Consider the following 67,405-nt stretch of genomic DNA (forward strand, 5'->3'; position numbering starts at 1 on the left):
AAGTTGGGAGACGAACTGCTCCAGTACCACCATGTCGACCACTTCCATGACGTCGCGGGTTCCCCCACCAACAGCCATTTCTGGCAGGCGTCACGGAGCTGCTGCACAAAAGCGAACGGGCGGCCGTCCTTCCCAAAGCTCAACGAGTGGAATAGCTGCCGACTCTGCTCCGGGGTCCGACCGACCCATTGCTGGATGGCTTTCTTGAGGTGATGATAATCCAGGATGCTGGCGGCGGGTAGTTGTTGTGCCTGGAAGCGTTGTTCTTGCTCCCGGCGAACCTCCAAGAGGGCATGGTGTTGTGTCTGCTGGATGTTGGTGAAGGCGTTGATGACTTCGGCCAGCGGAGAAGGCTCCATAGTGGCGCTCTCTTCCAAAACTAGGTTCTCGGCACCACTGTAACACTCTTGGCCTGAATGGAGGAGTCAGGAGACAATGAAGCAGTGCAGGCAAGACCTTTTTATTTCTCTGCCTCAGGTTTCTTAACACAATCTGTTTACGTAGATTCACTCATATAACAAAATAAATGGTTTAAACACCGAGTCCAATCCTAACTCAGCAAGTGTTGTGTTTGTGCTCTCTCTCCCTCTCTGGGTACTCTGCATCACTATAACAAGACACAGGTGTTATTGTTGATTATAAACCAGGTGACAAGCCTTACCTCTCTCTCTCTCCCGCAGGCCGACACACGACCACGCCCCCACGCCACAATTTTGTAATGAAATGTGTACATATAATTTTTTCTACATTTGCCTTCATATCATATCTATAAATTTCTGCTCCCTATTTGCTGAATTATTGTTGTTGCTATGTTGTTAGGCAATGGCACATTATAATAATAGCTAAAACCAGCAATGATAATAATAATAATGATAATAAAAATAATGGAATATGAGTAAATATTAATTATATATATATATATACGGGATAAGTCTGAAGTTTTGGATATTGACACTCCCGATCTGCAGTGTTGCCCTGGGCACGCCGCTACGAATGCATTTTAGAAATCAGGAGACCTGGTTTCACAATACCCTGGCTCTTGAGTTTGGTGTTGTTGTCAATGTGTTCTGGAGGCATCTATCCCTCAATAGTAAGAAAAAGAAAGACCCATATGGAGACAAAGACCAGTTGCAGCCACCCAAGCCTTCCTTAAGAATCTTGGAAGAACTTCCAAGGGAGTATCATGATTTCTATGCTCGCCACATGGTTATGCGGATCAAAAACTGCTGTACCTTGGGCAACCTATGGAGGCAGAACATGGACATTTTGACAAGGCATATTTGTCTCACTCATTCAGAACTGAATGCCTGGAAATATGCAATAAGACTTTGTATTTTCTACACTTTCAAAAGAAACTGAAGATAATTGTCTGGTGAATATACACTGGCAGCCATAAGTTTGGAATTATGTACAGGTTTTGCTCTTATGGAAAGAAATTGGTACTTTTATTCACCAAAGTGGCATTCAACTGATCACAATGTATAGTCAGGACATTAATAATGTGAACAATTACAAATAATAGTAAAACTAAACTACTTCAAAGAGTTCATCCAAAAAATCCACCACATGCATCAATGACAGCTTTGCAGATCCTTGGCATTCTGTCAGTTTGTCCAGATACTCAGGTGATATTTTACCCCACACTTCCTGTAGCACTTGCTACAGATATGGCTGTCTTGTCGGGCACTTCTCACAGTCTAACTGATCCCAAAAAAGCTCAATGGGGTTAAGAACCATAGAACTCTTTTCTGCCAATGTCTATTTCTTTGCCCGTCCTAACCTTTTATTTTTGTTTTTCTGTTTCAAAAGTGGCTTTTTCTTTGCAATTCTTCCCATAAGTCCTCCTGAGTCTTCTCTTTACTGTTGTACATGAAACTGGTGTTGAGCGGGTAGAATTCAATGAAGCTGTCAGCGGAGGACATGTGAGGCATCTATTTCTCAAACTAGAGACTCTGATGTACTTATCCTCTTGTTTAGTTGTACATCTGGCCTTCCACATCTCTTTCTGTCCTTGTTAGAGACAGTTGTCCTTTGTCTTTGAAGACTGTAGTGTACACCTTTGTATGACATCTTCAGTTTTTTGGCAATTTCAAGCATTGTATATCCTTTATTCCTCAAAACATTAACATAAGAGTTTCTAGAGGAAACTTTCTTTTTTGCCATTTTTGACCTAATATTGACCTTAAGACATGCCAGTCTATTGCATACCGTGGCGACTCAAAAACAAACAGAAAGACAATGTTAAGCTTCTTTTAATGAACCAAATAGCTTTCAACTGTGTTTGATATAATGGCAAGTGATTTTATAGAATGATTACTCAAGGATAAGGTGTTGGAGTGATGGCTGCTTGAAATGGGGCCTGTCTAGATTTGTTAAAAAATTTCTTTTTTCACATATTGATGGTGCTGTATTGGCCTGACTATACTTTGTGATCAGTTGAATGCCACTTTGGTGAATCCAAGTACCAATTTCCTTTTGAAACAGCAAAATATGTACATTATTCCAAACTTTTGGCCACCAGTGTATATTTAAGGACCATCAACAAATTTAAATTAAAATGGGCATTTTATTGCACAAAGAATACAGTTCTTAGTTAACCTACAAATGGTTTAAAGCATTGTAAACAGGGTGGAGCAGCCTCTCACAGATTTTACATGTGATCACAGTCTTTCAACAATAAATGTTTCTGATCATATACACTTCATCAAGCTTATGTGAAGTTGACCATATTTGTGTGGACAACATGAGGCTTATCTGATGCATCTTCATCACCTGGAGGTTTTTACATTGATTTATGTCCAAGGCAGTCTTGGGGAACACTAACAGTTGCTGTTCACTCAGTGTGAAACCCTGCATCTCGACAGCTTCCTTATTTCAGGTAGCTGGATTGTCAGCATCAATGCAACAATAACATTCCCTAAGATATCAGGTATGTCATCTTCATTTATTTCAAGTCAGTCTTATTGAAACCAGTAGTGATGGTAGTGAACAGCATGTCTGGCAGACCAATAAAGAAAACAAAAAACAAATAGACAGTAAAAGCCAGCAGTGAGATCTCAATTTCATTCCAGAAACTTTGGCTTCAGATACATAAAGATATAGTCAACTAAGCAAGTGTTCATAAAATGTCTTTGAGAGTGGAGGAAATCAAAGCATCACACATGCACAATCACACATACTCTTCCGTCTTGTCCTAGTGAAGCAACAGTGGTCTTTATCTCCTAAAAGAAATTAAACAAATGTCCACCCAGGCTTGATAAAATCAGAACCATCCTATGACCGGACTTCAAAGTCAGGGCTCCACAACTCCTAAAAAGATTCTTCCAAACAGTTTCTGTCACTCTTGCACATGTTTGATTGGATAAATTCAACATTCAAACAAGACAATCACCATTATAAACTTTCTAACTACAGATTGTGTGTTTTTGAATGACGCACACTCAAGAGTTCCCCTGCGCCATTCAGAAAGTACTGATTGGGTATTCCAAAGTGAGAGAACTCTACTCTTTACGCTTAGATACACAAGTAAAAATGGCACAATTGTGAGATGTAATACATCAGAGTTCTCGTCGTGTTTGTTAATAGTTTTATAAACTTTGTGAAATATGCAGAGTGAGGATGAACAGAGAGATCTTTTTATCAGGCTGCCAGCTGGGAAATGGTCAGGCAGTGGAGGTGAAGGTAGATATGGGGCGGATTCAAAACAACTAGGGAGTTGCTGTTCCCCGAACAGCCTTCATCTTCTCCAACCTTTTCGAAAGGTGGCTGTTACTGCCCTCTAACTCTTCAACCTTGTCCAAAGCAGACCGCAGCTGCAATAAAAGTTGAGCAAGACATTAATAATATCATGTAAACATAAGTAGGGCTTTGTCTTTGTTATTTTGACCATTTTCACATTTAAGGGTTTGGAATGCAGAAGTAAACTAGAACAGGATAGCAAAAATGATTAGGGCTATACCACTTGGTCTTGTTTTGTTACCTCTCGCTGAATTTTGCGTTTTTCGGCTTTAAGTTCATCCTCCACCTTCTCTGCATTTTCTGCAGCAGCTTTGTACCGGGACACTTGACCTTCAAGTCTAGTGACCTACAAACAAATTTGAATTAGGACTATTTAAAATGCTTCAGTTCTGAATAAGGACCATTACAGCGGTCTATTTATTAATAGAAATGATGAAACCCAAACGTAAAATAAAAAAAAAGGTAAACTCTTAGGATGATAGAATAAAAACAGAACTCACATTTTGTTCAAGAGCTGTGGCTTCTTGCTCTGATTTGACAAGCTTAAATTTGAGGTCAATAATTTGTCTGTGGGCATCCCCTGAAAAAAGGAATAATTGCACATTTCTCAACACCAGAGACATGGAGTGTGTTATTAAATGGGATGAAAATGAAACCTATTAAAAATAATTGCTAATGATGTGATCAGCATCAGATAAAAGCTCATCTCAGCACTCTAAATGTCAGTTTAATAATGTTGGGGACTCTAGTACCCTGACCTCAACTGAGTGTGCACGCAGTGTCCTTACTCTGTATATCCGTGATGTTAGAGTCAGTGCCGTTCTCCTGTACATCTCCATCTGGGCAAGAGGAGTCCTCTACACCATTATTTTGTTTCCTCTGCTCAAGCTGACCTTTCAATCTCTTAACCTGTTAATAAAAAATAACCAGACAAATATTCCAAACATTTGTGCAACAGTAATCAACAAGTGGGAAACATGATAAAGCAAAGGCTTAGCATTTGTAAAGCAAGGAACTGAGAAACACACCTGCTCCATTAAGTTCTCCCTCTCATCAACCAGTTTTCGTAAGCGAATTTCTGAAAAGCAGGTCCAGAGGTTAACAGGTGGACCATAACACTACAAAAACAACTTTGCTTGTTTGTCCAACAAAAAGAACATGTGATAACCACATTAGGGTACATTTATAATAGATATAACAATTGTCAATCTGCATTTCTAAAAAAGATCAATGCCTAGAAGTATGTATGAAGACTTTGTAGTTTCTACACTTTCAAAAGATATTGGTCAGGTGACTATATATATATATATATATATATGGACCATCGCAAACTTGAAATTAAAATGGACATTTTATTGCACAAAGAATACCGTTCTTAAAGTTAACCTACAAATGGTTTAAAGCATTGTAAACAGGGTGGAGCAGCCTCTAAACAGAGCTGGTCATATAAAATGTTGCATTATCACAACAGTATCCAACAATAAATGCTTCTGATCCCATACACTTGTTCTCATGCTTGTTAAATAAAACTCATTCTAAGTTTAGAAAGTAAAGTAGATTTTCACATACCAGGAGTGGGAGGAGCCAAATGCATGGAGGGGAGGAGTCAAGGCATGCAAAAGTGAGGCTATCCTATGGTGGGATGTGAAGAATGAGGGTGGATAACATGCAGGAACTTCGGCATACTCAACTCAACGTACAGTGCAACAGCACAGTTCACTCAAAGTCAATGTGTACTTCAATGTATATCTATTAATCAATCTATATTATCTTCAATGTATATCTTTAACATGTCTCAATTACTCAATCTGCTTACAAAGCTGTGAAACAAATGTCTGAAAAAGAAAAAGTTTTATTTGTATTTTTGAAAAATAGCCATTTCCTCATTTGGACTTTAAAATATTCTACTGGACAACAGTCAATAATTTTTTTTAATTTGAGTTTTATTTTAGGATAGGTCAATAGATCTCTAGGTTCCAACATCATCTTTGGTCACCAAACACAATAAATTAAACATTTCCACTTGTTAGTATCTCCCATAATTTAAATTGAGAAACAAAGTGTAACTACAAAGTTCCAGTCAAATTATTGGAGGAATACTAAATAGGGAAGGCCCGCAACAAAGTATTTTATTTACCACATGGGACACACCTATTAATATAAACAGCACACAAAATACATCGTGTCCCATTCACCCAAAGTCACTTTAATTAGAAAACATGTCAGGTGTCATTGATAACTATAAATGCAGCATAGCTGTTAAAGGTAGCAAATTCATTTTATTATTACATTACATATTTTATGTGAAACATCATATGATTATGTAACATTTCTAAGTAAATATGACATTTACACTCTTTACTGCTAGCATTTAATGTGTGATTGGTTTTAAAAATGTATCAGATATTCAGTTTGGCCTATTCACATCCAGAGGTGATCCAGCATTTTTTATCAGATGTCAAATATTATTGTATAAAATGAGTTTGATGAAACATTATGAAAATAACATGGCAGATGATAAGACTAAGTCTTAGTCAAAAACTGTAAGATAACATTTAGTATTCTAGGGTTCTCAGAAGTTTTTACATTAATGGTCCCAAAATAGTTTCCTTTAAACCTACATACGTGCAATGTTGAAGAGTTGAATAAAAAAAAGACTCAAACTTCACAAACTTGTATATTAAGACATTTTACATTCTTCTTTCCCTTTGCCCTTCCCTTTCTTGCCACTTTTTTTAGATTCCTTTCTATAATCTTCCTTGTTGCTCACTGTTGTTTCCCTCTCAACCTCCTGCTCTCCTGAAATCTTTGATTCGTGGTGAATGATCTCTTGGCCTAAATCTTTTGTCCCCATCTCTGAGATCAGATTGACCCCCTCATCGTGTCTTACATCTGCTGCTTGTAGATGCTTCTTAACTGTGAATTCTTTATCATGTTGCTGATGACTAGGTCCAACTTCTTCCTTGTTGACCTCTGGTAAACATCCTTCTACCTCTGTTGTTGTTTGTAGGTCTTCTATAGCAAGTCCATCATCCATATGCTCCTTTGGCTTTGGTACATGAGCTGCAAGTTCATCATCTTGTGTCCGGTCCTCATCAATGACGTCGCTTTGGAAATCCTGGCTTGGAACTAGCATATTTTCTTTGAACAGTGTAACATCCATATTTGGTTGATCTAGACTGATTTTAGGAAGTAAATCTGATGATGCTTCATGATCCATGTCATCAAAATCAAACGATTCTCCTTCGTCTTCCTCCTCATTTTCTTCCTTGGGTTCTTGAGCAACCACATCTGACTCTACCAGGCTGTCTTCATCATCTCCTGCCAGTTGCGTATCAAGCATAACTTGATTTTGGGATGACTTTTCTTTCTCATCTTCCTCAAATTTTTCTAGCTTGGGTTTTTGGTCAGAGGCTCCTGACTCTACTGATTCCCGATTGGCTTCATCCTCTCCAGACAGCGGAGCCTCAGGTATAACCTCATCTTGGAGTGACCTTTCTTTCTCATCATCCTCATCTTTTTCTAGATTGGGTTCTTCAAAGTCTTCTGACTCTACTGATTCCTGATTGGCCGGATCCTTTCCAGACAGTTGAGCCACAGGTATAACCTCATCTTGGAGTGACCTTTCTTTCTCATCTTTTTCTAGATTGGGTTCTTCAAAGGCTTCTGACTCTACTGATTCCTGATTGGCCGGATCCTTTCCAGACAGTTGAGCCACAGGTATAACCTCATCTTGGAGTGACCTTTCTTTCTCATCTTTTTCTAGATTGGGTTCTTCAAAGGCTTCTGACTCTACTGATTCCTGACTGGCTTCATCCTCTCCAGACAGCGGAGCCTCAGGTATAACCTCATCTCGGAGGGATCTTTCTTTTTCATCATCCTCATCTTTTTCTAGATTGGGTTCTTCAAAGGCTTCTGACTCTACTGATTCCTTACTGGCCAGATCCTCTTTAGACAGTTGAGCCTCAGGTATAACCTGACCTAGGAATAATTTGTCCTCCTCACATTTTTCTATCTTGAGTTTTTGGTCAGAGGCTCCTGATTCTACCGATTCCTGATTTGTCTCATCCTCGCCAGACATGCAGGCTTCATGTTTTACCCGATCTTGGAGTAACCTTCCCTCCTCCTCAGCTTCTTCTCCAATGTGTTGAACAAGAGTATCAGATACAGCAGTGTATTTAACATTTTCTCTCTCGAGCACATTAGATATTATTGGATTTTCTTCAACATCTTGTTGTGTCTTAATGTCTTTCTGGTCCACTTGAATACTGTCCTGAAGATGAATTTCCAACTCCTGATCAATGGGCTTTGATGCTTGTTCCTGTGTTTGTATTTCAGCTTCATTTTCTGCCATCTTTAGCACAGAGGACAATGAAAGATTTGGAGCAGAGGCATCGTGATCATCATGAAAAGTGGTCCCATCTGGATCAATATTTTGGAGCCTTGCCTGCTGTTCTACTGCATCACTGTCCAGATCACTCTTCACTTCCTTAACATCCATTGACAAAAAATTCTCAATGTTTTCAGAGTTGCTGATAGACTCGGGGGGTTCCGCACACTCGCCAACAGCATCCATGGGCTTAGAAAGTGTAGGAGACAGTAAATCCTTTTTTTCTGAAGAATCAATCTCACTGGAGAGGATTACAACGTCTTGGCCAGGAATGGTTGGGTCCTCCGTTTGTTCATCAATAATGGATGTGAGGTTGGACTGAGCATCTGAAAGAACACCAGTGCTTGTTCTAGATACAGGGCAATCAAAATTGGAGATGGTTTTAGAACCTTTTCCTAAATCAGCCTCATCTGTAACTGATTGAAATGTGTCTCTTGCATCATCAGCATTTAAATTTGTGCTTGGTGTTTTAACACTGTCTGTTTCAATGGTTCTTTTATCATCATCATGTGAATCAGCTGGGACTTTTGAATCCATTTTTGTTTGGGATACATAATTCCCTAAGGGTTCTTTGCGGTTTCCCTCGTGATCCCTTTCCATCTTTTGGTTTGGATTATTCTCACTCAAGACTTTTTCATTATTGTCATCCACCTTTTTGTCACTCTCTTGCTTTTTGCTTTGTTTTTGCTTGCCTTTCTTTTTCTTTTTCCTCTTTTTATTTGAAGCACTGGCACCTTGGGTTTGTGGAAGTTTCTCTGTTTTAAACAATTCTACAGGTTCATCTTTGCTTTTATTATCAAGCTCTCCCTCATCACTTTGATCTTTATCCAGGATTGGACCAGAGAAGGACTCTATAGGAGCTTCCTCTTTGATTACCTGACTAAGATCGACAGGCACTATGCCATCTTGTTGATCTGTGTTCATGTGTGCATCAGTGTGAACATCGCACTCTAATTCCACTATTTTACAACCCGAATCTTCCAGTATGGACTCCTCTACTTTGATCTCATCAATGGGTCTTGCTGAAGTGAGCACATCTTCACCAACAGAAGTTGGAGATACTTCAGGTCTATTCTCAGACTGCCCTACACCCTGATTAATTTTGTCCCTAAGGGTTGCCTTTAAAGGTGTCTTTGTAGAACAGAATGGGACATGTGAAGACAGCTGCACCTCCGTATCCAAATCTTTTTGGTGCTGGTCTTTACTCGGCTCCAACTGATGAGTGCCTGGAGATGATTGAGGTGTCAGTTGTTAAGCCCAAAAGAAATGTGTCTGTATGTTTTTACGGTCAGAGCAAGAAGAGGGAGGGAAGAAAGAAAAATGAAGGCCCCAAGGCAAAGCTCTTAATCCAATACAAATCATGTGTAAAGGATGTCCCAAAGACGAAAGCCCAACAGATTCAAGCCAGGCACTCTGCAGCGCCTACTCTGGTTTCGACTAAAGTATACTCTGAACAAACAAGTAACGGTGACATTTTAATCAAGGGTGATGAAGTTAGAGCTATATGATAAATACTTAATCCCACAAAAAATAAATATAACACCCAAAAGTGTTTGTCTTTGTGTGCTATTAACTAGCTGCTATGGTAGTTTATCTTATTTCAGATGATGAAATATAATTATTTAATTTTTTTAATTATTAAAATGCCATGTAAAGGCATTTATTGAATTCACACTATGAGTTGAATTGACTGGACTGATCTAAGCTGTGAATATATTACCAGAGTAAACCTTAGAGAGGAGTGTGACTTCTGGTTTAATTATCTCTGGCAGCTAATCACATAAATAAACATGGAGCTGAAGCACTTGACAAAGATATTCACAGCATCTGCTCATTTGACTAATAAGAAAACAGAGTTACATTAATTAAGTTATCTACTTTACATTGAAAAGCGTTGATTTTGCAGAAGCAGGGAAAAAGTGAGGTGAAATGACTTAATAGAAAGGCTGATAGAGACAGTATGGTTAGGCTTGGCTTAAGCTTGAATTCTACAAGATGAGAGTGCAAAGTCACAAAGAATTGTTAGCATGCAATGGCTGAGGAATAGAGAAAAACAGCTCACCAAGTACGCTACTCCCATCTCTGATTTCAGCAGATGATGTTTGAGAATTCGGATCAGCCTCTCCTGCCTGTTCCCCTGTTTCTCCATTGGTGACCAGGTCGGGTCCAAGGACAATACCATGTTTCTGTATGGCATAACAAATTAATATAGGTATACTTAGTTGAGTAATAAGTAAGGTTAAAGGGATAGTTTATTTAAAAAATTTGTGAGCCATTTATTGTCATGTTATTGACATTCCTTCTTCTGTGAAACACAAAAGGAGATGTTAGGCAGAATGTTAGCCTCAGTCACCATTCACTTTCATAGCATCTTTTGTCCATATAATGAATGTGAATGGTGACTAAGGCTGATAATCCAACATTCTACCCAACATCTCCATTTGTGTTGCACTGAAGTCAGTCATATGGGTTTGAAACAACTTCAGGGGGAGTAAATAACACTCTTGTGGAAGACAGTGTAGTTTTCCTATACTTGATTTTGTAGATGCACCAATACTGTGATGAGATTCTGTTCAAAGGCAGTGTTAAAGGGTAGTTCACCCAAAAAATACAGTTCTTTTAGAACACAAATGAAGATTTTTAGAAGAATAGTTCAGCTCTGTAGGTCCATATACTGAGAGTGAATGGAGACCAACATTTTGAAGCAACAAAAAGCACATAAAGGCAGCATAAAAGTAACCCATATGACCCCAGTAATTTAATCCATGTCTTCTGAAGCGATATAATAAATTTTGGGTGAGAGGATACCAAAATTGTACTTCTGTCACTGTACATCTTGCCATTGCAGTCTCTAGGCATGAACATGATTTAAAGCTTGATTACACTTCCTAGTGCTTGATGCATATGCAGAGGTCTAGATGGTGCTACAGGAAGTGTAATGGAGCTTGAAATTATGATCGCTAAGGAGACTTCTGGTGTATAGTGAAAAAGGAGTTATATTTTGCTCTGTTGTCCCATCAAAACTGATTGGATCGCTTCAGAAGACATGTTTAAACTACAAGAACCTTATGGATTACATTTATGCAGCCATTATGTCCTCTTCGAAGCTTCACAGTTTTGGTCACCATGTATTGTGAGGACCTACAGAGCTGAGATATACTTCTCAAAATCTTGATGGTGTTCAGTAGTGGGAAGAAAGTCGTACACATCTGCGATGGCATGAGGGGGAGTAAATGATGAGAGGATTTTCATTTTTGGGTGAACTGTTCATTTAATGAATCAATATTTTGCTTCACATTTTAGACATGCTTTGTTCTGTTAGTAAATGCTTATAAGGAGAAAAGAACGAGCCCTACAATGCACTGTTTCCACCACACAGATCAATACCTTCAAAATATCTTTGAGCTGAACAACCTCATCTCTGAGCTCATCCCTCTCATTTCGAATGGCATCAGAAAATTCCTTCTGCCTCTCTAATGCCTGAACAGCACCAGAAATGATTTGACAAAGATGACGCGAAGAGGAGAGAAATAAGGTGAAAGGTATGAAAACATCAGTGCTGCAGACAAGAAAAAGGGCTTGGCAAAGAACAGACAAACTGTAGTAGGAAACTGATGAAGAATTATGCTAATCCAACCAACTATTGTAATATAATTCTCTAACAGTGAAGGAAATACTTTAAAAAGAGGTAACATTTTCAGGGATCATACCCCAATTTTTTTATTCTTCCATTCAACTGTTTCCTGGAGGTCAGAAATCTCCCTAACAAAGCCATCCTGCTTGAGTCGTAACTGACGGATCTCCTACAGAGAGGAAATGTGCATGGAAGAGGACCAGAGATGATCAGGAGGAAAGACAGAAGATGATAAGATAAGGCAAGCATTTGGAATGACAAATGCTTCAGGAGGGAGATCTTTTAAGCTCTAATTACAACAATACTCACAGTTAGAAGGTCTTCACTTTGTTTCAATGTCTCTTTCACTTCGTTGAACTGAAATTGCAGTATACTGTGGGCATGCTTCTCTCGTTCTAGGTCCTAAAACATAAAACCCGCTTTAGTTTTTCATTTGCATCATTTCAAATGTACAATAAAAAGCTTTTAAACAAGTGTTATCACTGAGGTTGAAGCGCCAAGCACCATGTGAACATCGTTCTCTTTTAATCATGCAAAATGAAAAAAAAGGCCACCATTTAAATGTAATCTATTATTAATTCAACAATGTTTTACAACAGACTACTTGCTATAGAGCAGACTAGAGGTGCGCAATATGACCAAAATCTATGCAGAATATGTCACAGATACTTAATGTATACAACTTAATGTTGTATATATTACATAATAACAAATAATACATCGTTTTTGATAATCTAGTGAATATGCCTAGTTTACAACTAAATTAATGTACTTTATCACTACTCATTTGATCAGTTTAATTTTTTTATTCTATAATAAATGAATAAACGAAAGTCTGGCATCAGTGAAAAAAACAGCTGCTTCACATTACATAACACTTAAAATAAAATATAAAAAAACTGATTCAAAACATTCATGCCTTAAACGTAAATATGACCGGATGAGTCACATGCAAAGCCATTTTACACACTACCGTGACCGTGTTTGGTAAATTCAAACCAGTGTTGGGTAGTAATGGACGTAACTAATCCAAAAGTAATACATTATCCTAAAGTGTAATGATTGCAGTACTGGTTACAAGTTAAGCTGTGTCATTAGTAATCAGTACCAGATTACATTTCAGAAGTAATCTACCAAACACTGGTTGCAACATCGCTTGGCAACAGAACACAACCTACAGCTACACTGTATCCACACCAGACGCAAGGACGCAAAACTGCTGGTGTAGTAATCAACAAAGCCATCTACACTGCAAGTCATTTCCCCCCGTCGCAGAGTACACATTTTGTTTTTGACTGTACAGACCTTACTCCTGTCCTCAAGCTCACGCCGTGTTTCAAAGAGCATCTCCTCCAGTCCAATCAAAGAGTCTTTCAAAGTGTCCACTTCATAAATCAGATTGGTCTTCTCATTATCCAGCTGTGCGTTGGACACCATGGCCTTCCGGAACTTTTCCTCGACTTCCAACAGGGCGTCCTGTAAAAGATTTGACACCACATGAAAATCTGCATATTCTCACAAAGTCACATTTACATCTGGTATTAAGATCTACCTTTGGTGATACGACAGTATGCTTTAAAGAATGGAGGCAAGGAAAAAATATCAGGCTGTAAACTTGTGTGGCATAGACGCATGTGCATGCAAGACGAGAACCAGAGAGGCTGAGAAAAGACACTTTCAAATCTTGTATTTCGTGGTCTCCTGATGTTAGGCCAGACACTAACTTGCATGTTAGCAATGAACTCAATACACCATTTAAAAAACAAGAATTTTCACTGCTGTATGTTTTTTAATTGCACAGTCAAATATCAATAAAGCTCTATGGGCAACAAGCACTAGATGGACGTATTTTGACAGTAGTGCCATTTTTAGATGGCGTGTCAACTTTATTAGTACAAGAATTTGTTCAGTCCGAACAGCCCCAGTAGTTATTTCTGCAGACGTGTACCTTGAGTTCTTTGAGGTTCTGCACGTGCTTTGCCTCCACGTCTTGAATCTGATCCTTAAGCTCATGAATCTCCTGAATGACAAGCATGAAGAGTGAGGATGTGAAGGAAGGATGAAGGGTGCAGTTAAGAAAGAGCAAAGTATACAAGACTTGTTTGAAATAAGAGGTACAAGGATGTCCCATTTAAGTATTGGAACATTGAATAGAACAGAATGAGTGGATTACAGAAGAGGTGCTCAGGAGATCTTCCTGCAGAGTTTAGATTGACCTGCTCTAACACACAAACATCTTGATTATCTGCTTGAGGTGTGTTTGATTGGAATTGAAACTAACTGTTATAGTGATTCAAAATTGCAATATTATTCTAATCAAATAAAATACAACTAAATTATCTAATTGAACCTCTTCAACTCTGCAGAGCTGCTGGCGGGTCCAAAATGGGGTGCTATGTCGCAAAAACGTTTACGCTTCAAATTTTCAAGTCTCCGAATACACAAGTCGGGCATATGGGGTATCTGAACTTTGCATAGATAAGACATCACTTCTGCATTTGTTACATAAAATAACTAAATAAGGCCTGAAAACATTTGTGTCACAAATCAGTGCCACCTAGAGGTCATGTGGTATAAATATTAATATGAATTAAAACGTTTTTCGAATAGAACTTAAATAGACACATCATATATCAAATGAAAGCTCTCATTCTAAGGAATGTATCGTTTATTTTGTTTCCTTAATACCACAGTTTGAAAGATTTTCTAAAGAATCACAAATTAAATATGATATTTAAGATTAAGATTCAACTTTATTGTCATTGTGCAGAGTACCCGGTAGAGAGACAGTGCCAATGAAATGCAGTTGTTTCTCACATATCCCAGCTAAGCTGGGGTCAGAGCGCGGGGTCAGCCGTGAAACAGCACCCCTGGAGCAGATAGTGTCAAGGGCCTTGCTCAAGGGCCCAACAGATGTATCTTGGCGGTTCTGGGGCTTGAACCCCCGACCTTTTGATTAGTAACCCAGAGCTTTAACCGCTGAACCTCCACTGCCCCCATATTTCTTAGACATCATTTAAAACTTTATATCTGCTTTAACTTAGGCAGTTTTCTAAAACAAATAGCATTTCTTTTTTTACTTGCTTGTGTGAATAATCCAATCCTACATCATAGATGTCCAGAACAAAATATGTGGTCCAGAAGGAAAAGCATGCTAAACAAATAATTGGAAATATATGTTATCGATATCAGCTTTCTAATTACACCTAGATTGAGCTTATAGTCCACTCAGAGGCCGAGATATTCTATGAAAAAATGGGGGTGGTGCATGAACGGAAAATTAGACTGAATGTCTATGGATGAGCATAATGTCTATTACAGATTATGCATTGATGTCTATATACATATATTTCAATGTCAAAGGTGTACCATGAAATCAAGGGGTAATACAGAGGAGAAATCCACAGAGGAGATCAGAGAAAGGCTATATGGGAAAATATCTAATTTGGGAGGAAATTTGGCACCATAAAAAGTGAGACAAACAAACACCTTGATTTCCCGTATAGAGGCTTCTGTGTCAACAGTGATGGATGTATCTCCACTTCCTCTCCGTGAGGACGTCCCACCCAAAGAGGTAAGAGTGGTGCCAGATATAGTTGATGCTCGTGAAGAGCCCTGAAAAATATGAATTTGCCATTTTTAAAAGCACTACTGAGATCGCCCGAAATAGTCATGCAGAAATAAAACTACTAACCTTTTCCAAGTAGTCTCGCTCTAACCGGTCATCAACCTGTAAATAAAAGAGAAAATAGAAAAATAAATAGATTTTCTCACATGGCACCTGTGGTTGAGCCACCATTTCATTTCGAGAGTGTCATATACAATGTAATCTTACACTTAAAACAAGCTTTCAACGTAAAAACAATGTTAGTAAAATAATAACTACAATAAAGACAATTCTGTTAAGCATAGAAAATATGTCAATATGAGAAGTTTCAAAACATAAAATGGTAGTATTCGGTTAATAATGCTGATAAAACGCAACTACTAATACCAAGTAAATCACAAGACTCCAAATATGTCTTGTTACAATAAAACCAAAGTTAAATCAAAGCAAATTTCCCCCCCAAAAAATCATGCTATTTAACTATAAATGTTAAATAAATGTTTGTCAATGAAACTATTGAACACTGTTTTCTAGCCTTTCCAGACTGAGACTTGAGACGATTCAAGATCATTTAAAACGCACAATGCATTTCAAAAGAAAACAGTTTGTCCCCACGTGTTCAAAATCATGAGTTTCTCAAATAACCTTCATGCAGGCCATTATCTCAATCCAACATGCCATTTCTTTAATTATGGGTAAAGACACCCAAGATTTTAACTCAGGCTTTGACACCACAGTCCATCACAGATCACACGGACCCCAAGACTTCACTCTCGTACCATAGACAGTCTCCCATTAACATCTGGCAGGTCAGGGATGATGACACGGTCTAGGTCTCTAGAGAGGCCACTGTTACTAGTGTTGCACATATAACTGGGCACTGAGCTGCCACAGTCCTCCTGGAAACCACCAGAGGGCACCAATTAACATAATGCAGGCACAAGAGGTATTTCAGCCATTTCTGAAGTCTCAACTATTCAAGTTTAACAGTTGACTTTTCTCATGAACCCATAAGAGGAATGCACACAAACACACACATTATCTTAGTTGTTCCTTGCACTTTTAATGTCATTTTATACTAGTTATTAGGTAACATTTTTATTTATTTTTTTTTTTTTACAATTAACAAAGACTGAAATTGAACAATTGACTGGGGCAGAAACATCCACAATAAATGATACCACATGCACCACATTTATGGGATATTGAAAGTAAAAGTCTCATGCAAATAAATCGTATGCCTGTAGCTTAATTTTAATCTGTCACTGAGCTAACAACTCAGTATAACTGTATTGGTCTATGATCAACTTCAGCAGTCAGGGACAGAAGACGCTCACCACCGGGCTGCCACATGCAGAATTTGCCCTGGACGAAGTCCTAGAGCTGGAGCCCAGGAAACCACTGTATTCAGAGGACTGGAGGAGGACACACACACCCACACACACACCCACACCCACACACACACACCAACACACACACACACACCCCATATAGAGAGTGCAATACATGTAGCCTATATAATGAAGGAAAAAGAAGAGAATGGATATCTACAGACATTTCAGGTTCCATGGCTGCACAACTTCAAGCCTTGCCAAAAATGTACAAAACTAACAAACTTCACACACTCTAGATGCATTCCCGAGCAGAAAAACAAACTGATAGATGACTAACCAGTCTAAAAACACAGTAGGATGAGGGTTAAACATGCCTGTTACTGGAAAGTTAATGAACTATATTCAAAAACACACACAAAGACCACTGCGAAGCATTTTATGACCATGTATGATACATGAGCAACCGATTTTAGCTTCTAAATCATATGCATACTGCTTGTAAAAATGTATATACAGTAAGTAACAAGGCTTTTGAGAATAGTCCCAGCATAATGATTGTAAAGTATGTACTTCGACAAACAATGAAAAACATTCACCATGTAAAGCGTTGAAGCAAATTACTGTCTTATAAAATGGACCGCAAGGTAGCACTGAAAATGACATTGTATCCAATCACAAAATTAAATATAAGGCCGCCTCTTTACTGTACATGTTTGTGTATAGTTGTTCCTGACTTTCGATCAGCGTGCAATGTTTTGAAGTCAAATCATGCAATTACTGTGTTTTCATGATCATTGCTGTCACTTCCAAGTACTCTAGAGGTCTGCATGGGCCTTAAAATGAAACCAGAGTCAGTGTGACCTGACCCGAACGGTACCGTCAGATTTTAGGCCTGAACGTGACATAGCTCACTCTCTTTTTACGGTCTTCTCAAAGCAAGTTTTGTTCCAATATGCTGTATTTTTTGTAAGCATCCTAGGCAACATTGGTAACAGTATATGACAGTAAACATACAGTTTTAACAAGGTACGGGACTCCTAAGCAAGGTAGCACTGAAAATGTGGGAAAAACATTGAGTATCAAGTATAACAGTACAAGTCACAAGAAGACCTCTTTGCAGCCTGAACTACTTTCCTTTATGTACGTCCAGCACGTGTTTACGTGGAAAAACTAAACAGACGCTTGCAATACAAGTTCGGTGTGAATGGCCCCTAACTTGTCCATTCGCACGTGCCTGTTAATGAGAGTGCGTGCACGAAACATGTTAAGTAGGCCTGATTATTTTTTCATTAATTACGAACCCATACCTGACCAGAACCCGATACTTGAAATGTTTTTCTTTGCTAGCAACACAGTCAAACTGTTTTATTATACCAAAATATTTTTCCAGGACAAATAATTATTTTCCAGGACATTTAGGTATTTTTCTAAATTTCCATGACTGGAAATCTGCATTGCAAAATTCCAGGTTTTCCAGGACGTGTGGGAACCCTGCTCTACTCGTCTTCATTCCTAATGAGTTGTCAAGATTAGAGATAAATCTTAAAAAAAAGCTCACAATTTGTAGTGGTTAGGTAACTGAACACTCAAACAGGGTAAAGGTACATTCTGTAAATTTCATGCACATTCATAGTTATTCACTCTATGATTTGGTGGTTTCTTACAGCACGAATACTGGAGCGTCGAGAGCCACTGTAAAGACTGTCCTTATATGTAGAACCCTGATACAAGAGAGACATAAACACACAGAAGGGACACATCAAGCACACACTCATATTTATTTTTGCCATCTCACACCTTGAGGTCTGACCCATAACCGTTCTGTGCACGTGAGCATGCAAACTCTCTCTGGAGTCTCAGCTGTGCATTTTACGTGCACAAGTGCATCAACGTGCAACAGCTGCCTCATCACACCATAAATGATTCAAAACTATTTGATTTTGTCAGGTTGGCAAGAAACGCCAAAGGGTGATGCCAAAATAAACAATAACCTAAAACTACACGGTGAAGTGTGAAACTTTTACCCATCCCAGTTTAAAGTGCAGATAACATCATATTGGGGTGGGGGTTTGGGGGGCAACTGTGCATGGAGAGGCTGGACAAAAAGTTTGGAAACAAAGTATGGAGGGGGTTTAAATGGTGGATAGAGATTCAGGGAAATGTAAAGGATGAAGATGACAGACCTGGTAGCCATTGTAGGAGGGGCCTTGATGTTTAGAGGTATAACTACTGCTGCTGTACAACTCTGAAGAATAGTAGGCACTCTAAAATGATGGGAAATAATGAGGATGAATGAATAATGAACTGAGAAAGAGAAGTGGGAGAGATATATAGAGTAAGACCATTCAGATATTTAGATGGACAATCTTACAGTGTTTTACTTCCACAAAAGTTGCAATGCAAGAGAAACAAGCCAGCTTAAGTCCGAAATTGACTTTTTGGCTTTTCATACTTGACATTTTTAACCCAGGGTCATTTTAAACCCTGTGTTATTTTGTTCCAGTTTCCACACTGTTTATATGTACTTTATCCTGAGTTACACTTGGACTTAACCCAGGATTATAAATACATTAATCTAGAGTTAAAAGCCGTTATTTTTGTAATAATTAGCTAGAATGCACAAAACCACTAGCATAGCACCTCCTAATTCATATTGCATCCACTATTTTACACGTTAATTTGTTATAACACAAATCCATCATGCTTTCTCCACGACAGAGGCCATCTTCCACTCATGTTAGATGTATGCTTATGTTAATCACATAAAATCGGTGTACAAGAGAAATCCAGTATTGAGACCCACCGACTGCAGATCAATTCTTGAGGATCGAGACGCTTTGCTCTCATCACTGAGTCTGGAGATCTGCGCACATATACAGACAGTTCACTTTACAACATCACACTGATCTGTACCACCTTACACCTTACGTCACACTGCTGTATCACGATCACAGTTTAATTGAGTGTATAAACCAAACAACAAAAGGATAGGAATAATAGGATAGGTAAAACGAACCTCATTTAATGTATATTTTCTGAAAAAGTATTTTTATCTTATTAAATTTAGCTTCTGAGGTAAATGATTCTTGATGTTTAGATATTTTTACTGGAAAATGACTAAAATTGCAAAAAAATAAATAAATAAATAAAAAGGAAAATTCTCATTACATTTACATTTCTTTCCATTTACCCACTTTCATGCCATCCCAGATGTGTATGACTTTCTTTATTCGGTTGAACACAAACAAAGATTTTTAGAAGAATATCGCAGCTCAGTAGGTCCACACAATGCAAGTGAATGGTGACCAGACATTTCAAACTCCAAAAATCACATGAAGGCAGCATAAAAGTAATCCACATGAATCCAGTGGTATAATCTATATCTTCAGAAGTCATTTTTGCCCTATAAATCACCACTTTCTCTTTTTTCCCCTTCCACATTATGAAAGTGAAAGTATAAATGGAGATTTATAGTTAAAAAAAATACTTAAATGTTGATCTGTTTCTCACCCAAAGTGATTGCATCGCTTCAGAAGACATACATTAAACCACTGGAGTCGTGTGGAATATTTTATGCTGCCTTTGTGATTTTTGGAGCTTCAAAAGTCACCATTCACTTGCATTGAAAGGACCTACAGAGCTGAGATATTCTTCTAATAATATTTGTTTGTGTTCAGCAGAAGATAGTAATACACATCTGGGATGGCATGAAAGTGAGTAAATGATGAGAGAATTTTCACTTTGTGTGAACTATACCTTTAACAGCCAGGTGAACAAACAAACTATACTCAAACCCTGCCATCACACAGTTATTTCAGCCACTAACCCGACTAGATACTGTGCTGAGATCATCATCATAGCCATTGCTCTGTGGGAAATACAACAAATCATGACTGACATTGTATCTTCTCTTAACAGAAAGCACACAGAAGTGACATGCATATATGCAAGCACCATGGACGTACAGTTCTGGAAGAATGTTTCTTCTTTTTCTTGGACTTCTTGAGTGAGTGAGAGGAGGAGGCGGCGGCGGCCTGAGGAAGCTGGACAAGATCGTGGTAAATGTGAATAAAATGAAAAATGCGGAATTGATGTGACATGTACGTCAAGCATCAGACACTTCTGGCACATACAGTTACAGCCTATTTGTTAAATCCACAGTACAGAGTAAAGAACTCATCAATTCTAATGTTAATGAAACACTTCAAAACACTGATAATGTAGCATCAGATTTAAAGTTAATCATTTTGCTTAGTTGTGACACACCAAGCTACAAAACAATGTCTTGTGGAGTTAGTTATGTGCACACCTCACTTTAGCGGAAAAGTAATGACACAGTCTTCTGTGCCTAAAGAAACATTTTTCACCCTAAGATTCTTACCCCGCTGTAAGCACCTGCCGCTGCCAAATCCAACTGCCCAGACAAACATAACCACCATCAGTTTGAGTATCATTGTGGGCTATTTTATGACTAAACAATCAGTCAACACACACAGCACAGATATACACCTAATTTCGGACCCGCAAGGCCCTCTTGAACAACCTGCTTTATCACTGCTCATTTAATACATACAAGATACAGGGTAACACTTTACAATAAGGTTCCATTCGTTAACATTAGCTAATGTATTAGGTACACTGCCTGGCCAAAACTAAGTTGCATACTCTAATATTTTGTTGGACCGTCTTTAGCTTTGATTACAGCGCACATTAGTCGTGTTTCGACGACCTTATGCAACATCACAACATTCATATCCATCCAGAGTTGCATTTATTTTTGGCCGAGATCTTGTATTGATGACGGGAGAGCTGAACCACTCTGTACAAAAGAAAGTCTTCTCCTGCACATCCCAAAGACTGTCAACGGGGTTGAGGTCAGGACTCAACTGGTGGCCATTTCATGCTCCCTGAACCACTCTTTCACAGTTTGAGCCCGATGAGTCTTGGCATTGTCGTCCTGGAATATTCCCGTGCCATCAGGGAAGGAAAAATCCATTGATGGGATAACCTGGTTATTCAGTACATTCAGGTTGTCAGCTGACTTCATTTTATTGCTGTATAATGTTGCTGAGACTTGACCTGACCAACTGAAGCAAACCCAGATCATAACACTGCCTCCAGATGCTTGTACAGTGGGCACTATACATGACGGGTGCGTCGCTTCATGTGCTTCACTTCTTACCCAGATTCACTTCTTACCCAGACACGCCCATCGCTTTGGAATAGGGTAAATCTGGACTCTTCAGACCACATGACCATTTTCCATTGCTCCACAGTCCAAACTTTATTCTCCCTAGCAAATTTTTTCGATTAGCCTCACTAACAAGTGGCTTTCATGTGGCCACACAACCGTTTAATCCCAATTCTATAAGATCTCGTTGCATTGTGCAAGTGGAAATACTCTTTCACTATTAAAAATAACAGTGAGTACTACTGTCGATTCTTTACGATGTGACTTCAAGCGTTTAAATGATCTCCGATCACATTCATTCAAGACTTTTATGAACACATTTCTTCAACGAAGCTGACGGTTCACCGTTATCCTTCCAGGTTTTAACAATGCGTTGGACAGTTCTTAACCCTGTTTCAGTGATTTCGGCAATCTCCTTAGTTGTTTTGTGCTTCATGTGTGACAATAATTTGTCCCTTCTGAAACACAGTAACAACTTTTGCACGACTACGGGATACATCTTCCGACATCCCATTTAAGAAATGAGAAGCTACACACTGCACACACTGATTAAAACATATTAATCACTGCAATAATGATCCAATCATAGGCTTTTAAGTATCTGCTTATTCAAACTGTGACATTTTGTTTTTGGCCAGGCAGTGTATCTTGAACTAACAAATGGACTATACATTTCTTAGTGTTACTAGATACAGACATAAAGGTTTTAAAGGAAACAGATTCTCTCACATTAACACAAACTGCACAGATACTGACCCGTACGTTGCTCCTGCTACCAACTGACATCCGTTCTTCATCATCTGACACCTTGATGGATGGAAAAAGGGGTAAAATTAGAAGAAGCCCACAGTTAACAATAGTTAATACACAAAACAAACCATTGTGTATGTATATACAGCATATCAGTATATATACACTGATGTAGACATGGTGTTTCTCACAACGTTGGGCATCCACAAAAACCATAAACATCTTTCCTGCTGATCTCAATATGAAAAGTAAGACTATTGTATGCTACCATGTACGGTAGATCAGAGGCAGAGACACCTATAAGCATCTAATGCGGGTTGAAAAGGACAGGCATTTTAAGGACAGACAGGTACAAACCGAAGCATGTCTCTGTGAGGAGCGTGTATACCGTTCACTGTCCTCCTACGAAGACAGAAAAGAGAAGAGAAGAAAAGAGAAGAGAAGGGAAGAGGTAAAAATGACACAAGGAGGAATATATCCATTGCTCAGAAAATATGGTCCATCAAATTAATGCAACAGCAGCATGCAAATCAGTCACAATGGATGCAAGTACATGTTAACAACAGACAAAACAAGAAAACCCAATATTAATTGTGCACACTAAAGTGATACAGTGTAATACTATACAGTGCCAGTAGACACATCAACTCAAAAGCATATTTATTTTTTCCCCCAAACATTAGCAACACATAAATTAGCGTTGTAAGGAGTGACTTAGCTACAGTGCGTCAAGGTATTGATCTAGTGTTACATTCAACTGCACCAAATCTCCACGTATGACTACTTAAATATTGCTAATCTTGCAATATTTGTATTATACAATATATACACGAGAGTGATGCGTTTTTAAGGTCAGGCACACATGCTATGAAAACTAGGAACATGCAGAAAATCCCATCAGATTCCCAAATGTACCATCCACTGCTCAATGTCCCCCCATTTGTTGTCGAGTTTATCCAGTCCATAATATTTCTGAAAAGAGAGAAATGCAGCAGGAGCCAGGAGAAAACAGCTCAGAGAAGGGAAGTTCAAGTCACAAGAATGGCAAAGATAAAAAGACAAAAGCATTCAACTGTTGCTGCCTGTAATCTTGAGTTAATGATATTAGTAGTAATCATATAATAATGAAGGGATAAAGTAAGATATTTATGTCTATAATGAATACTACATTCTTAGAACATCATATCAAAGACAACCAATAAAGAAGTGAAAAAAAGGTAATTTTAATTTAACTTGAGTTGAAGGTAAACACAAACCATCAAATCAATCATAGTGTGCAGAAATAGCAAAAAGATGAAGTAGTTTGATAGCAGCAGTAAACACAGAGGAAAGACAATCTACCTTCTGCACCTGATAAATCTTCATCATAGGAGGCCAGCAAAATAGAGGAGCAGAGGAAAGAAAGACACCAAACAGACAAAGAGAAAAAAGAGAAAGGGGGTATTGATTATTTGACACTACTGAGCACTAACCAAGTGGAAGATTTGGTAAACAAGGATAATGCAATGGAAAGGCATAGCTTTCCAGTTCCAGTCGGGCCAGTGTCATGTTACCTCCCTTTACGTGTACGCTTACACATGGGGTGAACGACTTCAGTTCACATCCTTGACAAAAATAATTACATGAATGTCATATGGAATCAACAAGAAGCAAACTTCATTGGCATTCCCAATGAGAGAGAATTATCGTGGATAAATGATTTTACATTATCAATCTGGAATTGTAATATCTCATTCCATGTTAGTGAAGGCATCTCAATAATTCCATGCAATTGCAAGTGTTTAGATATCTACAGACACATGGAAATACTCAAGAGTTAGACCTGTAACGCTCAAGTGATCAGGTCTATAGGGTTACAGGATTCTTTCCATTAATTCATTTGAAACCTGCAAGTGACTAGACCACCACTGCTAGCTGCTCTAGTGTTGCAGTGATGATTTACACTAATACATTTATATTTGTGACCATAACTTAGCATGTAACTGAGAATATGAGTTCTAAAACATCCAACTACGAAACAACATGGTCTAGTCTCTATGAAATGTAAATGTTTGACATTTGTGGGAAAATATCCGGCACTATCTACAATCATGTAATAGTCTAATCCTACTGGGCTCCTTTTTATCCCACAGTCTACTTGTGCACACTTTTATCCTCCCTTACTGACAAACCCACAAAATCTCACCCAACTCGTTTTCCTGTGAGAATTTGCACCAGTTTTAAGGAGTTGCTCTTTTAAGGTTCTTTTGCAGATTATGCAACATTCTTCCTTAATGTACTTTTACAAACGTCTTGCACCATCCATTCCCCTGCCCCTTGATTTCAAACTTCTTGCACCATCTTTTCAATGCTCCTTGCTCTCAAACAACATTTCTGCTAGACGGCAATCCACACCAGCTGGCACACACAGTAGGCTCATTTGAGATGAGAAAGTAATGTGCAGAAATGATCACCAGTAGGGCTGGGACAACGCGTCGACGTCATCGACGCAAAATATGCGCGTCGATTCATCAGACCCAAAACAAAGGTGGCGGCGCCGGCGAGTAGTAGCAACATGAGTGGCTCCTCAGACTATCAGAAGTGCAAGGCGGCATGCACTCGTTCCTCTAAAGTATGGGAATTCTTTAATTTAAAAGGAAACAATTCCATGATATGTCGTCTTTGCAAATGGAGATGGCCTTCCATTCTAGCACCACGCCAATGCACCAGCATCTGAAGAGGCGCCACCCGGGAGCAGCTGCAGATGACAGAGCACCGTAAGTTTTTTTTCAACTCCCCACTTTGCACTCGATGTTGGACTAAAGTTTTCGCTTATAGCTATTAATAATGCGCTTATAGCTATGAATGTCGTGAAAAATACATAGAGGACACTGACAACGCGCTGACAGACAGGACCAAGCAGGTAACATTTAATAAAGTCTCAACTTTCAAATTTGGTCATTCAAAGAAAATTAAACCATAAATAGGCCTACTATTTTGTGGCTCTTTAATGTGTCGTGACAGATTGCCTCAGTTAAAGCTGCTCGTGAACCGATCATCTTTTCCTTGGTTAATTTATAGAATCAAATATGCTAAACATGAATGTAGCCTAAATCAGAAGGACTGTTGTTTTAACCGCGGAAAGATGTCAGTACAGTAGCCTACAATCCATTATTCAAATTCAAATCCACCGACGTTAATCTTCTCTCTCCTGACAACTTTGTCGGACAAAAATGGCGTATTATGATTGATTGATCAGATCGCCAGTCAATCAAACTCCCGGCAAATGTTTTTTTTTTACATTTTATACACCCCCACCCCCGATGAAACCGGTATTACCGGTGTTGTCAAAAGTCGATTATCGAATCGAAATCGCACTGAAAAATGAATCGTTACATTAATCGATGCATCGAAAAAATAAATCGCTAGATTAATCGTTTAAAAAATAATCGTTTATCCCAGCCCTAATCACCAGTGATCTCTGGCAGGTGCATGCCAGTTAGAAATGCCGTCCGACTTGCTGAGATATCATGGTGATGTCTGCCAAGTACCAAAGTACTCTTGCAACAGTGAGGCAGCCGCAGTTTAAGAGCCAGGCGATGCAGTGGCTTTCTATGAGCTGCTCAAACTAAAAGCACGACGGGAAACAACTTGATGACAACACAGCTTTATGATCAACGCGTTAAACAACCATTATATTAATTTATTTATTTATTTTACTCTAACATCCTGGTTTAATCTGAACACTCTCAACCCTCTGACAGTGCAATCTCTGTTTGGGATATTTGACTGTAATCATATTTCAAAAATATCTAAAATACACGCATGGGATTAGAAAAAAGACAGGTTTGGTGGTAATTTAATAACACGTACATTGGGGGACTTCTTCATCTGATCCATTTTCATGTAAAACCAGCTGAATTTGAATTGCATCCAACAGCAATAAAGAACATAGACCCGAATCACACCATATCTGCCTTTGATCTTGTCTGGTCCACTACAAGAAGTGAGCACTGTCAAACTCCACAGTCCTTAATTTATTCCTCACCTGACTGCAGCCGCCTACTCTTGTTGACTTTTAAGGCGAGGTGTGAGGTTTGGCATCTCAAAGAAGCCTACTCATGACCTGAAGCTGCCCCACCTCACTACAGTCTCCATCCCTTCCAGTTTCGGCATTTCACATGGGCCTCCAACAGCTTACATATGTGTCAAAGACTTTAAAGGGATATTTTGTCCAAAAATGACACTTCTGTCATCCTTTACACAGCCTCATGTTCCAAACCTGTATTTCTTCCTTCTGTGGAACACAAAAGGGAAGGTTAGGCAGACTGTTAGGAACGGACCACTTTAGTCATGTAAAAAAAACTGAATGGTGACTGAGATTGCCATCCAACCTAACACCTTTTTTTGTATCCCACAGAAGAAAGTCATACTGGTTTTGAGCAAAACGAGACTGTGCAAAGATTTTTTGAGTGAACCATCCCTATAAGACTCTTTCTCAGAACTAGTCTAGGTTCTCGGGGTATAATGAGAAAAAACATATTTAAGAAGGCCACTGTGCGACTCCATAAGGCAAATAAGAATGACAAAGAATTAGAACAAAAACGCTTTTTTTCTGATAATAACGCACAGCAAGCTGCATTTAACAAACAAGCAAACCCATTTGACCTAGAACTGTTTCTCACCCAAACCTATCATATCACTTCTGAAGACATGGATTTAACCACTGGAGTCTTACAGATTACTTTTATGCTGCCTTTATGTGATTTTTGGAGCTTCAAGTTCTGATCACCATTCACTTGCATTATAGACCTACAAAGTTGAGATATTCTTCTAAAAATGTTTGTTTGTGTTTAGCAGAAGAAAGTCATACACATCTGGCAATTTTCATTTTTGGGTGAACTATCCCTTTAAATCAACAGATCTTAAGCAACAAATAAAACCACAATCAAATGCATCAAATCACCTAATGCTAGTTTAGCGCTAGTTTACAACACATCAATCAATAAAGTACTAATTTATTACGCAATTCTCATCATTAACACATTAAGCCTTTAAATTCTCATCTATACAACGCTTGTCTGGTGAATTCAAGCTCACCTTCCTGATCAGAGGGGTCTGGGGCCGCCCACTAAGCGCTGCCCGCGCCCCTCTACCCGCTAGCCGCCTGCAAGCCGTCCTGCCAGTCTCACTGAGCCCCAATCTACCTCAGGACAGAGGGAACGTCTAAATCCACAGTGTGTAGTGTGCATGTGCTAGTAGCTCATCTTCAAAGTCCAGCTCTTGATCAGATTCAAACTCACTCCTCAAGCAATCCGTGAACCATTGGTTTTAAAAAAAAACCTGTAAAATATCCAGATGGAAAATGGCAATCTATATAACATTATGGCAAGTTCAACATAGAGTCACTGTGTCTGTAATTGCCGTGATGTTCTCGTCCAGTAAGTGAAAGCAAACAGAGACTGTTAACCCGCTGCGAGTTTGGCTGAAAGCTCATAATCTGCTTTGAGACTTGGCTGGAGTTTTAAAGCAACAAAACACACACACACACACACACACACACACACACACACACACCCTTAACATTCTCACACACCTCCAGATCAGACTGAGCTTAACTCTGAATGGTAACTAATCCCTTGAGTGTGACCTGTGAATGCATGAAGACTGTTTATTACATACTTTTGATGTGTCTGAGCAGAGGTATTGAGAAGGGAGTTTCTGGTTGTCCAGTCACCTCTGGAGAACCCGAAGACACAGCTCATTTTTAAGAGCTTAATCAAATGCTCAAATGGTCCCTAAATATATGAAGGAATCTACAATCTGTTTGTACATTGTGCTACTGAACTCAAGCCTTACATGCCCCATATACTGTGTGCATAGCAAATCAGCATCAGGTGGTAACAACTAATTACACGGCGTCAACCAATCAGGGAACGAAGAGGGACATATCCAGGAGTTTGAATCAAACTGTGCCCTTCCTTTAAATCCAGCTCTCTTTTTGAAAATATCCTGAACCAGCCTAAGCCGGTTTGCTGGTTTTATAAGGACTTTTTGGGAGACCAGCTAAACCAGCTTGGTCAGATTTTAATCTTAAACCAGCTAAGACCTGCAAACCATTTTAGGATGGTTAAGATCTTTTTGTCAGGAGGGACAAACTGACTAAATAAATTAATGAATAAAAATCATTAGAGTTAGAAGGGAATTGCCAATATAAAGAGCAAAGCACAAAATCAAATTAAAGCTGCTGTGTTAGCAAAATGTAGCTAAATAAGCTAATTTTGCTATTCAAACAACATTCTGTTTTACACACTGAGGGATGAGTCAACATTATTTTTTATGTAATCGGCAGTATAAACAGGTGATGTCAGTAAAGCTTAAAGGAATATTCCAGGTTCAGTTAAATTCAATCGATGGCATTTGTAGCATAATTTTGATTACCACCAAAAAATGACTTTAACTCGTCCGTCCTTATCTTTAAAAAGAGCAAAATCTAGTGAATGGGGGCAATCCAAAAACATTAAAATACTCACTGTTACTAAATTATAGCCACAAGACACAAACAATGTGTGTTAACACAACTGTAGTGTAATAAAATTGCTTACTAACCTTTCCTGTATAAATGTATAGCCAATAGTTTTACAACTCCGTTGCCATGACGATATGTCAACAAAACCTAAAACCCCAAAACAACATTACAGCTTAAATAATGCATGAGTTTTAACAGAAGAATTAATGTAAGTGCTTTCATAAAATTATAAGCCTCACATTTCTGCATTGAAACCCAACAAAAATTGTCCCCATTCACTTCCATTGTAAGTGCCTCACTGGAACCTCAAATTTTCTTTTTGAAAACAAAAGAGGGACGAGTTGAATTTTGTTGTTGTGGTAATCAACATTCTGCCGCAAATAGTGCTGATTGAGCGTAACTTGAATCGAACCCGGAATATTCCTTATAAAATGTTAAATATTTTTTAATTAAAACCCAACACTCAAGTGCAAAACCCCTCAAAGTCCTTAAAAAAAGCATCCTGTAATATGTCTGAGCATTAGCCAAAGCCTGTAGTTCTGATCAACTGTGGCAGTTCAAACGGGACCTCAGAGTCCTGACCCCGGCAGTAATTAACTGATCCCCGTTACCCAGCCAAAACATGTCCTGCAAATCACAGAGCCCACAATCATGATGCAGATTAAACAAATTGAACATAATGGGCTGGTAGTGTTGTACATGAGAACGTCAACAAGATTATGAGAATGATTCAATCCTATGCATATCTCCATTTCAATCAGAAATGTATTTTCCATGGGTAGTTAAACACAAAAGCCAACTCCGCTTAATATCAACACCAAGTCACCAGACCCAAGGTTTGTGCTTAAAGGGATAGATAGTTCTTCCAAAAATGCCTTTTATGTTCCAAGGAAGAAAGAAAGGAGGACATATACAGGTATGGAACAACATAAGGGTGAGTACATGATGACATCATTTTCATTTTTGGGTGAAAAAGAGTGTAGGCCTACCTAAAACAGTATGCCAGTGTTTAGCAGTGATATATATTTAGAGTTGCAACAGTCTGGAAAATATTGAGGCAATTTTTAAGACATGGGTCAAACTCTTTCTAGAAAGTCAGTCCATGGCAGGGATGGATTATGAATTGCAAAGGGCCAATTATCTCCAAGGGCCCCCTCCAAAGGTTTTTGACCAGGGGGGGTGGGTGTATAATAATCTATACAATATAATAATATATATATAATAATCTTTTACCTGGACCAATGTTAGTCTATAGAGTTTAGCGGACATTAAACTAAATATCTGACTGCAAAATGCTGCGATTGACCAATGAGAATGAAGTATTCCAGAGAGCAGTGTAATAAGGTTTGTTTATACAACATTCATTCAGATACAATTTCTGCAAGGACTAAAATATGCAGGTACCAGTCAAGAGGATCATAAGTTGGGCATATAAAAACATTTAACTACAGTCCAATTTGGGGGCCTGGGAATCTCAGCGAGTACTGACGCTAACTTCCACCCCTGGAGTCGCTCGCGAGTTCGAATCCAGGGCCTGCTGCGTGACCCCAGTCTCCTAAGCAACCAAATTGGCCCGGTTGCTAGGGAGGGTAGAGTCACATGGGGTAACCTCCTCGTGGTCATGATTAGTGATTCTCGCTCTCAATGGGGCACGTGGTAAGTTGTGCATGGATCGTGGAGAGTAGCATGAACCTCCACATGCTGCGAGTCTCCACGGTGTCATGCACAGCTAACCACGTGATGACATGCACGGATTGACTGTCTCAGAAGCGGAGGCAACTGAGACTTGTCCTCCGCCACCCGGATTGAGGCGAGTAACCGCGCCACCACGAGGACCTATTAAGTAGTGGGAATTGGGCATTCCAAATTGGGAGAAAAGGGGATAAAATTTAAAAAAGAACTACAGTCCAAAAAGTAAATGAGCGTTTCTTCACCTCTTTCTGTTGCCTTTCCAGTTCTTTCATTCTGATCTCACGCGCTTCTGCACGGGCCGCTCTCTTAGCTGCCAAACGGGCTTCAGCCTGCAGGGGGTGGTGGGAGTACAGGGAGGAGAGAGAGAGAGAGAGAGAGAGAGAGAAAATCATTAAAACATAACCATAAGCTCATAGAGCAACGTTTATTGCCTGAAAAAGAACTAAAATATCAGTTTGCAAAACTGGTTTCACATGAAACTTTTTTCTATAATACTTGTTCTGTATGTTAATTCTGCAATTTTAAATTCATTAGGAGGTACATAAGAAATAAAGTGTCATATGGGTGCAGTGATGTAATATTTGTGTCGACATGAGCATTTATTTGTGTGTATTGGGACTTCAGTCAAAATACAATCAAGTCCTTTTAAGGAAAAGACTCCCTGTAAGACATGAGGGGGAGAGAAGAGAGAGAACGTGAACAAGCACACTTCCTTCCTGTAGATGATGGCAACAAAATGTGGAAACAGACAAACAAAACAGTATTTCATCACAGACACCCTCCAAATGTCACGTCTGCACCTTGACTCCACCCTCTCTTCCCTTCATTCCCTTTACTACAATTAGGCCTACTCTTTAGATCAGAGCAATAACTGTATATTGACAGTCTCACTGCACACTTCTGAAAATGCAATCTTTAATTTAAAGGGATAGTTCACCCAAAAATAAATATTCTCTCATTTATTCACCCTCATGCCATCCAAGATGTGTATGACTTTCTTTCCTCTGCTGAACACAAAGATTTTTAGAAGAATATCTCAGCTTTTTAGGTCCATATTATGCAAATGGTGGCCAGAATTTTGCTCTAAAAATCACATAAAGGAAACAAAAGTAATTCACATGACTCTCATAAATCTATATATCCAAAAGCAATATTATAGTTAGGGGTGAAAAACAGATTTAAGTGCTTTTTATTTACTCAAAATCTCCACTTTCACTGTCACATCTGAGTCATGTGTGGAACTAGTTTACTTTAACTTTCACTTCTGAAAGCGAAAGAGGAGATTTAGAGTAAAAAAGGAATTAAATATCGATCCGCTTCAGAGCAAATAGATTTAACAACTGGAGCCATATGGATTACTTTTATGTGGCATTTGTGTGATTTTTTGAGCTTCAAAGTTTTGGCCACCATTCACTTGCATGGTATGGACCTACTGAGCTGAAATATTCCTCTAAAAATCTTAATTTGTGTTCAGCAGAGGAAAGAAAGTCATACACATCTTGGATGGCATGAGGGTGAATAAATGAGAGTCATTTTCAATTCTTAGTTTGTATTGCTCAACATTAACCCTCCTTCTCAGTGTGTTTAATTCACCATAGTGGCACATAGTGGTAGATAAAAATAGATCAAATAAAATTAATGTAAATGTAAAAAAGAGCCAAAAAAAAAAAACATCTATAAAATAAAACAACAGATTTAGTTTATGAATCAAACTCTTCAATCTCTAATTTAAAGTATTTCAACCTTCATACTCAAAGGGGGTCTATACATGGAAAGCCCTAATTCCTGTGTTTGTTGGTTGATGGAACAGTCCATAATGAGGTGTTCCTGAGAAAATGTTAGATCATAATCATAACTTGGCTCAGACCGAGCCCTTCCGTCCTGAACAATCTTGCCCAGGGCTGGACTGGTAATCTAGCATACCGGGCATTTTCCCGGTGGGCAGACGCACTTTGGGGCCAATCAGGGGCAAGCGGGCCGGTGGGTCGGCTGCGAAATGCTAAAATGAGCCGCCGCTTTATGCAGAATGGACCTCAAAACGGCGCTGTGATATGCTAATACCCCCACCTCACCCACTTTTGGGCCAATTGGCACTCCAGTGCCAATTTCTCTTCCCAGTCCAGCCCTGCTCTTGCCTCCTTTCCACGGAAGCAGCTGCTTCTCACCACAGAGATCCTTTCCAACAACAATGTTCAAGAAATATGTTGCCAAAGCAAATATTTCCACAGCTTCAACCGCTACTTGTAGTGGTGCTAACAGAAACGAATGCCATCATTTTGCTTTTAATTTTAGAAACTTGGACTCAAAACCTATTCATATTTTTTTTCTTATAAGGGACTGACAGCTTCACCAAATTCTTTCCAGATTACAGATTTGAAGTACAAGTACAGTCTCATTTTTTCCGTCAAAAAGGTCTAATACCCGATTTAAACTGAAAGTAATTAAAATAAAGAAAAATACAAGACATTTTCAATGTGGGGTTGAATTAAACTCAAACTGCACTGCGATTTAAATGCCCTAAAAGAGCAGCAATGCAGGGTAGGGTTGCAATAGCTGTGTGCAAGTTCTCACGCAAGTTAGGACGTGAGAAGTGCAACGTTAGATCGGTTTCATGCTGAAGAAGTCGATTTTTTATATAATGTTTTCTCATATATGTCAAAAGGACTGAAGCCTGTCAATCAAAACAAGAGCTCATTGATATCACTGAATGAGTCTGCTTTTTTATTCCATCCATTACTCCTGGTCAGAGGCTTCCGTAAGTATTTAGTTTATACGTAGGGTTACATCCTACCCAGGGGCGTTTCTAGAGACTCTGGGAGCCCCAGGTAGAAGGGACCCCCCAGAAACAACCACCCCTACTACCCCCCGCGCCAAGGCACATTAATCATTCATCCGTGCGGAAATTTTGACAGCAAGCTCGTATCATGGGGGCCCCTTTATGGGTTTCTGGACATATCATTGCAGTGTCTTGTACTATCAAAGAATTTAAGGGGGTTCCATGTTGTCGTTGCTGTGGTCCAATGTAATCAGCCGTCCTTGAGGGGGCCCCTTCCAGCTCGGGGCCCCAGGAAATTGCCTGGTTTGCCTATGCCATTGCAATGTCTCTGGTCCTACCAAAGTTTAATGGTGCAATGCTCAAATATTTAGTAGTGCATAAATTGTGACTTAGTGCCCATACCAACTAGGCGAATTTGAAACTTACCAATAGCTGGTGCAGCCGGCCCCATGACAACAAAATCCTTTACATTTGCTAATCTTTTAGCATAAATAATTAGGAGAGTGACAGCAGTGCTGTCCAGATAACATAAAGCATCAAAATGTAATGTTATGTTAGTCAGTACTGTTGTAATGAAAGCAGATCATTCTGAAGATAAACTGCTGAGAAGACAAGTAACCACAGTGAATCCCAGCAATTAAGCAGCTGTCCAAACATGTTAATAACAGGTTCTTGCTTTTGTAAACACACATTCCCTACATGCACAGAAAAGCACCTATGCACACAGGCTCTAAAATTGCTGTAAATCAACAAGGTTGCACCCAAAAAAGCTTTCAGTGTACTCCGTGGAATTTGAGACATTTTTAGAAGACTAAACATGAAGAGTAACAGTCATTTGAAAGCATTCAGCAATAAATGCACTTTATACAACCGTGTGACCGGCGAACCAAAACTATGCCTATTTTGACCGTTGCAGGAAGTCAGAGGGCCGAGTCATTCACAATCAAGGCTGGTTCACACCCTTCCTGCACTTTTCACAGGACGAACCACTGCTTGTATAAAACATCCATCACTGCTTAGTCCTATTGTGCAGGGCATGTACATACACGCACTATGAGTTACAAGAACAGAAAAAAATTTTTTTTACATGAACAAATCTATAAATGTAATGTTTAAGTAAACTTTCATAAGACATATAAACAAGGATTTTGACATATAGCATGCAGATGTGTAATATAAAAAGCAGGTTCACGTCTTTGTAGTGCACATACACTATTCTTTCCTACTAAACAAAAGGACAAACTCCTAAGACACGTTCATAACTCACATAAAGGCGTAACTTCTTGCAGTTATCAAAGTAAACTATGATATCAGTCACAGTGAGCATATGGAAGCCCAGGTCATCTGCATTTCCCCCATCATGACCAGTCAAACACTCTTATTACAGATTCTATTTTACGCACCAGTTACCTTTCCCTCTCTGCTCAACAGCTATTTTTAACCTAATGACCCAAATGGAGCAGGCTCAATCAATATACCCATAATGCTCTAATTTCATGAATGTTCTATGACATGGCTGTTCTCAGTGGGTATGGAGAACAGGCTCCTGCCAGCTATGCTAGGGTGGGCTTGGAGGTGTCATGGGGGGGGAGGGGTTAGACTACTTATTTTCATGTCTGAAATTGGCATAACATGGCCTAATTGCCTAATAAGGCCCATTATACCTATATTTCAAATATTAAAATAAACCGATAACCATAAACCATAAGATTGAAGTGCGCCCAACCTTATTCTCTGTATACTACCTACATTACCAAGTAATAAAATATAGCAATACACTTACAGAGTAATTAGAATTAGTATGGAGTGGTGGTGGTGGCGTAGTGGGCTAATGCAAATAGCTGTTAATCAGAAGGTTACTGGTTCGATCCCCACATCCATCACCATAGTGTCCTTGAGCAAGGCCCTTAACTCCAGGTTGCTCTGGGGGATTGTCCCTGTAAAAAGTGCACTAAGTCGCTTTGGATAAAAGCATCTGCCAAAATGCATAAATGTAAATGTAATTACAGCCATAGTGTCCCCATAGTGTCCGCAAGAATGCAAAGACGGAGTGGAGAGTTAGACGTGGTCATGGGGACATTAAGAACATAAATTAAAAAAGAAAAATTTGACTGCTTAAGAAATAATGATATAATATGAAATGATTCTTTCTCTTTGACTTTTGTGGTTAATTGGTTAAATAGAAATGTAACTAGCCATTATACTGCCCAACAAAGGCAAAAGGACAAATTGAGTTATGGCTGAAATCAGGTCTTGAGTTTGGATCAAGTGCTAAAATTCAGAGAACACTTGATGTGAAAATTCAGTCACTCCAAATCCAAATAATGAAAGCCATTTTTTTTATTTATATCAGTAATATTTACGGAGTAAGGCCATTGTAGGGTAGTAAAGGGTATTGATACAGTATTTTTAAAGTGCTTTTTTAAAAGTAGTTTAAAGTGCAAAGACAAATAATAAAGAACAAACTACCACAGCACTGTTTAAATATAGATGTAAATAAAAAAGACAGTATCTCGCAGTAACACCAAACTTTCAACAGGGGACACAGAAGCACGACTACTGTATCCAAGCCATGATAGTGAACGGAACAATCATCTCATATTGGCTGGGATGATGCTTTACAATTCAGGTCCAGTATTTCGTGAACACTCGCAGTGTGATCTTGGGGAGCTGAGGTGGAGGGAGATATTTGATGAGCGGGAAGAAGGAGCCTGTGGCCACATGGTCACTGCTAGAAGCGCTACCAGGCTTATTATGTACACTAAAACATTTTGCATTGCACAAAAATGTCTCTTATTACCATTGACCATCTTTTGGTCCATGGCAGAATAAAGCCTGATTGCTTCTTAAATGTAAAAGTGTCGTTGCTTTTGGCCAATGACAAAAACATATAAGTACTAAAAATATCCAGTGCAATTGTGTGATTGGTTGGGGCGGTCTACAGCCCACACTCAACATTTGCAACACACAGCCTGCCCCCAAATTACATTTAACCAATGCACAGTTTGTAAAAATATTTTATTTAATACCGTGTTTACCAAATGTTTGATTAGGTGGGCAAGACTCACGTTTGGTGGGCTTAGACCACCCCTTCCCATGCCTACATCCGGCCCAGATGGAGAGCTAGTTCCACTATACCAAAGTCACACACTGCATGATCCTTCGCTGTCTTTCAGACCCCTCTTTTAAATACAGGCACATTATTACAATTCTATTGGTGGCCACATAGTAAATCAAGTTTACCTCAAGTCTTTATAAACAGACATTTCTATCAACTACATGACCATTTGTCCACAATTGAGCGAAAACATGACATTTAGAGATGAGTTTTCAAATATTTGAGTTGTTGGATATCAGTTAATATTTAGTATTAACATAGCTTCTAATGTGCGTGCTTCTCATATCTGTGTTCCTACATGCTGATTTCAGAGACACTCGAGAAGTTCTAACATATGTATAAATATATTCTCTTTTAAAATGTTTCCGGTCAGATGGTTATTAATTTTAAAGCTGCACAATGTAAGATTTTTTCTTAAAAATTAACAATTTGCCCCAATTGATGGAAAACATAAACAATCGGTTTTACCTTACCCCGATTCCATACGGTAAGCCTATAAAATCATATGATTTTTTGAGCTGTTAGGTCAGATTTGGTGCAAAATTGCTGGCTTATGACGTTCATCCTTGCCTCATTACGTCATGGCCATAAACACAGGAAAGAAGCGCCGGCTGTCTCATGTTCCGGCTATAGAAACTACGTTCAGTTCAGTCACATTCACGTGGATCAGGACAGCATCGCAGCAATCTGGATGGATGTTTATCTGTTATCCATTTGGTGAAGTTGTTTCCCTGCTATAATGCTTGGATATGTTGTCTGGTTGGGTTGATGAAGCTTAAATTGGTATGAATCGAACATTACTCATGTGTTAACCATTTGCAATGTATCTACATTGTCGGGGTAAATTACTGTGACATGTTACTAATATTTATGACTTCTCAAATTGACTTCTTGTAATTGTTATATTGCTAATATTGAGCAAATTATTTAATAAAGTATATTTTATCCCCTTCATTATTGAATCCTTGTTTTATGATTTTAGTTTACTCTGTTATTGTGTGCATTGCATAGACATAGTATTACGCACTGTAGTATTACGGTTAACTTGCATTATCACACACAGACGATGACCAGGTAAGCTCAAATCATAAGATTCACCTGCCAGAAGAGCAGTGCCGAAACACGACTGAAGTAGAGTATTCTTTGCAATTTGATGTTTCAACCACAGGTGTCGCTAGAGAGCACAAAGTTACATTAAAATCTGCACGTAAATGACAAAGTTTGAACTGTTGTTTTGTTTGGGAGCACTCTGCTGCTGTGTCACTCCAAACCCAATGATGTCAATGTTGTCACAAGCATTTTCGACCACCATTGAATGTGTTTGAATTGGATACATTTAAAAACGATTTAGACCCAGTCCCGTTTCAAAGCGATCGCCCAAAATGCATCTTTAAATTATGATAACTAAATTAATTCACAAACTCTGCACTGTTTATTCGTGATAACATGTCAACAAACATGAAAGAATGGCTCGAGCCCACAGAAAGGAAAATGTTTAGAAAAACAGCTTAAATTAATGATGAGACAGTGGGTAGGGAGATGGGTAATGTTTTTTTATTTTCTGTCTCTCCGTTTGTGCTCTCTCTATTTGTCATTGGCTGTGCGCACACCTTGTGACTCGTCGACCAAAGTTAAAGCAGCTTTAAAGTCCGATGTAGTGCCTGCGACATGTCGGGGTGAGTCGCCGGAGTGTCTCCCACAATACGTTCGCTCGTTGTGTGCTCTGAGACTTCTTGTCACAGACCAGTTGCCAACCCAAAACATCAAAGTAGACAAGCTTGAGTCATGTGCGATAGGCTTAAGTGTAATGTACAGTATATAAACCCATAGATAGAAAGTTTACAGGAAGAAATTGGTTCATGCCACACAATTAAGACTTGAACCATTGGACCTGCATATATATATATATATATATATATATATAAAACACAGATGACAATGCACAAATCAAAGCTCTTTGTTTAGTGCCTTTTAAGGAAGAGATGTAGGCGGAGATTGTCAATCAGATGTCCCTGGGAGTTTCTGATGAATGCCAGAACAAGTCCAAGTCAAGAATTCTTATCTGTTAACAAATACCACAGAATCAAATGCCAGGCTCGTCTGAGCTCTCTCTCCCACGGCCCCTGGTACCAGCCTGCCAGGCTGAGTGGGTACATACTAATCAGCAGGTCTGCTGATACACTGGCTGTAGAAAATGAAGAGTAGTCATGGTGAGACAAACAGAGGAAACGTGACACAATAGAGGTCCATAAAACAGTTACTTTTACAATTGATTGCAAAGTAGGTTGGAAACAGAACTTATTATAGAGCAGAAGTGGAGGGAAAAATGTGAAATTTTACCTCACAATATTATATTGACATTCTAATGCTAAAAATACATGCAGCTAAAAATACATATTTTTAGCTGCATTTTTCACATTTATATATTTTGTGGGGAAAATAAAAAGACTGACAACCACTCAGAGCAAGTGTTGCGGGAGAACGACATGTACAGTGGCATTAGGTTAACGAAAACTCCATTATTTAAATGAGACCAAAATATGTAAACACGAGACAATCTATTAATATAAGTATATGCTCATCTGTAAACTAGACTGCAGGTGTTTTCGTGGAATATTAAACATGCTGGAACAAAGGTACGATATAGTTTTTTGCTGACAATAACGTGCTTATGTACTATGTGGAGGTAGAATGCTCAGCATTAGAAGCACTGACATCCAACAAAGTTGAATGAGAAAGCAAAAAAAAAGATGATGATTAAACTGGCATTAGACTAAACATTAAGAATCACAGTATTACCATATGAATATCCTTATGAAAAACAGTGACCATATGTAAAGGAATTTCAATGGAAAGGAGGCGGCGAGAAACGGCTTGACCATATAAATAATAGTTTTAATATGAAACTGAACAAAAAGACAAACACACACGATGGTCACCTGCCTGTAATCAATCTCTCTCTCTCTCTCTCTCACTCTCTCTCTCTACCATCCGCAGTCGGCCTTTATCCCTCTCGGAGGTTTAATTAGCCTGATAAGGGACCGGGTGTGTATAATCACGACCCAGCCCCGCCCTCCGCCCTGTCACACCATAGTTATGCCAAAGTATTCATAGTTTAACAGTGGAATTTCTAATATGACCATTGTAACCATGGGTAAAACAAAGCATGGATCTTCAGAAAGCACAGTAATATGATTTCTAAAAAACAAGGTTTCATCGTAACAGAGCTCTGACCACCTCCTACAGGTAGTTTTAGGTTCGGTACCACGGTCCGCTCCCCAGTCTGCAAAACAGCTTTCATATTACCAATTTTTCATGCAAATCGTGCTGCGTTTCGCACTAAACTGCCATCACAAATGTCACCTTAGTTGCACTGTTGAGACAAATTGCAGTCTGAAGCCCTGCCATCAACTTATTAACTGCAAAACTATAACTAGCTAATTTAATTCATCCAAATGTGGAAAGCCGGCCAAATTGCTCATTATTCCGATATTCAAAATGTTTATAATTTTTCCAGTTGTATAGTCTAAATTGGATTAACTGCGTCTTGAGTATTAGACAAAAAGTCTATTGAGCCAGAGACTGGAAAATATGAGATCATCGCAGACGTCTGAGCTAGGTGCCACATTTATGGTCTGCCCATATTAACACCCACATAAACTGTGCCAGCCTGCCATATCAAACATAAGCCAAACAATGTCTGATTTGTGTGTAGTGGGTGAGCACATATTACAGCAGGTCTCTAGGATCTGTGGTTAAGTTTAAAATACAAAGCGAGTTTTCTCAGACATGCCACAAGTGTGTATGCCACAGAAAGAAAAGTGAAACTAATGCATTAAAATGTTTACCAATTTAAAATATTTTCTCTTATTGCCGTTTAATGCACAGAGAACTACAATTAAGCCATTTGTATGTTGACTTCCAGAGTCATGTAAACATTGGTGTTTGAGCGGTTTAACATGTCAACACTTCTGGCTCAACCAGTGGCCTTGGAATCATTACTTATGCAATTCCGTTTAATGCCACTAGTGGCATAGAAATAGGGATGCATCGGTGCCACTTTTTCTCTTCTGATTCTATTCCGATCCCTGAACTCTCATTATCGGCCAATACCAATCCTAATCCAATACAATAGTTTTTCTTTTAGCATTTTAGGAGATCTATGCCTCGATGTGTGGAACTAATTGGGGGTACTATTAAGAAAAACTGTATTTTTAACTGGTCCACTCGATAATGCATTTTTATTCTTTATAAACTTTTAGAATTTTATCATACAATAGTTAAATATATTTAGTTGTGCCTTTTTAACATAAAAACTCTGGCTTTTATTTTGTAGGAACACTCCAGGAAGTCCTTTGAGTGTGTGTATGTAGCCCAGTACACAGTAGATTAATATGTCTTTTATTCAAAATCTGGTGAAATGCTCCTCCGGTGCTGTTCTCGATGCATGTTATAAGTAACGATGTGCGAAACTAGTTGATGACATGTTAATTTTGTTCATCAAAAATATATCCTTTTGACCAAGTTGCCTAAAAATGACTATTTTAGGCTAGGTATGCACATTGTTTTACCCTGCAGATCAAGAAGGCAATTTTCAATGATGAGCTGACTGCTTAAACCCTTTTATTCTGTGTGCACGTCATGATTAGAACATTTCTCACAGGCCAATTTTTTTCAATCCTAGCCATCATAACGGTTATTGGTTAACGTTCTTAACCGAACAGCTGTCATATTAGATCATAGGCTAACGCATGGCATGAAATAAGTGCAACTTTTTCCTCTCTCATAGTTTTGGCTTACCTGTGAATTATTTTCAACAATGTCTCGATTGTTTTAATATGCTACCACGCCAACACAGAACACTTGCCTTGGCACAGCCATTGACCAGGAAAATAAAAAAAATGGCACTCCATGTCAAAAAGGTTGTGCTAGAGACTATAGTTCATGAAAATCTCAGGAGATCAACAGTTACAGATATTTTCAAACCAGTCTGTCTGACAACAACAATCATCCATGCGATTATCTAATCAGCCAATCATGTGGCAGCAGTGCAGTGAATAAAAGGATGCAGATACAGGTCAGCAGCTCCAGTTAATCTTCACATCACCCATCTGAATGGGGGAAAATGATCACAGTGATTGAGAGCGTGGCATGATTTTTGGTGCCAGACTGGCTGGTTTGAGTATTTCTGTAATTGCACATCTCCTGGGATTTTCACGCACAACAGTCTCTAGAATTTACTCCGAATGGTGCCAAAAAAAAAACAAACATCCAGTGAGCGGAAGTTCTGTGAATGGAAACGCCTTGTTGATGAGAGAGATCAACAGAGAATTCAATTGAATTGAACCAACAGTCTTGGCATTGCTAAGTTCCCTACCAGCCCCCAAAATCCGGAGGGGCGTTCCATCAACCAGGGTTCGGAGGACTTGCTCTGGTCCGCCCAGGGAGGAGCGGCTGTCATCCGCCAGAGGTAGGGGAGTGGCTGACAACGTATCTGGGCACTGGAGACCCAGGTTATTCCTCTCTCTCGCCGTCACTCCGCTTTTCCCCTTTTCCTCTCCTCATCCCCCTCCCCAGCCCTAGACATGTGGGGCCAAAAGGGCAACAAACACCGGGCTTATCAGCCGAGGAGAGGGATAAGTGCAGCGGATCGCGGCAGTTCGGGAGAGAGAGAGCCACACACAGCGGCAGTGTGTGCATTTGTTTTGTGTCTTTGTTTTCATTAAACAATATTTTGACAGTTCAGCCGGTTCCCCCACCTCCTTTTCCAACCTTAACTTTGTTACATAGACCAAAATCTACAATATGACCTTGTACGCAGAGTTAATCATAAAACAAGGAACATTTTCTCTATCTCTTATTAGGTTTTTGTACATAAATGTAGCTTAATAGTATACAATTACAAAGAAACTTGAAAATATTTCAGTCAAAAATGCTTCACAATGCAGACACTCATCAGTCAACTAACAAAGGACAAAGAATCTATGTGAACAGCTAATCCAGGATGAACTTCGAAGACACGACATTAATCTTACAGTTCTTACAAAATATGTAAATATGTGATATCTGGTTTCTCCCAAGGTTATTTTTCTCCATTAATCAACATCTTAAGCCACAGTCGCCTTCAGCTTGCTCACTCGCTTTGTAAATACAATTATTATGTAATTACTTATTTTTAAACACAATTCACAATGGTTTTTTTTTATGAATCTACACACTGATGTAAAGTGTATCAATAAAGACATTATTGTTATTACAGTTTAATTTTCTGTAAGCTGCTTTGAAACATGTGTGTTGTGAAAGGCGTTGTACAAATAAAAATGACTTGACACTCACTGCAGAACTCAATGATAAGTCTATGTCTTCAACAAACATGAGATTAGCTTGTACTCAAAATATTTTGTTTTTTTATTTTTAAAGACACTATTGTGTTGATTATACTGATAATTCTAATAATGAGCACCATTGCATGGTGCTAGGTCACAGAGAACACTCAAGTTATCATTTCTTGTAACCAAACTGTTGAACTACAAGAATGGGCAGCCTGATCTTATGAAAATAGTGACCACGGCAACATTTTCCCAAAATATTACATGTATCCTTACATGTACCGTGGCAGTTCCAATGGTGAAATGTCAGACCTTCCTACTCTAAACCTTAAACCTAACCTAACTTATAGTGTCATACAAATGAAAAATGCAATTGCTGAAGCAAACAACTCATTTTGTGGTGCTTTTATGGCTCACGTGTAGACTCGTCTTTTGCACTGGAAGTGCAGTGCTCTATGTAACCTGGTCTAATAGTAAAAACGTGACTATATAGGTTTACATTTTTGCAAAATATATCATATGTGTATCCAGGAACAATTCCATAAAAACATAAACGCATACACGGCAGTTGCATGTGGCTCACTCTCTCTCTCCCAAACTGCCACATTCCGCTGCACTTATCCCTCTCCTCGGCTGATTAGCCCGATTGCCACCATCCTCCATCACAGTCATTTACAAGATGACCCATTCATGTGCAAGCAGGCGATTCTCTGCACCATCACGACTTGATAAACTAATCGGCCAATCAGGAAAATGTATCATCGGCTGATTTATCAGCTTCAGCGATGTATCGGTAGATCACTAGATGTTATTGTTGTTGCAGCGCCTCTAGTGTTTATTTCACTTGGAAACTGCAGTGATACATTCAATGAGCCATGTAAAATTACTTTGAACAAATGTAGATATAGTAAGTCGTGACCAGGTCGTGAATGGGGTATTATCTCATTTCATGATATAAATGTGATTGATGTAAATTCTACATTAATTATGAAAACATTTATCCCAAAATAAGACATTTCTTGGACTCTTATCTACAAAATTTTTTTAAAACAGATTGACAATATTTTTTTCAAAAGATGTCCATAAATGACTGAATAGTGAATTAGACAGTTACCACAGTAACCATGGCTTTTTTCTGCCCAAAACATCATGATTAATCCGCATCAAGAGCACTAGAGATAGAAGCAACTCGGCATTACTACTTCATATGGGATGCCTCCAAACAGCAAAGATAAACAGGAAACCAGTTGTGATACAATCTACAGGGGCCACTGGTGACGTATGAAAGAGGAAGAAACCGCTTTCTAAATCCTTGTCCATATATGGAGAGGTTCTATTCTCAGTGAAAGATGTCAGCATGCAAAAAAGGTCTCTAACTCAAATGTACATATACTTTTTGAGAGTTTGCGATGCAGTTTTCTATTAAGTTTACTGCTTCAGCCCATGTCTACAGTCTTATCCTTGAAAACCACGCAAAGGAACAGTGCTGCATTCTTGCAATCTAGCCAGAGCAAATTCACCCTCAAGCCACAGCTCATCCGGAGTAAAATATTAGTAGTTTAGCAGTTAAATATTAAGGTTATCATGGACCGGCAAAAGTGATTTCTTTTCACTTTTTGAAAAGGGGTCTTGGCTGATTTCTTTTGAGTTTCCCATGTTGTCAGGCAAAAAGGCACGGAGTTTGAAGGTAGGCCTAGTGAAAACTATAGTCAGCTACTATGAAATCTGTGGAGCGGTTAAAAAATGTGTTTTAAAGACTTCAACCTAAGTGTACGTAAACTTCTAACTTCAAATGTATTTTGTATTATAATTCCCTCATACTTTGCAATCTACATCACCTTAATCTGTTTGGAAAGATTAGAGTGCATCTGGACTGGGAGCTGTTCTTTCTTCCCATCATCTATCAAGCACAAGCTAAAGTGCTGCTCTACTGCATCATCATTAGCGTTTCAAATGATCTCATGTTAATTAAATGAGTTCAAACGACAATGGAATTTTTTTGTCAATTTTTTTTTGACGTTATTGATAGTGTTGACTAATCGTTTCAGCCCTATTGGCTACTGTGCTAAGTATATATATATATATACCAATATACGTGTGTGCACATGAAAAGGTGTTTTAAACTGCATTTGTAAAGGCTTTTCTTTAAGAGTTTAAGATTAACAGTCAGCTCCTGTCCCGCATCTAAAAGTCTGAGGATTAATCATCTAAACACCCTCCAGACTACAGAGTCTGGCATCGACTCTAACCTGGCATCCTAATCTGCTTTTAACTGTCTCAGCTGGTAATTGAATGGTACTGTAACAGTGCCAGTAGAAGACAATCAATTTTTAAATGTTGAAGCTAGAAAATTAGAGACATATAGTTTAACAACATCTGCTCTATACTTTAATGATACAATGGCTGAACCTGGAAAACTGCTAAGGGCTTGAATTATTAACGTGCTACTTCCTGTTAATAATACAGCATGATCACATAGTATCACCGAATGTTCCTGTAACCCGTCATCGACCGCATTCTGCCAACTTACAAACAAGTGCAATCTCTCATCAGAGATTTTTGCATCCGTTCAACCATGTTTACCTTCGCCTGTGGATGATTGCTGACAGTAAGGTTTGGGGTTGGGTTTAGTGGGTATGCCTTCCTATTAACGGAATAACATAATTTACCATGAAAAACAACTGCACTAAATGCATAACATTCAGGACAAAATTGTGTGGAGAAGAATACATGGCTCAACAAAATTAGATGTCTCCAAAAGGATTGCTAAAACAATACTGTAAAATCAATGTATTCTTTCTTATGGGAAATCAGCCAGTCACTGATGATCAACATGTTGGCTAGGGTTGCTCCGATACCAAAATGTTCGCTTCGGTACGATACCAGCCCTGGTACCTCGGTATTGATACTAACTGTTATTGGAGTGGTGGTGGCGTAGTGGACTAAAGCACATAACTGGTAATCAGAAGGTCACTGGTTCGATCCCCACAGCCACCACCATTGTGTCCTTGAGCAAGACACTTAATCCAGGTTGCTCCGGGGGGATTGTCCCTGTAATAAGTGCACTGTAAGTCGCTTTGGATAATGCGTCTGCCAAATGCATAAATGTAAAAGTAACTTGATACTTCGGCAACTAATAATAAAAAAAACTATTTCAAAAGGTCTTTGATTTCAACTCAAAACTCTCACATTATATAACATTTTGGTAATGGCAGCATACTTATATATGGTACTGAAATTAACAACAAGATGATATCATACCATTTTACAATTTTTGGTATTGCCATTTTCTGTTAGTACCTCGCAACCCTCTTGTTGGCACTTAGTTTACAGGAGACAGTAAAGAGTTCCATCTGGAGTTGGCCTGCCCTAAGAAAACATTTAAAAGCCTCATCTATTAAATTAGGAATGCACATTTTAGTCATTTTTAATACTTGCTAAAACTTTGTGGAATGTGGTTAACCCAGCTGGAATCTTTAGAAATCACAAACAAGCACAAGGTTTATGTCATGAGTTTGTCTTACTGGATTCCACAATTTGTTGGGGTGTAACGAAAAGGCCAATCAAAACACTTAACCAAAGTGTTGAGTAGCTATTGTTAAAATAGTTTTTACAGGAAATCCTTAACTGACATGTTCTACTAAGGCCCCAACATCTTACATTAAACATGGACACAGTGACAGTTAAGCTAAATTACACACCATGCGACAGCAGGCCAAAGAGGATTACTGATCCGGGTATTTTCAGGGTGTTTTTCCCAGTTCCACGTGCCCCCGTTTTCTCCATCCATTCATTGTAATGGTCTCTCAAAACGTAATGTTTGGTCTTGAAAATGGCTGATTTAACAGCTGGTCTTTAAGTGCCTTCTATTTTTAAAGCTCTTGTTACAGAATCAGCTAGAACATGAGGGCCAACATACCAGTCTGTCAGAAGCCAGCAAGAGTGGAATGGCACTCGATCAGCAACAGATGCAGGTACCAGGTGAGCAATGGCGGGAAAACTTAAAAGGAAAGTTCTGGTTCAATTCAATTAAGAGCATTTGTGTCATAACGGTGATTACTACAAAAACATTATTTCAACTTGTTCCTCCTTTTCTTTAAAAGTAAAATGTAGGTTACAGTGAGACACTTACAATGGAAATGAGACCAATTGAGAGTTTAAAGGCAGAAATGTGACGCTTCTACTTTTATAAAAGCACTTACATTAATTTTTATGGTAAAACTCATGTATTATTTAAGCTGTGAAGTTGTGCAAATTGTCATTTTTACAGTCGTTTTAGGGGTGGTTGGCATTAAATCATCATGGCAATGAAGTTGTAAAATTGACTATAGCTTTACACAGAAAAAGTTTAGTTAGTAAGCAATTTATCACACTAAAATATGTTAACACCCATATTGTTTACATCTTGTGACTATACGTTTGATACGGTGAGTATTTAAATGTTTACGGATTGGCCCCATTCACTTCCATTGTAAGTCCCTCGCTTTAAAAAAAATAAATAAAAGGGTTAAAGTAGGGACAATTGAAAATAATTTTTTGTTGGAATCAATATTATGCCACAAATGCTGTCGATTGAGCTTAACTTGTATTGAACCCGGAATATTCCTTAAAAGTGGCACTCGAAAAGAAGACTAAGAAAAAAGGGCCCAAGAACATTTCAGTAGCTAGCTTGAAGAACTTATGAAGGCATTTCAAATTCTGTTAAATCTGACATTGATAATGTGTCAGTTCACAAGTACTACATACTTCAAAAATGGTTAAAACCACAGTAACGGGTGCATTCCATTCAGTAGTGATCATCCCTATCCCCTATTCCCTTCGAAGACTTTACCATCCACTGTTAGAGCTTTGGAGGGCTAATGTAAGGGACTCAAAACTAATGCTCACATTTTAAGTCATTTTTATGGGAAATTCTGTTAGAAGCGATCTTACAGCTGGACTATCACGATTGTTATCCCTACGAAGTGCCCTTCGGAGGGTGATTTATTCCATTTTGAACACAGGGCTTGTCATAGTCAAACTGAAACTAAACTTGATTCTCAAGCAACGCTCTTACGAGGCCTTAAGTGACCTCGCTCTGCAACAGAGCCGTTACAGGTTCAAAGAAAGTACAAATGGGAGTACAAGCTATTTTTCATATCAAAAAATGAACCAATTTCATTTTCAAGAGGAACAAAGAGCAGGAAAAAAAATGGAAGCATTCATGCAGCAATTATGCAAATTTAAAACAGCAGATGGTCAACAACATAGTAGGATCCATTACTAGAATCTCCTTTTCCATGTATTCACTAACAAGAAGTCATACTTGAACACGAGGTAGACAATTTCAAGTTACAATCAGTCCAGTTGTAAACGAGTTGTATCTAGACATATGACCACATGGCTGTAACATATGTAATGTGCCACTCATAAAATAACATTTTGCACAGGATTAAGCAACAGGGTCCAGTTTCTGGGTGTCAGCTCTCAAACCCAGTTTCAGTTAAAAGAATCAATCTACACACAGACAGGTTACAGGTTTGTATATGCCCTTCAATGTTTCACACTATCAAATGAGAGGGCAGTTCATGCTAAAAGTAGTGTGAGAAGGCCTCTCTTCTGCCAACCACTGAGCACCATGTGTCAAGCAGACATGCTTTCTATTAATAGAACTAAATATTTGCTACATATACAGTTTAACTGCCTTTGAAAACACGTGCACTTCACACACAGCTCAAGTGTTTGTTATTTTTCACCATGGGTGTGAAATGAAAGGAGTTTAAATGTCATAAATTCGAGATCTTACTGGGCGAAAATCATTTCCTAAGCAGTCAAATCATGGTTTTCTCCAGCATGGAGCACCCAGCACCTGTTTCAACACATCAGCCCATCTTATGTTGCACACTGGTAGCACATTCTTAAAGGTTAACCATATCAAATACATTAGAAACATTACCACACCATGATACTGGGAAACAACACTTTTGACATTGCTCAGAAATGTGAAATTAGCTGTCGACATTTGTTTGGCAACTCTCACACACAGGAAGCAGACATGACTAGTAGGAGAGGAAATTATCTACTTGCCTATTAGAGTAAATGCTACTTTAAGTATGCAGGGCCTCAAAGGCAAACATATGCATGGTCTGTTATGTAAATGAGTTCCTCGCGAGACCAGTCTAGTGATCTTTGGTTTAATAAATAATCTGTCTGTCTTAAAGGCAGAACCGTGTGATTTTCATGTTTTTCTCAGGAGGTCTACAAGTTCCTCTATAATTATCTTTTCAACCGAGAACATTACAGACAGTGCTTTAATCCACAAGAGATTAATTTACCTCTCTTGCAATGATGTTGAGGGCATCTTCCTCGGCAGTCAACCCATTTTTGCTGGGGGTTCTTTTACGTCCTGGTCCTTGTGACCCCATTAAATTTACCTTTAATAATTCCTTCTGAAAGAAATGCACACTCGAGACCTGATCCCAATCAATAAACACTCCTCCAACAAAGACATACAAGAAGAAAATGCGTCTCCAACTCTAAATAAAAACGTTAAACAGCTGCTTGGCTACGCTGTATCTTTGGCGACGCGGTACATTGTGTTACATCCGTCTTTTGCTCTCTTCCTACTGCTGTACTTTTTAACTGAAGAGTCACACGCGTACTCATGACACACGTGTCGCCCCTGAGAAGCTGCCAAAAATGGCTGTAAACGATATGAGTTTGGTTTGCAAACAGATTGACTGTCAGTTTACAGGCCGGTTAAAAGTTTTCCTCCTCTTGCTAGTTTACCCTCGGTGTGTAGATGAACTCGAGAGCATGTTCTTTCCGAGTTGGGGGGGAGTATCAGGGTTCTCTCACACCCTCTTTGCTATTTTTAATCATGGGAGTCTGGGGCTAAAAACAGAAACCTAATCGTGCACTTCTTAAAGTCATACACGTGTACTTATATTAAATTTATTCGGAATAAAAATATTTTGTAGCAACAATTTTATCATTCCGCGAAATAGGTGCCTTTTCTATATATATATATATATATATATATATATATATATATATATATATATATATATATAGAAAATATATATAGAATATATAGAAAAGGCACCGATTTCATGGAATGATAAAATTGTGGCTACAAAATAATTTATATATATATATATATATATATATATATATATATATATATATATAAATATAGGCTATATTTTGTTTTTTAATATTTTTTTTATATGATTTTTAAAGCATACTCTGTACGATTTGCACTGTGCCATCTCAAACTCTATTTAATTAAAAATATATGTTGGGTTATGTGTTTAAAAATGAGTTAACTTTTTTACTGTTCATTTAGACATTACTATATTATAGCTCAATATCATGGCACTAAATTGTTTATTAGAATGAGAATTGAATACTGATATACCATGGTAACAGGCCATTTAGGATCGACCCTTACTGACAATCGTAACAAAATAAGACGGTGGTAAACAGACAGATGAGACACTTGTAGGGCGCATGTTTGGTTTGAAAGTTGGTAGGGAAAAGAGATAATACTCAAAATGTTGGTGTTAAGGAAATGCAAGAACGTAAGTCAGGTAATTCAGTCAAAATATCATTATTTTCTCATGCAGCAAGTCTCATTAAATAAAAATAAATAAATAAATAAAATCCTGCACCTATAATCCACCATTACCTAGTCATAGACTGTCGTTCAAATTCAAAGCTGTTTTCCTAAAGGAGGCGCTAACAGGTGATAGCATGAAAACCAGTTGAATCGTATCTAGTGACGTACTTCCGTTTTTTCACCTTTACTCCTGATGTGAACGATCGGCCGCAGATTCGTCGATTTCGAAAATCTTGCTCCCAAACCAAATCTCAATATTCAGCTATTCATTAAATGCATCTTTGCTGCTACATGAGGTTGGGATGAAATAAGTGGCATGATTACTTAAAATGGCAGAAGTACGCTGAATTAAAAAACAAACAAACAAACAAACAAAAACGAATGATACACGGATTATCCTGGGTTTCGAATAAATTCATCGACAATCAAAGAGTACGCCACTATACGCTCTCTTGTCGTTGTTTATTCACCAGACCTACAAGGTGACATAAATCGCAAGCTAATGGTCTTTTGACCTTGTTTGAAATCTGACAATCATTTGCTCACACTGCTCCCAAATATAATGCCATAATGTTATGGTGTCCATAACAGTAATTGAATGAACATACTGCCCAAATGAATAAAGCCCCACTGAGTTTGATTGTTATTAATGCAGACATGGCGTGGGTCGTTTTTATTTATTTTCATTTTGCAAGATAAAAATAACAATTACAAATACAAAGACAAAACAATGAACAAAGAGGGTTACATTATGACAAAGCTTGTTATTCTAGACTATATGCAGTACACATAAAAGAGTCTTGCATGTTATGTTATGTTTATGTTATTTTTACATTTGGCATTATTAGAAACGCATCTTTTTGCACTACTGGTCGGCGCTGCACTGTCTCTTATTGTGCCTATTGTCCTGTTCGTTTTAGTAATTTATTGTACAGTCCCGTACTTTTTGCACACGTTTGCACGTGCACTTTATGTAGAAATTTTATTTGGTCTGTGTAGTCTCATGTGGTTCTGTGTTTGCCCTATGTTGTTTTATGTAGCACCTCCTGGAGGAACTGTGTACTGTACTAACTGTATATGGTTGAACGACAATAAAAACCACTTGACCTGACTTGACTTGACATGCAATATCATTTTAAAATTCCTTAATGAATTTAAATATTTTTACATTTCTTTCTTGAAAATAAAAAGGAAGGAGTTTTCTTTGAAAATGTACACTTATGAATGTAAAATTTGGCAAGAAAAATTTATTAATTATAAAATTAAAATGAGAAGGTCTATTCAGAGATTCAACAACAAAAAAAAAACTACATTTTTGGGGTTATGTAAAAGTTTTAAAATAAATACATTTTAACAAAATTTGAGAATTCAACCCAAAATACTTTTCAATAAGTACACTCCCAAAACAAATGCATAATTGTTTCTTCAAACTGATGACAGAAGTTGCACATGGGGGAAATACTATTATTAAATTAAGCAAGTTTATAATTTACTGGGTAGCAATTATGTAAAATTTTAATAGAGACTTCAACAACTTTATTGGATAACAAAATCATTTGTCTTAGAAGCCAGAAATCTTCCCATTCTATATCACTAAATGTATTATTCCAAAAACTTACACAAGCAGATAGAGAAATCGGAGGTCTGTTAAGAATTAAAAACATTAATTTATTGTCAACATATAAATTAGTTTAGTCAAAAATAGGAGGAGAGAATAAAAAAACTTTAGGGCCATGCTTTACTAAAAGTTTGACACAATCAAGAATTGTACCAAAAACTATGGCATACTCTCTTGGGGGAACTGGAAAAGAGAATTATTGCATAAAATATTCGTAAGTGAGCAGGACACCCCTATCATCTAAAAGTATATTCTTATCAAACCAATTAAGAAAACAAAGAGATTTATATTTATATCTAATATTTTTGTTGTTCCAGCTCAAATAACTATTTGGAGAAAAACTACCATTATATATTAGGGACCAACATATTAAAGCCTGTTTATGAAAACTAGATATAGCTAAAGGTATTTTAGAGGTGTCATAGTTGCAGTGCAAGAAAAAATTTAATCGGCTAAATAAAGTCAAAATTCACATCTGTACCTCAAAGTGACTTCTTTTTAAAATAGTCTTTTAACCTTTCAATTAGCATTTTGAAGGTTGAAAACATAGTCAATTTCTCAGGCCAGAAACGCGTTGAGAAAGTCAGAACAGAACAAAGCAAGCTAATTCAAGATCAAATCACTCGGCTAACTTTGTTTGGGAACCTTGTATTATCTCAATAATATAGGACTTTTTCTCTTTTCATGTAGACCTTGTGGCCTGGCATTCATGGCACTGGGCTATCTAAAACATGTGACACACCCTATTAGCGACATTTCTGGTCTGATGTTGTCATTTGAAATGAGACATGAATAAGCAACTTGGAATGAAATCTCAACTCACCCATTTGCAGATATCCTTTTCCATGCCAGACCAGTAGAATCTGGTGCTGATGTCATCACATGTCTTCTCCATGCCACAATGACCCCCTGATCACTAGCATGGAGGCTAACAAATACAGCATTGGACTCCTCTGGAGAGGTAACCACTTTGGCCAGATGCTCCCCTCGTCAACACCTCCTACATATATAGTGGGCATCTGATATGATGCTAAATAAATTAGAAGGCATAATGACAGATTTCTCATTTGTGGGTGAACTATCCCTTCAAACCTTACCCTTGAAAAGGTCATTCTCAGCTCTTTTTATAATAAACCCGTCGCGTTTGTTGGACCCAGCCAGGTACGTGCCATGAATTAGAATCATTTTGAATTCCCCCAGTTTAACAGGATCCATCATGAGTGAGAGAATGTGAAACCCTTCACTAAGCACCTACCTTATATTATATAGAAATTCACTTGTTTTTCTGTACCTTATATCTCATCGTTGACTTCCTACATCGTAAACTACCATACCAGAATTATTGAAGAAGAGGTAGGTTATGTTAAAGAATATATATGAAATATGGATATAAGTAGGAATGGATGGATTGTATATTGCACATGGCTGATTTGACAAAAGGAAAGTATTTGGGGGCAGTTTTAACTGTTCATGAGGTGGATGGCCTGAGGGAAATAAACTGTTCCTGTGCCTGGCTGTTCTGGTGCTCAGTGCTCTGTAGTGCTGGCCAGAGCACAACAGTTCGAAAAGGAAGTGTACTGGGTGAGTGGTGTCAAGAGTGATTTTACCAGCCTTTTCGTCACTCTGGATGTGTACAATAATCCTCTCAACAGTCCAAACTATCCTTTGAAGTCTTTTAATGTCTGACTTGGTAGCTGAACCAAACCAGACAGTTATTGAAGTGAAGAGGACAGACTCAATAACTGCCGAGTATAACTGTATCAGCAGCACCTGTGGCAGGTTGAACTTCCTCAGCTGGCAAAGGAAGCACAACCTCTGCTGGGCCTTTTTCAAAGAGTCAATGTGGGTCTCCCACTTCAGGTCCTGTGATATTGTATTGCCCAGGAACCTGAATGACTCCACTGCTGCCTCAGTGCTGTTTCAGAATGGTGAGTGGGGTTAATGTTGGGGTGTTCCTCCTAAAGTCCACTATCATCTCCACTGTTTTGAGAGTGTTAAACTCCAGGTTGTTTTGACTATACCAGATTGCCAGCTGTTCAACTTCCCTTCTGTATGCAGACTCATCATCATCTTTAATGAGGCCGATGACTGTAGTATCATCTGCAAACTTCAGGAGCTTGACAGAGGGGTCCTCGGTGATGCAGTCATTTGATTAAAGGGAGACTAGTAGTGGGGAGAGCAAACATCCCTGGGGGGCACCAGTGCTGATTGTACATGTGCTGGAGGTGAATTTCCCCATCCTCACTAGCTGCTGCCTGTCTGTCAGAAAGCTGGTGATCCACTGACAGATAGAGGCAGGAACAGAGAGCTAGGTTAAGTTAGTCCATAGGAGAGCAGGGTTGATGGTGTTAAAAGCCAAACTGAAGTCAACAAACAATATCCTTGCATAATCCCTGGTTTGTCTAGACGTTGAAGCATGTAATGCAGTCCCATATTGACTGCATCATCCCCAGAACTGTTTGCTCAACAAGCAAACTGCAAGTGATACAGGAAGAATTCAGGATTCAGTGGGCCAACACCAGTCTCTCAAATAACTTAATGACCACAGATGTCAGAGCAACGGGCCGAAATGGCCCAATCAGTCCTGGTTTCTGGAGATGGTAGAAATACTGGACGGGCCTCCATGGGAAATACCACTGAAGAAAGATCTTCTCTCTCAAACACAAGGCACGGATTGGCATCCCCAGCCAGAGCTGTGAAGCCAACACATGTGGCCTTTGAACGGAGGGCATTAAACATGCCAGAACTGAAGCATTACGTCATGAACACTATTTATACCAGAGCACCATCCATGAGATGCCTCTACATGCTAAAATTGAATGGACACTGATTGGTGTCTTTCATATGGCAAAGATCCAGTAAACTGTCCCATACATGAAATTCTCATATTCCTTCAAGAGCGATTAGACGCAGGACTCTCTCCTTCAACACTCAAAGATATGTGGCAACTATATCTGCATATCATGTACCTGATGACGGCACCACTATAGGCAAACATAATTTAATCATAAAGTTCCTTAGAGGAGCAAGACAATTAAATCCACCTCGGCTGGCTACAGTCCCAACTTGAGAACTAACTTTGGTCCTCAAAGTGCTCGCAGGACCCCCCTTTTGCACATGCTCTCCGTCAAGACTGCACTACTGCTGGCTCTGGCCTCAGTAAAATGGGTCGGTGACTTACATGCACTATCATTTGATAATTCATGTCTGGAGTTTGGCTACTGTCAAAACCCAGAAAAGGCTATGTACCTAAGGTTCTAACTACACCCTTCAGAACGCAGGTGGTTCACCTTCAAGTCTTCTTCCCCAATCAATCCTTGCATTTGTTATGCCCTGTGCGGGTGCTTCATGCATACATTGAGCGCACCTGCCAGATCAGTCTGATCAGCTCTTTGTGTGCAATGAAGGATGCATGAAAGGAATGTCCGTCTTCAAGCAAAGACTTTCTCACTGGATCGTTGATGCGATTGCCCTGGCTTACGAGTCGCAGGATAAGATTTGCCCAATTATTGTTAAAGCACACTAGTGTTAATTTTGTCACCTATTTTTAATTTAGTCTTAGTCTTAGTCTTGTGCCAAATGTCCTTGTTAGTTTTAGTCATATTTAGTCATTCACATATCTTTTTTTGTTAGTCAAGTTTTAGTCGACTAAAAGTCTCGTCATTTTAGTCTAGTTTTAGTCAAAAGAGAATTTAAGGTATCTTAGTCAAGGTTTAGTCGACTAAAAGCCTCGTCATTTTAGTCAAAAGAAAACTCAATATATCTTAGTCAAGTGTAAGTCAAAACATTTGTCTTTTTTAAAATAAATTATTTCTGAGATTAATTCTGAGATAACCATTTCAGTCAAATAGTGTTTAACACATCTCAAATATTGGTTAAATGTCATAATTACCTGACAAAATACACTTGTTGAATGATTTTTGTTGAATTCACTTTGTTAAAAGTGTCTGGTTTTCTGATTTAAGAGACATATTCACAAATGATGAACTTGTTCTTTAGATTATTTTATTTTGAACCAACACAATTCAAAAGCTGGGGCCCAACAGACTCAGACTGACAAATTACAAAGGTTTTTAAAGCTGTTTTTGGTTGCCTTTTGTCTCATTTTTCTATTCAGAGTGTACCCTTTAGATGTCGCTTAAGGTTGGTGGTGTTTTTCCCCGATATTTTTTGTCCGCAGTGCTTCCCGTCAGTTATAATGACACACTCTGACTTTTTGTCAATGTCATTGTTGTTGTGTTCTTGCTCCATGTAGTTTCGTGTTGCATCCACAGGCTGGCAGCAACAGGAGTATGAGACCTGTAACCGTCACTTGAGCAACAGCGCAAACTCATTCGGAATATTTTGAAGGCTCGTAACAGCTGAATATGACGATTGTTGACAAAAATGAAGATAGATTTTATCTTCGTTTTTATTTTATGCAAAACATTTTAGTCTCGTCTTTTTTCGTCAACAATAATGCATGTTAATTTAGTCTTAGTCAGCGTTTTTGGACATTGGTGCAGTCTCGTCATCGTCTCGTCTTAGTCATGGAAAAAAAGGTCGTTGACGAACATATTTAGTCTCGTCTCGTCTGACGAAATTAACACTAAAGCACACTCATCTAAAGTCATGGCCTCCTCATGGGCATGGACAAACGATGTGTCTTTACAAGACATATGTTTTGCAGCAGCACGGTATTCTCAAAACACACTTGCAAGGTTTTACAACCTAGACGTAATGTCTCTCTCATCACAAGTCCTCTCTGTTTATGATGCTTGCAATTTCGTTTGTTAACATACACTTATTTTACACAACAGCCTACTTTTCACAAGCACTTTCATTATAAACAAACTCCCTTCCTGACTGGGTTTGTGAAGGGGTTAATTCATACTATATGGCTATAGTTCATTAATCCCCTCCTTTGCATGCCTGCTTTTATAGAGAACAGCTTTGCACCAAAAAGGGTGTAAAATATTGCCATTATTGTAGAGAGGTTTCAACTAGGTTGTTGAAACACTCCCCATTGCAAACACAATGTCTCGTTCCCTTTGTCTCAAGGAACCAAGGTTACACACATAACTAAGACGTTTTGAAGGATGAATTAAATGTTTTGCATGACTACACTTTTCAGACATGTAATAGAGTTGTGATGTCCCATAAAACAGTTGTCACAATTGCACTTACAGTTTAGAGAATGTTAAGACTGTTTCAAAAAATTAGCCAAAGCGATTGAGAAAAACTGTAATAAATTGTAGTTTGAAGGTGTGAGATTCATTCAGTCAATAATTATTTTTGTTTAAATTCATTAGCATCCTCGTTAATTGATGTTATCAAATGGCCTGGTCTTGGGCGGGCTCATCCAAACTCTTAATTGATCAGTATAAGTGCCCAGGTGAATGTGTTTAAAAGGAAGCTCAGAGGCGCCACAATTCAACAGTTGTTCTGAGTTCTGTGAAAGAGATGGGTAAGCATGTTTCGTCAGCTAAAGCAGTTGTTTTCTTTTAAAAATGTTCACTATTTGTGTTGTGTGTATAACTGTTTTGGTGATGTTCTTCCTCAGCTGCAAAGACTGTGCTTATTGTGTACGCTCACCAGAGTGCTGGATCTTTCAATGCAGCTGCCAAAGATGCTACTGTGGATGTGCTAGAGAAACAGGGCTGCAAAGTGCTTGTGTCTGACCTGTACGCAATGGCGTTCGAGGCCACAGCAACTGAGAAGGATATCACTGGTGTGGGAGGAGTGTTCTTGTATTAGGCTATTGGTTTGCATTCTAACATTGTTTATCATTGTTTGCATGATTTGACATTTAAAGCATCGTCTATAATTCAGGATCTGTGAAGAATCCGGAGCATTTCTGTTATGGAGAGGAGACCATGTTGGCCTGGCAGGAGGGACAACTAGCTTCTGATATTGTTGAGGAGCATAAGAAACTCCAAGAAGCTGAACTTGTTGTTTTTCAGGTTGACCTCCTACTTTATTGGTTTAGTCTTTCTGTTCTTGGTTTTTAGTTTTGACAATTGTTGTCTGCTGCTTGCAGTTCCCCATGTACTGGTTCTCTGTTCCTGCCATCATGAAGGGTTGGATGGATCGGGTTCTTACACTTGGTTTTGCCTACACTCCAGAAAAGCGCTACAGTCAGGGCATCTTCAGGGTGAGACTTGTATTGACCCCATACTAAACCTTTCATTTGTAATCGCAACCTTGTTGTTTGCATAATGGAAACTCTTTATTCACTGCAGGATAAGAAGGCCATGTTGTCCTTCACCACTGGTTCTCATGAGTCCATGTTCAGCCCTAATGGGATCAACGGAGATATGAATGTTACACTGTGGCCAATTCAGGTAATCCAATTTCTACCCTATTCTCACGTTCCATAACATTTTGTAGTAATTGTAATGTGTCCTAACCTGTGGATTTTATTTATATTTTCCTGAAGAATGGTGTCCTCTACTACTGCGGTTTCCAGGTCCTAGCACCACAAATCTTTTGGGCACCCAAGCACCTCTCTTCTGAGGGCCGTGAGAAGCTGTTGGAAAGCTGGCGTACTCGTCTTCCGGGTCTGCTAAGTGAGACTCCACTTGCCTTCCCAACTGCAGATAGCTTTGATGCAGGGAAAGGCTACCAGTTGAAGCCTGACATCAAGAAGCTGCAGGCCGAGTCTCCCTTTGGGCTCACTGTGGGTCACCACATGGAGAAACCTCTGCCACCCCACAACCAGATGAAAGCTGGAGTGTGAGACATGGCCACACGAGGGCAGCACTGCACTATGTACTCGTTTAAAATGCTATTCTGTGACTTATAACTTGAATAAACCTAAACATTCATGGTGGTTTATTTCTCTTAGTGAAATTGATGTGTAAGCTTGTTATATTTAAGTGTATACACTGACATCTAAATCTCATTAAACTGCTTTAGTGGTTGGTTGGGGGAGATGCCAGACAGACCTAAATTTAGCAGTTATAACAAGTAGTCCAAATGGAGTAGGTTGATGAGTTAACTTTACCTAAACTCCTGAAATGGAACGTCTTCACTAGAGATGGTGACTGTCCTGAAATCGGATTTGGTGTGCAAGACGGGCAAGTAGGTGCACTATTGATTTGTTACTTACAATTATTTTACCTCTGCATGTTTGTCCTGCCGATTTTGCTGGGCGTTAAGAGTAAAAAGCAATGCTGTACCTTGCTTAACATGCACTGTAATAAAAAAAAATCTGGCAGCTGTGGTTGCCAGAATAATTTTAGGACAAAATAGTTAATGTAAGCCACTTTACAGAACAATCTGTACAGTTTAAAGTGGGTGAAATTTACATGCTGACACTGTAAAAAGACAAGTAAAATTTACAGTAAATTTCATAATCCTGCCCTCTGAAACTGTAAAAATCTGCCTTTAAGATATTTGTTAATCATGAAGTGACTACAGAAGAACATGATGACAGGAAGTTCATCAATAGTGGCTCTTCCAGGAGCAATGACCATTTAACATGTAGAGACAGTGCTCATCAATCACACAAATACTAACACCATGGTGAAACCGATTTAAATATGCAGTAAACCTTAAATTTAATCAAATATAACCGAACACCCCAGTGTACGTAACTGATATTTAAAATATGATAAACATAACTATTCACATAAAATATAATGAAAAGTAGTGGGTATCGCAGGGAAACGCCCGATTACTGGATTGTTGTTTTTACCATTAATTATACAGTAAAATTGTGCTTTTTTACATTTAATGTAATTATTACATAGCTGTGTTGTAAAAACTACTGTATTGTCTTTCAAAATATATTAAAACATTTTATTGTATATTTTACAGTTAATATTTGTTAATATTTTATTTCTGTAGCATTTTTACAGTATTTTACTGTTAAAATTACTGACGTATTTTATAGTGTGGAACTAATATTTAGGGATTTTTTTTTTCTCTGAAGGGCATTTGTCCCAGTTATGCACAGGCTTCCCATTTCCTGTAGAAATTCCTCCAGAGGCATGTCCTTTTTGCAGTACAACATATGTCTGCAGATAATGCACCGAAATGTACGTTTTGAAAATCAGTTTACCCAAAATATAATTTGAAAGTGCAAAAATGGCCTCGATTACGTTAACCGTAAAAAGTAATTGCAATGCACAATATTGTATAATAGACCTTATTTATATCTTTGTGTGAGCATGTAACCGAGTGCGTACGTTAATTTCAACCCACAATAAGAAATTGCAAGCAACTGTATGGCCCATGAATAACTTTGTAAATACTCAAATGGCCCTTAAAAAAAAACATGTTTTTCTTGGGTTACTGGGATTTTCTTCCCATCCGCCACTTGCCTTATCAACAAGGCCCGGTACCCACCCTGACACTCTCCACACTCCACCTCTGGCTCTACATGCCACTGTACTTACTCTGCTGCACTTTTATTTTTATTCTTACTTTTAATATATACTGTGTGGACATATTTATATTTATATTGCTTATATTTTAATACTTGTTTTTTATATTTAGAGAATGTGTGACGCGCCTACAACACCAAAACAAATTCCTTGTATGCGTAAAAAACATAATTGGCAATAAAGCTTTTTCTGATTCTGGTTCTGATGTTGCCCATCCCCACTTTTTCCTAAATGAGTAATTCAACACTGTAACATGGATTGTATTTTAAAGTGTTGGTACTATATGCCTTTTTTTTCTTCTTCTTTTTTTCTTGTTTGAAATGAAAATGCATTATGTTTGTACGTATGTTTGTCATCAGATGCTGCATCAAAATTTTTTTTTCATTGCCCCTTGAAGGGACACTAAAGATTTACTAGCATATAGTTCAGGTAGATGGCTCATTGTCAATATCAAACTAATGCCCAAAAATCAAACAACCCTGTCGGCAGGAGACAAGGTAGCCTTGCCGGTAAGATAATTAGACCATTGTTTGGAGTAGCGTTATAGCACACTTCTCTTAGCCTACTATTTTTGCAGAATGTATGCTGTCCTATATTTTATGTGTAAAACATTTGCAAGAAATGTGCAGTTTACAACAGAGCACACGGCTAGAAATACTGTATTGGAATGCATAGCTAAACATTGACGACTCTGCTGGCATATGGTTAAAACAAATCATCTGTAGACCCCGTTCACAAGATGGTTTGTTTTAACCACATCAATTGAAAAGAAATAAGGCGATTGCATTTATGGTCATTCATTTAAAAACAACCAGACTTCTTGCATGTTTCACAAGATTGTTTTAGTATAATTGCATGATTAAATGATTCATAATATAGAACTATTCAGGTTGTAGTCCAAAAACCCAGAAAAGAATTAGCACTTTTGAGCCATGGGTTCCCCTGGCTGATTAGTGAGTAAAATAAGGTATGTGGTAAACATTCATTTAAAGGGGTAGTTCACTCAAAAATGACAATTCTCGCATCATTTACTCACCTACATGCAATCCCAGATGTGTATAATTTTCTGTCTTCAGAACACAAAGATTTTAGAAGAATATTTTGTACAATGCAAGTGAATGGTGACCAGAACTCCAAACGCTCCAAAAAGGAGATTAAGTCAGCATAAAAGTAATCTATAAAACTCTGGTGGTTCAATCAGTCTTTTCAAGCGATCAAGTTGGTTTATGTGAGAACTGACCAAAATGTAACTCCTTTTTCACTTCTTGTCATTGCAATCTTTCAGCTCGATCATCATTTCAAGCTTGATTACACTTCCTAGTGCAGAGTACTAGATGGCGCTGTAGGAACTGTAATCGAGCTTGAAATCATGATTGCCAAGTAGGGCTGAAATGATTAGTGAATGTTATCAACAACATCAACAATTAAAATTTGTCAACAAAAATGTTTGTTGTCGAATAGTCGTTTGATCTCATTTAATGTAACACGAGATCACATTAAACTCTAATGATGATGCGTGAGAGCAGAACTGCAGCTCGTGCCTGACAGAGGAGAGGAAGAATTACACAACTCACAATCCAGATGCGCTCTAAACTTTCCAAACAGCTTCAGGTGACGTAGATTGCAAAGTATGAGGGAATTATAATTATATATATACAAAAATACTAAATAAGTAAATACAGAAGCACAGTCGTTGTGGAGTAATTGAAGCAAAACTCGAGTGTCTTTAAAGGAAACAAACGGCGTTGCATTTTTAATGCAGTTATATTTAATGTTTTATAGCTTTATTAAAGTTCAAATAATATGGAAGCAGATCATGTAAATAACTACAAACTCAGAAACTGGCATTTCTCTATGTGGTCAGCGCCTCTTATGAGTTGTGTGAATGTCCCGATCTGAGGGGGGGAGATTGAAACTGTTCCCGGCTGATACACACTCTGTCACGGGACGCTCGTCCCTCGAGTGTGCGCGCTTGCTGCAGATAGATTAAAATGTGATGGAGCATGACTTATTGAATCTTAATAAATGTCACTGTGTGTTTCTTATCGTGAAAAATCTTTGGCAATACGCAGCTTTATTAATAAGAGAGTTTTTTTGTGAGTTAATGATGGATTGAAATGAACAGAAAGGTGAGAGAGGTGAAGTCTTCGCCCCATTATACACTGCAACAAAATACGTCTTTGATTTGTTTTTGTTTTGGCTTGTTTTCCAATATAAATATGTAAAACCCCTTAGCAGCTATACTGCAGAAGAAAAAATTGTTATCTGAGAATGTTGAATATAATATTTTTTAATATCTCAAAATATTCACATGAGAAGCAGCACATAATATATTTAGACTTGCTTTTAGAGAATAGATCTTGAATATAAGCATGATTCGTCTTTACTGCATTCGCAGAAGTGAAAAAGTGAAAAAATACACTTATGTACAAAATACACTTATCCAGTACTGAAGATAAAATCTCTTATAGCAAGTCTAAATATCTTATATGTTGCTTCTCACGTAAATGTATTCTGTTTTGAGAATTTTTAGACCATTTTAAATGGGAAACAAGACAAAAACACTTTGATTTTTTTTACAGTGAATTTCTTTACTGAATAAATGTAATAAATTACTTTTTTCCCCTTTAATTAATCCACTCAGTGAATGTCATTTAGAGGTATTTTAAAAAGATGATTTTGTCCTCTTTATTGTTAGTAAGCACGTTTAAAACAACATTTTAAGTCAGGCACAAGCTGAATAATCTGTCAAGAGTTAACGATTAATCGTTGGAATAATTGCAGAATAGTTTAATAATTGTTAGATTAATCGATTATTGAAATAATCGTTAGTTGCAGCCCTATTGCCGAGGTGACTGCTGTCAAGATGTACAGTGAAGAAGGAGTTATATTTAATATTTCAGTCTGTTCTCACCCCAAAACCAACTGGATTGCTTACTCATCCGGGATGGCATGAGGGTGAGTATATGATGAGATAATATTTGTAATTTTTTTTTATGAACTTTCCCTTTACGGCGTTTTGATCTACAACATAAATTACACACAGTCAGACCTCAAAAGTGAATTTTTAAACCGTTGGTTTTGGAAAATAATTTTGCTTATAAGTTGCTACATAAGAACTACAGTTTTCTGTTTCATCAGGAATGTTCACTCACATTATTTTTGCATTTGTAGTCCTTATACTGCAACTAATTAGCAATATTATTTTTTTTAAAGACAGTGGATTAAAATGAGTGTGTTATTCATATTGTAGAACAAAACGTTCAAATAAGACCTTATTTTACTCCCAAGGAAAGTTCACCTTCAGATTGACATCATTGCTCAACAGCTCTATTGCAGCTTAGTTAAAGACAGGGAAGAACAGTAGACCGACTGTCTGCTCGTTACAGACCTGCAAGACGATTCTGTGTGGTCTCTGCTGTGGAAGCATTTGTGGTTTAGGTGGCAGTCTTGATGCACAGTTTCCAGGGTGTAGTGACATTTTTGCATACACCACACCCTTCCTGGCACTGCCAGTACATAACAGTCACTCTCGACATTAACATGCAAACCACAAGCAAGTCTAACATTTAATGAAAAGGACGTTTTCAGAGAGAAATGTGTAATAATTCAAAACTTTAAAAGTGATTTAAATGATTGAAGCCTTCTACTAGTTAGCAATTAGAAATGCAATTCTTTGTATTCTAGTGTTGTGTTCATGCATTCATAGCTAAATGTGACCACTAATAGAATCGAACTCTATTAAATTGTTATTTTTGTGTTTCACAATGGTTTACTTTGTTTCAGATGCAAAGCACACTGCTGGAGTGACAACCCATAAGGAATCACTTATTTCATGTTTCCATTGTCCAAAACAAGAAGCCAGTTAGAGTCAACAAAACAATACACAGTATTCCACCAGTAAATCCTTCTGGTGAAACTCTCAAGAGTGAAATTATTCTGATTTATGCTCTCAACATTATAAAATGAAGCCCCATAGTTCTTTCAAACATCTGATTGTTTTATTATTATTTTTACTTTTTGATCAAGTGACATCAGACATACCTAATTGGTAATTCAGATTATTTAAAAGACAAATTATACAAAAGAAAAAATCTTTAACAGTGTCTGCGGTGTTTTAGCAGTGACGCTGGTTACTGAAGTAACCACGGTTCTATGAATAGAGGAAGTCCACTAGAGATGGTTTAACATAGTGAAAGGAGTCGTATGCTCACGGATGATCTCGAGAATCTCGCATTGTTTTGTCGCACATGACCCTGACCGATGAGGTGTCGGATGCCATATATGCTTCCGTTCATGTCATGGTCTACCTCTGTAGTCATTCTAGGGTGTAAAGTAACTGTAATTAACAACTTTTACCCAAGAATTGTACTTTTTGAAGTAGTTTAAAAATGTTATACTTTTACTTGAGTACATTTTAAGTGCTGTAACTGTACATTTACTGCGCTATTTTCCCACCGTCTGTGTTCGCTACTTCCCTGTCCTGATTTATTTTTATCTATCAACATGATTGGCTAGAGAGAGTCTCCTGATTCTCATAATAAATCTCGAACTGATTGACAAATTCCCTTGTGAAATGGATTGCTGTGAACTGTGTGTCAATGATTGACTTATGATCATTTTTAAATATTTAAAGATAACTATGTACAATTATATATTGATATAAATATGTATAATCATTATATATTGAGTTATTGTTATATAAGGGGCTTTCTCAGCAAATATTTGTATATGCGATTAATCGCGATTAATTAATCGGAACACCATGTAATTAATTTGATTAAAAATTTTCATCGATTGACAGCCCTAATATATATATATATAATTTACATATAGTAACTTGTAGCATAATTACTTAAGTAGTTTTTTGGCAAACTACTTATTTACTCTTACTTGAGTCATAATATATCTCAGTACTACTACTACTACTTGTACTCAAGTGAATTATTTCTTCAGTAGCAGTACTTTTACTTAAGTAAAAAAAAATCTGTACTCTTTCCACCACTGCTCAGTGGAAAGTCACAACTGTTTTGCTTAAACAACAGGAGGTTCTTTAATAGTCCTGACTGTACAGAAATATTTAATTACAGTGAAGGGTGCATTGAGTCATGGACCAACCAAAATGAGTCATTTCCTTTGTTAATATCACTTATGAAGATTGAGCTTTTCCATCAATAGCGTAGCCTGGAAGTCATAGATCCACATCTTCAATAAACTTGTTCAGTAAACACAACCAACACATGAGCCCCTGATGTCAGATGGAACGGGTGGGTACATCCTCCACATTGCTTTCAGGATTGCATGGCACTGAGAATGCACACAAGGGAGATCGGAAACTAGAACCACCTGGAACACAAAGGTGTGGCCTGAGGTCTGTTTTTCTTGCAATATGACACTCAACACATGTGCATATTTGAAATCCGAGCTGCTTTCTTGAGGCGAAAGTGTTTGTTGTTTACACTCCTTCTGCATGTTTACATTTAGTTCATGGAACAGCAAATCTGTAGTGTGAGGAAATAGAGCATATCATTCCTTTACTGCTTAAAGGGATAGTTCACCCAAAAATGAAAATTCTCCCATAATTTACTTTCATCTGCTACAAACAAAAAATGTTTAAGAATATCTCAGCTCTGTTGCTCCTTACAATGCAAGTGAATTGTGGCCAGACCTTTGAAGCTCCAAAAATCACATAAAGGCAGCATGAAAGTAACCCATTAGACTCAAGTGGTTAAATCCATATCTTCAGAAGTGATATGATAAGTGTGAGATATTGTTCTAAAAATCTTTGTTTGTGTTCGGCAGAAGAAAGAAACTCATTCACATCTGGGGTGGCATGAAGGTGAGTAAATAATGAAAGAATTTTCATTTTGGGTGAACTATCCCTTTAAAGGGATTAAGTAAAAAAAATGTAAAGTCTGTCATTATTTACTCACACACGTGTTGTTCGGCATGTTTGATCCTGTTGTGTTACGCAGAAGAATGCAAGTCATACAGGTATAGAATGACAAGAAGGTGAGTAAATAATGGCTATTGTAATTTGTCTATTATTGTCTTGTATTTATTTACTGATGCCATGGGAGCTGCTATTGCTCACAAATGGTTACATCGGATGACTGCCCAATTCACCAGCTGTTTTTCAACCAATTAGCAAATGTGGGCCATTATGGGCCTGAGAGCTTCCAGGGGAATACAATTTAATTTAAACTGATCAGCTAGAAACTTACAACTGACCAAAGTTGCAGTTAAAGTTTCTAAATGTGTTTAGGCTATTTTCATAACAAATACTAGTTTATTTTTTTTATCTAAATTGACCTGACCATGGTAATTAAGAACCATCATGGTCTTACCTGAGGTTATGGCCTTATCACACACACACTGTTTAACGATGGAAGAACAATAACTTTCCCAAGGGCAGGAACAGATTAGAATCAAAGGAGTTTAAAGATTGGACCTTCATAGATTATGGGACAAATAATTGACAACGATTTTCTCCTGTTCTAATTGGTCATGTTTGCCTTCAGATGTTCCAATACAGAGTTTAAATCATTAGGCCTGTGTCCTGCTGAACTTATACAGTATTATTCTTGTTCAAATAAAATGTCCAAACAAATGCATGTAGTCACACTCTCCAGGACCTTTATCACTTTTTTAGTTTTGGTGGGGGATTTTGGATAGTGAAAATGCAGAGTGGCTAGTGAAACCACTCAGAATCCCTAAACCAAGACCGTAAATTCAGACTGTAACTCATCCT

The 67,405-nt window shown here is 38.2% G+C and overlaps 2 protein-coding genes across 21 annotated transcripts; one reads left to right on the forward strand and one right to left on the reverse strand.

The window, feature by feature from the left end:
* Positions 1 to 2,521: 2,521 nt before the first annotated feature.
* lrrfip1a (leucine rich repeat (in FLII) interacting protein 1a) lies at positions 2,522 to 49,868 on the reverse strand. 20 transcript variants are annotated; one of them, XM_052142320.1, is made up of 27 exons: positions 49,382 to 49,868; positions 31,087 to 31,173; positions 23,986 to 24,003; positions 23,560 to 23,616; positions 23,002 to 23,046; positions 22,651 to 22,701; positions 21,085 to 21,117; positions 20,669 to 20,746; positions 20,530 to 20,571; positions 19,507 to 19,566; positions 18,887 to 18,967; positions 18,368 to 18,424; positions 16,707 to 16,784; positions 16,149 to 16,268; positions 15,457 to 15,492; positions 15,252 to 15,377; positions 13,711 to 13,782; positions 13,068 to 13,238; positions 12,072 to 12,164; positions 11,839 to 11,931; positions 11,516 to 11,608; positions 10,191 to 10,314; positions 4,767 to 4,816; positions 4,527 to 4,647; positions 4,239 to 4,318; positions 3,980 to 4,084; positions 2,523 to 3,812 (listed from the first exon to the last, which is right to left on the reverse strand). In XM_052142320.1, exons 1-27 carry the CDS (start codon positions 49,469 to 49,471, stop codon positions 3,708 to 3,710), a joined length of 2,166 nt encoding a protein of 721 aa, XP_051998280.1. In that variant the 5' UTR covers positions 49,472 to 49,868; the 3' UTR covers positions 2,523 to 3,707. The 20 variants fall into 20 exon arrangements, with proteins under 20 accessions (XP_051998282.1, XP_051998280.1, XP_051998281.1 ...); XM_052142322.1 differs by lacking the exons at positions 13,711 to 13,782; positions 16,149 to 16,268 and having other exon boundaries at positions 2,522 to 3,812; XM_052142321.1 differs by lacking the exons at positions 11,516 to 11,608; positions 11,839 to 11,931 and having other exon boundaries at positions 49,382 to 49,867.
* A 7,859-nt stretch (positions 49,869 to 57,727) lies between these two features.
* Positions 57,728 to 59,003, forward strand: LOC127655035 (ribosyldihydronicotinamide dehydrogenase [quinone]-like). The gene is made up of 6 exons (XM_052142626.1): positions 57,728 to 57,731; positions 57,819 to 57,995; positions 58,097 to 58,227; positions 58,305 to 58,418; positions 58,507 to 58,608; positions 58,704 to 59,003. Exons 1-6 carry the CDS (start codon positions 57,728 to 57,730, stop codon positions 59,001 to 59,003), a joined length of 828 nt encoding a protein of 275 aa, XP_051998586.1.
* Positions 59,004 to 67,405: the final 8,402 nt, after the last annotated feature.

This window comes from Xyrauchen texanus, chromosome 14 (genome assembly GCF_025860055.1).
Source record: "Xyrauchen texanus isolate HMW12.3.18 chromosome 14, RBS_HiC_50CHRs, whole genome shotgun sequence".
Lineage (NCBI taxonomy): Eukaryota > Metazoa > Chordata > Actinopteri > Cypriniformes > Catostomidae > Xyrauchen > Xyrauchen texanus.

What these genes read in the sequence shown, in the direction of transcription:
- lrrfip1a (XM_052142302.1), bottom strand. Translation starts at nt 49,471, where the DNA reads ATGGGGTCACAAGGACCAGGACGTAAAAGAACCCCCAGCAAAAATGGG. An exon ending in AGAAACATTCTTCCAGAACT is followed by an intron (nt 20,572 to 20,668) that starts GTACGTCCATGG and finishes TATTTCCCACAG; the next exon opens with AGCAATGGCTATGATGATGA. An exon ending in CAAGAATTGATCTGCAGTCG is followed by an intron (nt 18,968 to 19,506) that starts GTGGGTCTCAAT and finishes CCATCATTTTAG; the next exon opens with AGTGCCTACTATTCTTCAGA.
- LOC127655035 (XM_052142626.1), top strand. An exon ending in CTGAACTTGTTGTTTTTCAG is followed by an intron (nt 58,228 to 58,304) that starts GTTGACCTCCTA and finishes TGCTGCTTGCAG; the next exon opens with TTCCCCATGTACTGGTTCTC. An exon ending in ACAGTCAGGGCATCTTCAGG is followed by an intron (nt 58,419 to 58,506) that starts GTGAGACTTGTA and finishes TATTCACTGCAG; the next exon opens with GATAAGAAGGCCATGTTGTC.